The sequence below is a fragment of the Protomyctophum parallelum genome, assembly GCF_964188405.1.
Source record: "Protomyctophum parallelum genome assembly, chromosome: 6".
Lineage (NCBI taxonomy): Eukaryota > Metazoa > Chordata > Actinopteri > Myctophiformes > Myctophidae > Protomyctophum > Protomyctophum parallelum.
In genome coordinates this window covers 8,601,323-8,673,411 of record NC_139701.1, presented here as the reverse complement: position 1 = coordinate 8,673,411, position 72,089 = coordinate 8,601,323, and the positions used below count along the sequence as shown (strand labels likewise).

Below are 72,089 nucleotides of genomic sequence, written 5' to 3'. Positions count from 1 at the left end.
TATTTTGTTAACCCAGTATAGTACTACTTAACGCAACAATTGTCAGATTGGTCTAGGTGTTATCGTTCAGTATTCAGCCACATCAATACAACAATTTTCCCTTTTTTTCAATTATTGTTGAGTAAAAGCTTTAGGGAGAAAAAAAATAAGCTTTCAAACACTGGAGGTTGGTTCTGCTGATCTTGAAATAGATGGGTTGATGATAGAAATGTTAAATAAATAAAATATATATGTGCCGACAGAGATAAATAGTGCACTGCACTAAAGCAACATTGTCTGCACAGAATCAGGAAACACTGGAAAACAGGATACACACCTGCGGCTGACATCTTGAGTCCAGAGCTCAACTGGCTTCAGGAACCTCCAGATGTTGATTTGTTATGTATCGTCAGCCCTGGCTGCAACTAGTCTTAATTAAACAATTGTTTCTCTAACTATTCCTTTACTTAAGCGGGTATGAGACTCGATCCCTGTGTTTGGGTGTGAATGCGGTGTGTGTGTGTGTGTGTGTGTGTGAGTGAGTGAAAGTTATGGTTGTTTCTGCATGGTCTCTGTCTGCAGGTGACTGAGAGTTAATCTGTGCTGTCAACTCTTAAATTGTCAATCATTAATCAGTGATGTTATCAAGACAAGTCAGTAAACCTGTTTCATTAGTCACGTATTATCACCAGGAAATACGGAGAGAAGTTAAATATTAATGTTAAATATTCCCACTTAAGGGTAGAGTGGAATTAATCAATGAATTTATTCTGCAAAAGTCGAGAGCTCTCAGAGACTATGGTCCATGCAAAATACAGACCAGAGACCATACATGGCACTTCTTATTTTTACTACCATTCTTGTAATGTAGACAAACTATTTCACTGGTTTGGAAAGTGGCGACCACTGTGGTGCATCTGTAAAAATGCAGAAGGGCTTCTTCTTCTCTTTTAAGCTGTTTATTGTAAATCCTTGTACAGAAAAGGCTGCCCAAAACAGCCCTGTGTTGCAGATAATAAACAAAAAGTATCCTCAATGAGAAATAGTCCAAACACGATCAAAAACAAGGTATTCTATGTCCAACAGAGAATAGGTCTTCACTCTGTGAAAGCTGCAAACTGACTGACTCACAAACTAAAAAACTCTCCTTATAAAGAACAAACTGAGCTGAACACTCAATCATCAAAGAAGTGCTTCAACACACATAAGGTCACACTGGCTCACTTAAGGTCATCATAGTGACCAAACTAATTAAACATCAAAGGGAACAATCAACATCAAAGAATATCAAATATTAATATCAAAGGGTCCTTCTTAACATCAAAGAGTCCATCAGACATTAACATCAGAGTCCTTCATTACAATTCTAGTATTACAGAGTTACTCTGTGTGTGGAAGCGTGTTCCTGCTCATTCTGTTCTTATCATGGTTTCCATAATCTACTAGGGACGTCATAGATCTACTGTCCTACTGTATATATTATTCTGTGTGTGTAATAAACTTCAGAATGCATGGTAACATATCACTGCTGTGTTAGCATGTGTTTTCTGCGCCTGCGACTCGCAATGGATCTTCACCCACCACCCAAAGGGATATAATTATGTAGACTTCTAGATGCCTTAGAGATGGTCGCCCTTAACCCATTCTGACCTGAGATCAGATTCATACGAGGTTTCCGCCGGACACACACTGGTCTGATTAACCCATTCTGACCTGAGATCAGATTCTAAAAATGTCAGTCGCTCTTCGATTTTTCAAAAATAGCAGACCTACAAGCTCGTATCGCGCCACTCGGTGGTGCGATACGAGCTTGTAGATCTGCTATTTTTAAATAGCTAAAGCATAACATGATGCGGACACCAAAATGGGTGCCCGGTCAGAATGGGTTAAATATCATTACAGTGACGATATAAAAAATGTGCACCCAATTGCACCCAAAAAAAAACCTAAACTTTGAACATTAAGTGGATTTTCTGTGGTCTGGGTTTTACTGAATAATTAGCCTAAAAAGGTGCTCAGATCTGCCTGTGGACGGTGAATCCCCAGCAGGAATCGAACCCAGGACCTTCTAGCTGTGAGGCGACAGCACTAGTACAGACTGTGCCACCGTGCCCCCTGAAATCACACTTGAACTGGAAAATTACAGTTAATATATAGGATTTTGAAATTTAAAGTAAATAATTACTGGTTATTATTTACTTGCCAATGGCACATGTCAACAAGTGACTGTCTAGCCACATAATTGCAGTTCAGTTCAATATTGTATTTATTTCCCATCTCTGAGGAACACAGTCTATAACGTGGCTGTGAAACGGAAGACAGAATCAGATTCATATTGTCCAAGCAGATGTTTTATTAACACCACATAATGATGATAACGAGATGAAAACCTGTAAGTTAATGAAGTAAAGCTGTTGCTTAATTCTTCTTCCAGGAGAGAACACTGAGTTTGCCGTTTGAAAATCTCACTTCAAAATCTAAATGTTTGACAGACTGCATCGAAGTCCAGACAGATACATGAAACCAGCACCTGCCCCCAACTGTTATTTCCTCTTCCAGAACTGGCTGTAATCATCCATCTTGAAGTCGTCTTCGTAGTGGACTTCTTCCTTCGTCTTCGTCTTCTTCACCTCTCTCTTCTTCTGACGAGCTCTACGCTCCTCATCCGGCAAAGTGGACAGGTCTACCGGCATCTGTCTCACACACACACGCACACGCGCACGCACACGCACACGCACACACAAAATTACAAATTTACAATTTACAATTTAGGCATTTAGCAGACGCTCTTAATCCAGAGCGACTTACATTTAAGCAAGAACAAAAGCATGGGAATACATCACATAAAAGCATTTATCATGAAACATGCGTAAGCTAAGAAGGTAACAGTGGAATATCGGCCCAGGCCGTAGCGTAACGGTCTGGGCACCGGACTGGTAATCCAGTCGCAGTGTGCCGCGGGTTCGACTCCCGGACCCGACACGGCCTTTACTGCATGTCATCCCCCCATCTCTCTCCCGTTTCCTGTCAGCCTACTGTCTGTCCCTTCAAAAATCTATAAAAAAAAGGCGTAAGCCGCAAAAAAAAAACAAACAAACAGTGGAATATCTATATGATGAAACTATACATACACTATACATAATAAACTATACATATTCACTACTATGCTATACATATGTACTATGGCGTGCTATGACTATATACAATACAATTGTATTGTGCTGTCTACATAACATGCTATAAGTCTGTGTCAAATGCTATCTAAGCCAACAGAAATGCTATCTAAGGGGTAAGTGCTATGGGCCATGATGAAAAGGTGGGTTTTCAGGCTACGGCGGAAGATTGGGAGTGATGCTGCAGTTCTGACTGCAATAGGAAGTGCATTCCACAGTTTTGGAGCCAGAAGGGAGAAGAGTTTGGGACGTGTGGAGCGTTGTCCCGGTGTTTTTAGTGAGGGTACTTCCAGTTTCCCTGCGTTGGCTGATCTGAGTGCGCGGGAGGGTTTGTAGGGTTCAATCATACTTGTAAGATATGGGGGAGCCATACCTTTGGTTGCTTTGAATGCCAGCATCAGAGTTTTGTATTCTGTGCGGGCAGCGACCGGGAGCCAGTGGAGGGAGCGGAGCAGGGGGGAGACATGTGAGAATTTTGGCTGGTTGAAGACCAAGCGAGCTGCTGCATTTTGGATCAGCTGGAGAGGCTTAAGTGCACATGCTGGTAGGCCAGTAAGGAGGGAGTTACAATAGTCGAGTTTTGACAAGACTGTTGTCTGGATTAGGAGCTGGGCTGATTCCTGGGTGAGGAACGGTCTAATTCGTCGTATGTTATAGAGTGTGAACCTACATGATCGAGTGACAGCTGTGATGTGAGCTTTGAACGAGAGCTGACTGTCCAGGACAAATTTAAGCTGACAATGAATTGCAATTAACAATTTAATTGTGTTTTTTGCATTGGACATTGGAACGTTACAATTTGTAAAGCCTTTTTGCTCAGTAAAACAAAAAATAGCACAGTAGAACATAATAATATACTAACCATAAGTATCCGCCTTGGTTCTTTGTATCGTATGTTTATAGTGGAACCGTCGGTTCTGATCAAAAGGACCGGATACTGCCTCTCGTATTTCTGCCTGCCGTAGCGCACCACGGACGTCTTATTGGAGTTATGCTGAAGAACGTGCGTGTGGAAGAGAGAGGCACCACAGACCACGGCAGATGGACAGGGTTTGAACGGGGAGGACACAGGTTGAGACGTGCGTGGGGGGAGAGAGAGTAGTGATGATGACAGGGATCCAGTCTGCCTCCTTGTGATATGATGGACACACCTGCATGGACACATTAGACATTAAGGCAACGCTATATTAAATGGTGCATTTATCCAAGGCACTTTACATAGATTGTGCATTACATTCACCCATTCATACACCGATTGCGGCGGAAGCCATGCGAGGTACCAACCAGCACATCGGGAGCAATTTGGGGTTCAGTGTCTTGCCCAAGGACACTGTAGACAGGAGGAGCCGGGATTCGAACCACTGACCCGTGGATCATTGGACGACCTGCTCTACCTCCTGAGCCACAGCCGCCCCTTGAGGTATTGATCTTGAGGTGTCATAACAGTAGCAGCAAAAGCACCCAAGAGTAAAAAGTGAAGAATTATCAAACCATCAGAAGAAGGTTACATTACGGTCAAACCAGATACAACTGCTGCATATGCTTTAAAACACATGCGAAAAAAGATCTCTCTCTCTCTCTCTTAGACCTAGAATGCCTGTGATCATTTAATTATACTTCGTACATTTTCATGTATCAGAGGCATAGAATGGTCCCACTTACTTTCTGGTCGGGTTCCATATTGGCTGCCTAAATGTGATAAATGCTCAGTTTGTACTCACCCATTAAATAATTCCAAAGACGTGGAGTGAAATATGGTCCTCTAGTTTTATATACATGTGAAAGTTCTGGCACAAAACGTGTATTTAGTAAATTATCTCCACTTTTTCAAGAGATGCACACGGACATATTTCTCTCCGGGCGAGGGGGGCCGGAATGATCGATGAACTGATTTTACAAATACGTCCTGTTTACCGCAGACGTCATCACCAGTTGACCAGGGAAACACAAAAGTTTGCAGTCACACAATTGGCAGGTGCTTTGCGATAGGTGCTGGGTAATTAATCACACCACCTGCCAATTGTGTGACTGCAAACTTTTGTGTTTCCCTGGTCAACTGGTGATGACGTCTGCGGTAAACAGGACGTATTTGTAAAATCAGTTCATCGATCATTCCGGCCCCCCCTCGCCCAGAGAGAAAGATGTCACATTTAGGCCGCGCATGTTAAAGTTCTACCACAAATCAAGGAGGGTGTACTATGGCTCTTGTTTGTGAAATACTGTACATACTGTATGTAACAACAAGAGCCGTTCTAGGGCTATCTCTCTCTCACACATCACACACACACACACACACACACACACACACACACACACACACACACACACACACACACACACACACACACACACACACACACAATAAAACCACATGAGTTTTGGTGATGCTCTATATTATCTGAATCAACTTGAATTATCAATATTTCTAATGACTTTTTTAAATTTCTTGTTCACATTTGGACTGGAATTACATCATGGCAAGGTAACTTACAACCCAAACCTCTAAAAAAGTGGTCTTACCACAAAGTGGTCATCATTCAATCTGTGTAAAGAAAATCTGTCAACTAAATTAACTCACTCTAAAGATCTACAGAAATGCTACACAGAAATATAGGAATGCTACACAGAAATATATGAATATAAAGCTAAGTATTAGTTGGAGAGCAATGAGTTTTCCGTTAACAAAGACATTCACACAAGTTTACCGTAAGAACGGAGATCGAGGCATCCAGATCTTCATTAAGGACATCATATGTTTCAGAAGAAATAAAAAGGTCTATATTATTTTATGGTAACAAGTAAGTAACAACAACAGCATGAGCTTAACCGGAAATAGAAGGTCACACAGTGGAGTTCCCACATTAGTTGTCGTACCGAAACAACTAATGCATTTCACAATGGTTCCACATTAAATTATTCTGCACACACACTTGCATGACGTCGTCGTCATGATGACGACAATAAATAATTAATTCGTTTAGAAAACAAGGCATTCCGGGTGCATATCTGTTCATGTAATTTACTGTGTAAATAAAAACATACTTCTATATGGGCGACGCGATGGTGAGTCAGTCAGTCAGTCAGTCAGCAGGCACATGACATAAATGACAGCTTGAGCTAGGTCATATGACTTCAGTCCTCATCACACACTGCACAACACAAACTGAACCTGTGAGAAGACAGACATATGGTGGTAGCAAGACTTCAAGGGTAAGGTAAGGTGCGTGATGTAATGTTTTTTTTTAAAGATTGTTATTAACAAAGGATTTGATATGGAGTGTTCTAAGGTGTGAGCATGCAGTTTGTTTTATGTACCGGTATTTATTTTCATAAAGAGCTTTGAATGAATAGCTAATTCTGACAGTGAGGCTAGCCAGAAGAAAGCAGTTTGTTTAGTAAATTAAATATTTTAACTGTATGATCACAGACCTCCCCCCCCCCCCCCCCCCTTGTTGCAAAGCACTATTTCGCGAATATGCTAACATTCTAGCCATGTTCAGTTGCAGCTATACCCTGCATTTTACTGTCTGAAGTTCTGAACTGAACATAATGCTATCTCAGCTTGCTCGTGGCTAAATTCAGAGCAAGCATTTCTGTTGATACAGCTCCACCAACTTCGACTCCTGGCCTTAGAGATCCTGGCATGGATCCAGTCCGACTTGATTGTTCACTATTTGTCTTTTAAAGTGAGCTAGTATAACAGTTACTTAGTATAATTAACTGTAATGTTCTCTCCCGCCGCCAGATGTCAGTGGTGGACTGTGAGAATGACCTTTCCAAGACGTTAACACATCTCTGTGCTAATATATATTATTGTATTTGTGTATTTCTTTCATCACTTCTAGGTTAGCTACCCTAACCCATTCTGAATCTGCAGGCTGCCTCTCTCTCTCTCTCTCTCTCTCTGCTGCCTCTGAGCACATCTGTTCTCACTGAACATGGCAGAGCGAGGTCTGCTAGCAGCGCTGCTGTTGCTTTCCTGGACACCTAACAGCACATCTGGTGTGTTTTTTGATTGATTGAATACTTTATTAGACAGAAATGTAAACGGTAGAGAGTACAGTCAGCACAAAAAAAACAACTAGATTTTCTTTTTAAATAATGGGTTGAATCTAGAGTTGCAATAGCCTACCCTCCATTGACAGCCCAACAATACAAATTGTAACGTTCCAATGCAAAAAACACAATTGAATCGTTTAATCGCAATTACTTGTGACAGTTAATCGTCAACTTCAATTTGTAACCGTGACAGCCCTATATACAATTTAATTAAAGATGTAGTACTGTTTCTGTCTTGTAGGATCCGCAGTGTCTCTGTCTGTTCCTGATGCTGTCACCTTGGAAGAGAACTCGACAGTCAACATTGTCATCGGTGCCAGGTAACATTGACAATTTATATCAGTGTAATTCATAAACGACAACAAAATAATTATACAATGCCTGTCCTTGTGGTCCAGCTAGACTTTATACTCGTTAAGTTTGTTTGAAATGGTCTTTCTGTCCTTTCCTGCAGTCCGCCTATTAACCAGTCGACGGTCATCGAGTTCAATGTGACTTTTAGCTCCATCCACAACTACTCCTTCATCATCACTCTCCCTCAACAGGTAGTGGAGACCTGTCTAGCTCTGTCTAGACTCTAGGCAAGACTACAGTAACCATATTTTTTTTGGGGGGGGGCGCGAAGATACTGTACATTTTACAACAGGTTGTTTCGAGGAAGCAATCTAATTGGCATGAGCATGATGGAACACCTAATCAAAACAAAGAAATCAGCTGCTCCATTCTCCCAGAGCGCAGCATACTGGGTTGCTAGGCTAGCGTGTTTCTTGGGACATCTGTGGTCGTAGTGGCTACATCTGTCATTAGAAAAATATGATGATTTAGTGATTATCTTAGAGGTTAACTGTTGGATAATTACAATATTACACTCGAGGGGGTGCTTTAACGTCATTAATGCACTTCTGCGCTGACTTTCGGAACTCAACCTGCGGGCAAGTTCCTGCAGCATCGCAGGTGTGCATTAATGGCGTTAAACCACCCCCTCTCATGTAATATTGCTTAAATCCGTCACAACGTGTCTCATAATCTTGAGTCCTAGTATAAAGCCTGGCCCCTGGGGGCCTCCGGTCAACTAACACCGGGGCTCCACCGGGTGCGTCAGCGAATGTTCCTTTTTAATCAATGAAGGGTGGCTCCACTGCCCGCGTGACTGCAGAAAAATTGCCCCGGTTCGTTTTTTGACGCAACGCGCCCGGTGGAGCCCCGCTGTAAGAATATAGGATTTAAGTCAGGTTAACAAATACAGTAGAAAACATTTCAACATGAATATACAGGGCATCATACTGTGTAGTAATTTCCGGACTATAAGGCGCACCTGAATATAAGCCACACCAGCTAAATTTAGGGAAAAAACCAAATGTGTACATATACAAGCCGCACTGGACTATAAGCCGCATAGAGGCCATAGCCGGCCATAGAGATGGATTTATTGGGTCCCCGTAGTGGCCGTTAACTGTAAAAATCCATAGATTAGCCACACCGTTGTATAGGCCGCAGGGTTGAAAGCATGGGGGAAAAGTAGCGGCTTATAGTCCGGAAATTACGGTATAGAGAGAGATTGAATGCTGTTTATGTGTTTAGGTGCTGTTGCCAGAGGAAACGACCTCGGTCAGTTTTGAGGTGGCAGCCCACAGGGTTGGTCGAGTGACCGCATACCTCCTAAGCAACAACACAGACGTGCCGAGGTAAGCTCTTGCTGTAACGGTGACATTAGTTAACGGGCAATTATGGGCACTGTATTTTGTCCGTAAACGTCAAGTTTAGCGGGCATATACAGTTAATCTACGGTAATATACAGGTGTGATGGTACAATTCGGGAATTTAACGTTGTTTGTTGGAAAGTTTAACGGGAGTTTCCTGTAATATACACATCCGTATTCCATGCTTTTTGCGCAGTGCTGCAGACCTTTGTATGATGTCATGTAAGGTGGTTAACAACAATGGCAGTGGTCAATTCAAAGCGACGTTGAATCACTGCTGGACTCTTTTTGCAATGGCAGAGAAATTCTCATCGCAGTGATCGCACCATCAACCTTTTGACTTTCACTTTCCCTCCCTAGTGTTTTCACATGCGCTTTCTCAGTTCAAAGTATTTTCACGTGCACTTTCTCAGTTCAAAGTGTTTTCACATGCACTTTCTCAGTTCAAATATTTCCACATGCACTCCCAGTTCAAAGTGTTTTCACATGCACTCTCAGTTCATGTGAGGGGCGTGGGAAATCTGGAAATGTGAAAAAGGTCTACTTGGGTGGATAAAATGCTGTGTCTCTTTATCACTTTTCACCTGTCCTCTCTGTATATGGTATCTATCTAAGGCAGCTACAGTATGTATTCATCCCTCCAACCCACTGTGATCTCCTTTTCTTTTACAGTTACAGTCGGACCACAAGGATCCGTTTCCTGGTTATCCATAGCAACATTCTGTCGATAATCAGTCAGGTGATTGGATGGATCTACTTTGTGGCCTGGTCGATCTCCTTCTATCCACAAGCTTGGGAAAACTGGAAAAGGAAAAGGTAGCCTACCTATGATGGACATACACAGTACAGACTATCTTCTGTACAAACATAAGTCAATATCAGATTGACTAATGGCTACAAGCATGACAAGTCCAGGTCTGTCTGTCTGTCTGTCTGTCTGTCTGTCTGTCTGTCTGTCTGTCTGTCTGTCTGTCTGTCTGTCTGGGTATTTGTCCGGGATTTGCTGATTGCATTCTGTACAGCACCTTGTAAATATTTGTGTGTGTGTGTGTGTGTGTGTGTGTGTGTGTGTGTGTGTGTGTGTGTGTGTGTGTGTGTGTGTGTGTGTGTGTGTGTGTGTGTGTGTGTGTACGACAGTGTTGTAGGTCTCAACTTTGACTTCTTGGCTTTGAACTTGACTGGCTTCGTTGCCTACAGTGTCTTCAACGTAGGGCTTTTCTGGGTACCCTATATCAAGGTAATTCTATAACATAACCACGTTTTTGTGTCGCGGTCAGTTTCTCTTTGTGAGTTAGGTTAAAGGACCACTTATCAATCTATCTTTTAATTGGTCCTCCACTAATGTTCATGGTAAAATACTAGGGTTGTCCTGATCCGATCACGTGATCGGAAATCTGGTCCGATCACGTCATTTTCAAATGATCGGAATTGGATCGGGAGCAAAAGAATGTGATCCCTAGTATCAATAATATATTCCATATCAATATTAGACTGGATATTGTCTGTGATTTCTGATAGTGTACTAGGGATGTGACATACGTGTTCTATTATAATAATAAATCAGCAGATACTCAAAATCAAATGATCCAAATCAGATCGGGAGCAAAAAAACCTTGATCCCTATAAAATAAAATAAAATAAATGTTCCCCCTCTCATTGTAGGCCAGTCAATCTAAGATTTGACCCAAAAGACATTGCAATAGTAATCGTTCAAGGTCTTTTTATGATCCTTAGGGTCACCCAAATAGCATATTAAAAATGTAGTATTATAGAAAATTCCCTTCTATAAAATCCCCATCGATGATCTGATGTCACTGGTGGACGGGTTTCCGAACTGCTCACAGCCCTCCTCTGAGACACAGACAGAGTAGAAAAAACCCCGTGATTTATTAACGGTATATTCAGCCCGGGGGATATAAAAAGGTTTTATGCATCCACCCCATCCATCAATCTAACTGCATGCGTGCCCTTGTCTCTGTTTGTCTATTTGTGCGGTATAGGAGCAATTTTTGGACAAGTTCCCAAATGGAGTCAATCCTGTAGCTGCCAATGATGTCTTCTTCAGTCTTCACGCAGTCCTGTTATGTTTGATCTACGTGTGTCAGGCTGCATCATATGAGGTAGGTGCATACACACACACACACACACACACACACACACACACACACACACACACACACAGGGGTCTCAGGCTGCTGTATATGAGGTAGTTACACACACAGGGGTCTCAGGCTGCTGTATATGAGGTAGTTACACACACAGGGGTCTCAGGCTGCTGTATATGAGGTAGTTACACACACAGGGGTCTCAGGCTGCTGTATATGAGGTAGTTACACACACAGGGGTCTCAGGCTGCTGTATATGAGGTAGTTACACACACAGGGGTCTCAGGCTGCTGTATATGAGGTAGTTACACACACAGGGGTCTCAGGCTGCTGTATATGAGGTAGTTACACACACAGGGGTCTCAGTCTGCTGTATATGAGGTAGTTACACACACAGGGGTCTCAGGCTGCTGTATATGAGGTAGTTACACACACAGGGGTCTCAGCCTGCTGTATATGAGGTAGTTACACACACAGGGGTCTCAGCCTGCTGTATATGAGGTAGTTACACACACAGGGGTCTCAGGCTGCTGTATATGAGGTAGTTACACACACAGGGGTCTCAGGCTGCTGTATATGAGGTAGTTACACACACAGGGGTCTCAGGCTGCTGTATATGAGGTAGTTACACACACAGGGGTCTCAGGCTGCTGTATATGAGGTAGTTACACACACAGGGGTCTCAGCCTGCTGTATATGAGGTAGTTACACACACAGGGGTCTCGGGCTGCTGTATATGAGGTAGTTACACACACAGGGGTCTCAGGCTGCTGTATATGAGGTAGTTACACACACAGGGGTCTCAGGCTGCTGTATATGAGGTAGTTGGAAAACCTGGAATGTTTTACTTCTATACTGTTGTTTTCCAGTCATTGAAACTGACAAAATGGTCCAATTGTCCTGGAACATAAGTAGATGTCGTCATGGCAACAAAATAAATAAAACTCTGAACTCTGACTGTGGACTGTGGACTGCAAGTCTAGCTAGCTATTTGGTGTACGGATCATTCTGCTGTCATCCCCAAAACTATTTCCACCCATATGAGTTATATCAGAAATACGTATGTAGTGCTCCTCAAAAGAAAATATGACCAATTTGAGTTACTTATATTTCTACAGGAAGACATTAAGATTGCATTTTATTTTTCCAACTCGGTCTGTGTGCTCTGAACTGTCTAGTAGTTCTCGCAATATAGGGGAAGAGGGATGTAATATTTGTTTATCAGTTAAGAGTTGTCATGGGTGACTTCATCACTGAAAAAGTTAGCAGAAATTTGCTGACACACAATCCCTGTGGTGACGCTAACTTGGGCGGCAGTGGCTCAGGGGTAGAGTGACTGTAGTATGGGAACCGCAAGGTTCCCAGTTCAAACCTGGGCTCCCCCAGAGTTGGTGTCGAAGTGTCCTTGAGCAAGACTCTGAACCCCTAATTGCTCCCGATGTGCAGGTTGGTGCCTTGCATGGTTTCCTCCGGCATCGGTGTGTGAATGGGTGAATGTAATGCACAATCCATGTAAAGCGCCTTGGATAAAGGCGCTATATAAATGCACCATTTACCATTTACTTGGGAATCTTGCCACTGATTGGATATATTGTAACCGAATAGAAACGGTTGATAGGGCTTGTCTTTTACAGGTGTGAGATAATGGTCTTTCAACTCATATTTTTACTGCTCTATTCTAAATGGTCTAAAAAGCACAGTACGATGTAGTATTATCAATAAATATATATATATATATATATATCTATACCGGTATGTGTGGCGATGTAATGTATTTCTTTATTATTGGGGTTAGCGCTGCACAAAGATCCGAGATCTAGATTCAGACGCCCATGCAATCTCATTTTGTGAAGAATCGTGCAGCACTAGTTGGCTGTGCAATTCATTTTAGTTACACTCATGTTTATGTTTGGTTTTTTTAATGAATATTTTAATGGGGAAAAAAGAGAATCGTGATCTCGAGATTCACATTTTAGCATGAATCGTGCAGCACTAATTGGGGTGTTAAAAAAAGAGGAACTAACCAGGTGCTCAATGGAGTAATGATGATAAAAGGTGCTCACACTGATCAAAACGGGATCAAGGCATAGATAAAAAAAGAGACGATCCGGGCACTCAAAGTTAAAAAGAGGAGGGAAGCCTTTATTAAATTTTAAAAGCGAGACTCGTGCCACTAATTGGGGTGTGTTTGTTTATGATATATCTGGTACATGATTGTATACAAGATGGACACGTGCATTTCTTGTTGAGAAAGTATGAGTTTTTGTCTTAACTTGTGTGTGTGTGTGTGTGTGTTCGTTCTTTCTCTCCAGAGAGGTGGTCAGAAGGTGTCCAGGGTAGCCCTGATCTTGCTGGCAGTTGGCTGGGCATTTGCATCTGCTACCCTTTTTGTGGCAGTAGCCAGGGCTATTACATGGTTGAATTACCTCTACTACTTCTCTTACATCAAACTAGCCATCACTGTGATCAAGTACATGCCACAGGTAAGCAACACCCAAGGAATGTATTCAGACTCACGGATAATGTCGTTGTTGTTGTCTTTGTTTGTTATACAATTTACTATTTAGCAGACACTTAATCCAGAGCGATTTACAGAAACGAATGAAACTATGAGCATACAGTATACACTATAGAGTGCTATGTCTACATAAAATGCTATTTAAGTTACATAAGTTGAGCCTATACATATGCCTCTAAGGTCGTTGGCTAGGGCAAGTGCTACGGCAATTTCTATGGGCTATGACGGCGGAAGATTGGGAGTGAGTCTGCAGTTCTGATTGCTATGGGAAGTACATTCCATATTTTTGGAAGACGAGTTTGGGATGTGTGGAGAGTTGTCCCGGTGTTTTTAGTGAAGGTACTTCCAAGGTACTTTATTGTCTCTGCCAGGCCTTCCGTCTGTTTGTAGCCACGGAAACCCAGACGTTTTAGTCTGTCTGTGGACAGCTAAACTTCTCTGGTACCGCTGGCCTGATCAACATAAAACTGTGCACATACACACTCCCTGGATGCCAGAGCACAACCTCTGCCCTAAAGGTTTCACATGGGCCTGTTATAGTGCCACCAGGAGGCCGGTTTTTGCGAAACAATATTTTTGCAAGCAAATGGCGCCCTACATTTTTTCAAATTGGTCATATAGTGCAAAAACGCCATCAACATTGATCCTCAACTAATACAGATTCTACAAAGCTCTATAATGACTGAAATCCGAACAACAACTACCGAACCTACCAGACCTGGCGGAGACCTGTGCTCTTTGGAGAACTTTGAGTGGTGCAGCCACACACAGCTATGTGTGTCCCTGGCTGGATCGGTCTATCTGAGCACGAAATGGTGTTTGGTTGGTTTTCACAAACATTTGTCTCTGTTGCGCAGCCACACACACACACACACACTTCTCGACCGTTTCGGACGTGGCGGGGCAGCTCGCTGGAACCGGGCCGGCACCGAGCCTGGCTGCGTTCCTGTGGGTCTGGAACTTCCGGGGTGCCCCCCGGGGACCCCCACACGGAGTTGCACCACTCACTTCACACGGGTGTGATTTCTTTCTTGTCTTTGATATCTAAATATTGTGCTCGCTCGCTCTAGGCCTACATGAACTACAGGAGACAGAGTACTGAAGGTTGGAGCATTGGCAACGTGCTGCTGGATTTCACTGGTGGATCGTTCAGCATTCTGCAGATGGTCCTGGAGTCGTACAACAACGGTAAGCAAAAAGATTTGATTTAGTTCAGTTATTTCAAGGTCATCGTTTTCATGTTATACTTTAGCTATTGAAAAGTGCCGCCCTACGAGCTTGTAGATCTGCTATTTTTGAAAAATCGTGAAAATGTGGCGCAAATCTTTGAAAATATATATATATATATATATATATATATATATATGACGAACATGTGTGTGTGTGAGTGTGTCAGCCACACATTAATTCTCTCTTTGTCTGTCTGTCTTTTTTTCTTACCAGATGAGTGGAATTTGATATTTGGCGATCCAACCAAGTTTGGCCTGGGACTTTTCTCTATGATGTTTGATGTGCTGTTCATGATTCAGCACTACTGTCTTTATAGACCCAGAAACCAGCACTATGAACCTTTGGTAGTGGAAGACGAGGAATGACACACACACACACACACACACACACACATACGCAGAGTTTGTACAGCAGTCTTTCCCAACCTGGGGGTGACATGTAAATACACAGACGACCTTATTACAGTAGTTAAGCACACAATTTGCACAGCTCGGCTAATAACCCAAACCAAGGTTTGCATTAGAGGCCTTACTTTTTCAGAAGCACATGTAATAGTTGTGGATAGTTTGATGCTTCAGAAGCTGCGTTTGCACAGTCACAAAATATCTGAATTTAAAGGGACCCATTTGTGAATGTCAAATTCTCTCTCGGAACAAGGGCAGCGAGTGGCTTTGTTGACAATGAAATGAAACTTTCTACCCCTCTGTTTTCTATGTAACTGCAGCCTTTACAGCTTAAAGTCTGGCTGGCCAGTGTAGACACCTAAAACATAAATGTTTGTTTTTCTTTACTTTTTTTTGTATAAAAAGTGTATTTTTATATTTTCAAATGTCAAATTTGAAAAAACTAAAAACTATTTTAAGCTATGTGTGACTTCTAATAAATCCGTTTTTGAGTTGATCTAAGTGCTGCCTCTTATTCTTTAGGCTCTATGCCACTTCATCCTTTAGGTACTACTGTGTTTGGAAATAGTTTTACAGGGCCTGTTTTTAAGTTGTTCAGAAGGAAATTCCGTAATAAAGTCCATGTTAGTCTTTCTATTGCATTGGCGGTAATAATCTGGTAGAGGGCCATGCCAAACGGTGACTATGCGAAGCCCATGACGATTGGCCAAATGGTGGCGCTATAGCAATTGAAAATGCAAACTTAACGTGAACTGTTTGATACACATGTGTCTCCTCATGCTGAACAAATTTTGTGTTCTGACTGTTGACCTCTGACCTTTAGATCAACCGCCATTTTTAATTGTATGAAAAACTGTTAATGTATCTCCTCCCTAGCCTGCTTATCAGACTGTAGCTTTCTTGAAGCTTCTTTGAAGAGATTCAGTCCACTCAGAGTGGGCGGGGTCTTTGGGCTGGATCCAGGCTATCTCCTCCCAGGATCTTTGATTAAAATGCACGAAAACGTCTACACGTGAACTTTGGACCTATACGGACAAATAATCGTAGTACATTTCTTTTAAGTCCCTAATACATACATGCAGCGTCATGCTTTTGCAACTGTACAGTATGGTAGAGGGTCATGCTAAATAGCACTGAAAGCCGTCTTACTCCAATAGGTCAAAGGGGGGTGCTATGGCAATTTTTTGGAAAGAAAACAACATTTGAACAGTCATAACTCATGCTTTGTTTGGCCAAAATTCATGGCACTTGTTTCCACATGTTCCTTGACTCAGGGAGAACACATCTGTCACTTTGACAAGTAAGCTTCACCCGGCCCAGGCCGTAGCGTAACGGTCTGGGCACCGGACTGGTAATCCAGTCGCAGTGTGCCGCGGGTTCGACTCCCGGACCCGACACGGCCTTTACTGCATGTCATCCCCCCATCTCTCTCCCGTTTCCTGTCAGCCTACTGTCTGTCCCTTCAAAAATCAATAAAAGGCGTAAGCCGCAAAAAAAATATCTTAAAAAAAAAAAGTAAGCTTCACCCTCAGATCTTCCGCCATTTTGAGCAGTTTGAAAAATGCTTATATCTGATTTTCTGCCTGGATTTTTGAGCATTTCGCGTGAAATGTCCTACACACAATCTATGGACCATTAACTGAAATCCCAGTTGAAGAGAAGTTTGTACGTGAACACATAATTAGAGTTTTTATCCTATAGTTTTATCCTATAGTTATTAGTTTTATCCTATAGTGTTATTAGAGTTTTATCCTATAGTTTTATCAGTTTTATTAGAGTTTTAACCTATAGTTTTATCCTAGTTTTATCCTAGTTTTATCCTTTTAACAGTGTTTATCATTTATAACAGTGTTTATCATTTATAACAACAGTGTTTTATAAACAGTGTTTATTGTTTATAACAGTGTTTATCATTTATAACAGTGTTGTATAACTGTTTTATAACAGTGTTTATCATTTATAACAACTGTTTTATAAAATTGTTTATCATTTATAACTGTTTTATAACATTGTTTATCATTTATAACAGTGTTTTATAACAACAGTTAATCATCGTTCATCAGTGTTCAGCGTTCATCATCGTTCATCATCGCTCAGCGTTCATCATCGAACAACAGTGTTTATCATTTATAACAACAGTGTTTATCATTTATAACAGTGTTTTAGAATAACAGTGTTTATCATTTATAACAACAGTGTTTTAGAGGCTTCAAAGGCTAGAATGGGGTTGGTAGGTTTAAGTATGTAGGACTAGTAGTGTGCCAAAGTTTGTGCTATTGCCATAGAGAATGCATTGGGCGTTTAAGTTAAATAACTCAGAAACTACAAAACATTTCAAAGTAAAACGTTCCAGCATGTGTCTCCACAGTAAGCTGAATGGAGTTTCTAGGTGAAAGTGATTTTTTGATGTGCCAAAATCTGCCATTGAGCCCCATGTTAAAAGTCTCAAATTTGAAAGCACTATATTTCTAAAACTGACACCTTTCAAAGATTCCTTTTCAGGCAAACATGTCAATTTACAATTTAGGCATTTAGCAGACGCTCTTAATCCAGAGCGATTTACATTAAGCAAGAACAAAAAGCATGGGAACACATCACATAAAAGCATTTATCATGAAACATGCGTAAGCTAAGAAAGTAACAGTGGAATATCTATATAATGAAACTATACATATAAACTATACATATATATACTACTATGCTATACTTATGTACTATGGCGTGCTATGACTATATACAATGCAATTATAGTGCTGTCTACATAACATGCTATAAGTCTGTATCAAATGATTGATTGAGTCTTTATTGCAGACTCAGGGGAATCCATATCACAGTACAAAACAACAACACAATAGATAAAAAAAATTAGAAAGAAATATACAATAAAAAGAGTTCCATCATATTCAGTTTCGAACATAGACAAGTTTGCCAATGGTTCCATAGTCTGGAGGAGAACCTGACAGAACTACGTATCGTGTTAGTGATGACATTAATGATGTCATAAAGACTCAGATACCCTACACATGAATTTATACATAAGATTGCGTAGCACAGCAGAGCAGGTGGGAACCCCAACACTGACAAACATTTGGCTTGCACTGGAGCTTATTGGAGCTCTCAGAAGCAGCCTCATACAGTCATTGTAGGCCACTGTCAATCGTCTGATACTGGCCTGCTTGTAGCGGCACCACAGGTCGGTGGTGTACAGGGGTGTACAAAAAGATTTAAAAAGTGAGGTCTTCACCGGTACTGAGCACATGCTACATTTTCTACACAGCATGTTTCCTTGTGCATACAGCATCTGACGCGGTCTAAATATATCCTTGTCATCAGAGAGGTCATCCGAGATGATGTGGCCCAAATATTTAATCTCACTGCAGACACTAAGGATAGAGCCAGAGAGATAGAAGTCAGGAAAGGTTAAATGTCTGTCTTCCCTGCTACGGACAATCATAATCTTGCTCTTTTTTTCATTATATTTAATATCAAAGTCAGCACCGTATTGTGAGCATGCACTCAGCAGCTGTTGAAGGCCAGCACTATATGCACAAGCATTTAATTCCGTAGATAAATCATCCATATAGACATTAAAAAGAAAAGGGGATAAAATCCCCTAGCTATCTAAGTCTCCAGAAATGCTATCTAAGGGGGTAGGGTAAGTGCTATGGGCCATGATGGAGTCTGAAAAGGTGGGTTTTCAGACTACGGCGGAAGATTGGGAGTGATGCTGCAGTTCTGACTGCAATGGGAAGTGCATTCCACAGTTTTGGAGCCAGAAGGGAGAAGAGTTTGGGACGTGTGGAGCGTTGTCCCGGCGTTTTTAGTGAGGGTACTTCCAGCTTCCCTGCATTGGCTGATCCGAGTGCGCGGGAGGGTTTGTAGGGTTCAATCATACTTGCAAGATATGGGGGACCCATACCTTTGGTTGCTTTGAATGCCAGCATCAGAGTTTTGTATTCTGTGCGGGCAGCGACCGGGAGCCAGTGGAGGGAGCGGAGCAGGGGGGAGACATGTGAGAATTTTGGCTGGTTGAAGACCAAGCGAGCTGCGGCATTTTGGATCAGCTGGAGAGGCTTAAGTGCACATGCTGGTAGGCCAGTAGGCCTAAGGAGGGAGTTACAATAGTCGAGTTTTGACAAGACTGTTGTCTGGATTAGGAGCTGGGCTGATTCCTGGGTGAGGAACGGTCTAATTCGTCGTATGTAATATAGTGTGAACCTACAGGATCGAGTGACAGCTGTGATGTGAGTTTTGAACGAGAGCTGACTGTCCAGGACAACACCTAGATTCCTGGCTGTTGGGACAGACGTTACCAGGGTGTTGTCAACGGAAATAGTCAGCTCCCGCATTGTATCTTAAATATAAAAGAACGATCACCTGCATGAATTAAATAAAGGCCTACCCTGTCTGTTTCTCCTCTAACCTCGCTTGCCTTTCTGGTTAGTAAACCACAGCATGCAAGCCGCCTCTGTTTTAAATGGTCCCCCAAACTGTCCACACTTCTATAACGGCCGGGGATGGAACATTGTTTTTAATTGCGCGATTTTAATTGCTTGCCCACTTGGAAATATCCTACCAATTTCATATGACATGCCTTTACAAAAAAGAAAAAATCACATGTATTATATGTTTAGATGCCTGTGACAGCCTCTCAGCTGGTCAAACAATGCTGCTCCGCTGTTCTACTACGACAGAAAAACAGGTGAGGACAAATCTACACAGCTCCCGACCACGTGACTTTTTGTCCTACTCAAGTTCAATTTCAATTCAATTGGGTAGGCTACAGAATTGCGTTGGGGGGGGGGGACTGTCGCGGCCGAGCGAAACGAGGCCGCCGCCGCGGATTTATTTATTTATTTATTTCCCAAATGGTCTAAAAATGAGTTATTTAGCATACTTTTACCATTGAATTAGCCTATACACAGACAGCGACTGATCAGCCTATTTTGGACGATATGGGTCTTTTCTCGAGTCAGTGTGTACAAGATAGTTGGAATTTGAAGATGAACTGTTATTGCACATGGCCATATGTAACAGTTTTAAACCTCCTGCCAAAAAGCACATTGGGTAGGCCTACTGGCAGGGTGGATCTTGGCACCGAGCGGGGGCACCCGGCACGTCCTTTCCTTTGTCACATGCAGATGGCAGCTGTGAACCGTATCTTGGATCCTTCCAGATTCCAGTTACGTGACATGGGCCCAGGCCACCATGCAGACTGCAGTGCCCACCACCACACCTATATTCGCTTATAGCTTGTGGAGTGAAGCTGCTTCGAAGGGCAGTCGGAAGACCTTGGATTGGAAGCACAATGACGGAACAAATCGAGGGAATCGAGAGGTTTGACATTCCTGCTAAAGGACGAGGTCTCCGGGTGACCAAAGCATTCAAAGTTGGAGATCTTCTCTTCTCCTGCCCTGCGTACTCTTGGGTCCTCTCGGTTAAAGAGAGGGGAAACTACTGCGAGTTCTGCTTTGCTAGGTATTTATTTCAAAGGAGCAATAATGTGGCATGTAGCCTATATTCTAACTTAGTTATTCCCTTTCTGTGTGCATTAATAGGCCTATATGTAGTAGGCTATATATGCATGGGCACTTGCGCAGTGCATTCTTTACATGTGCGCAATGGACCGCTAATGCAGTTCATTGTATGAGACTGAGTTAATTTGAGACAGTCCAGACTCCAGATAGCACACCACCATGCAGACAGAAATGGCATTCGATAGTACAGACTGCTTCACTGTCATTTGCGAGTGATTCTTAATATAGACTGTAGCTAGTATAGTAGCAACCCCCACACCGCACCGCATTCCAAAAACCAAAACATTACGCATAAATCTATTTAGGAGATGTGGCTCATCTTTCACTGTGGCCCGTGTGCAATGTGCATAGGTGGTTCACCGTGGTTGACTCCAGCCTATTAAATGTCATTAAGGTACAATTTATTTAGTTAAATAACTAACTCCGAAAATGTATTTCCAGGTTGGTATACCACGGTATACCTACCAATCGTATCCAATCAGGAGAGGCCAGGGTAAACAAGTGAACTTTGAAGTGATGATGACACAATTTAAACTCTAGAACTTTATACTCTTTCCTGATTGGCTGAAATGTTCAACCCACCTAGCTGCAAATATTGTTCATTATTGAACAAACACTGTCTGTAGTAATAATGGTTACTATCTGAACATACCGTTATTGAATAAATACTGTAGTAATGGTTACTATCTTAACATATTTTATTGCTCTCTGGTGTCCTCATTTTAGGTTTTTAAATGTATCTTCACTTTTAATTACAAACGCCACAAGATATCTAACACAATCACATACAATTGTGTTATTGTTTTTCCTACTTTGTGAACATGTAGTCTATTATTTGCATCGGGTGCTGGCCGAGATAAACAATACTTTTCCTAAAAAGTAAAGGTCAGGGGACATGCGCTAAGATGTTATCTTTTCACGGGCAAAATCTAACTCACGGAAGCGTTTAAATCCATGCTTTTAAGACATATACTGTATACTATGTATTATGATGCATCTGGCAGGGGTGTGTGAGCGCACGTGCACGTGCAGTCAATATATCCATCCAATAGCATACAGTATGTTGTGACATACAGTTGCTCATTAAAACGTTTTGTTTGTTTGTGTATTCATAGGAAACAGGGCTTGGCAAAATGTGGAAAGTGCAAGAGAGCCTTATATTGCAATGTCAACTGCCAGGTAGGAAATGAGTGGATGAGGAGGAAGAAGGGTGACGTTGCTAGCATTAGTTCTCTAACATCTGATTGTTAATTTGTTCCTAGTTACTTTTTCTATTGATTGTTTAAATACTTAGTCGGAAATATAAACAGCACATATGGTACAGTAAGAAAAAAGCAGAATGGATCCGTTACGGCCCTTTCAAATTGGCTCGAACACCAAGGACCATAACATAATAAGGACACAGTCAGGTTAAAAGTTTACCAAAAATGTAACTTGATTTAAAATTGAAATCAGGCAATAAATATCAACCCCAAACAACCCCATCAACACACAAGAACACACTGAACAGCAGAATAAATAAAGGAGTTAACTTAATAAATTCCGAAAACAATAATAAAGATAAACTCAAAACCTAACTAGGCATCCTAACTAACAAAGATATGGGCTGGCAAACTAATAAGTGGGGGAGCTATGCACTATGTGCATGTCGGAGTCCCCATAAACTACCAAAACAAAATAAAGACCTAAACTAACCAAAAACCAAAGGTTAAACAAATACTTACAACCAGCCCAGTAACTGAAATAAAGAATAACAAGATCATTAGAAAACAAGGGAACACAACTATTCAAGTTGGGTGTTGGTCAGACAATGAGCTGCTCTCCACAGCTCCACTTTATAGCCTGCTACTAATCACTCAATCAAGGAACAGCTGACACAGGGTGTGGCAGCCAGAATCATCAGGTGATTGACAGGTGTCTGTTTAGACCAGCAGAGGTCAGTAATATCACAGGCACTACAACAGAAAGACAGAGTAGCATTAATGAACAGAATAGACAGATGAGTATGAGAAGAGAGAGTATTATAGTGTGCCAGCACAGAACACCATGCGGTTGATGCCATGTGTGCATATGTGCAAGCATCTAACAGGATCATTGAGTAACAAAGCGCAACTCACGTGCGTGCGCGTGCGTGTGTGTGTAGCTGTTGCCAACCACTGCAGCAATGTATGTTCAAGAGTGTTACCGGATTGGTTGTGCATGCGATGTCTTTGCTAACATCCCAAATGCACCTAAATGTGCACCTGATGTTGTTTTTGTTGACACCAGCCACAAGGAAGTCCTGATTTTGGAGGTGCTTACATATCTTTGATTTGTACATGGACCAGGCATTCCAAGATAAACATTCGAAGTACCAACCATACTTGGAATCATAACAAACCTCGGGTATCGATGTAGTTTCGTCATACTGATATTTGGAAGCTAGCTGGGCCATCATGTACATAAACTGGCGTGACAAAGAGCAAAGGCAAACAACTTGCCAAATACTGTTCTGTTTCAGCTGTTATAGGCAGTTTGTCTGTGTGGAGGAGAAGGTGCCATGTGTATCCATGAATTCTCAACCCTGTTATATTTGTTTCCCTGTAAAATGTATTGTAATTTGCGTAATCAAAGTGTGTGTGTGTGTGTGTGTGTGTGTGTGTGTGTGTGTGTGTGTGTGTGTGTGTGTGGCACACGTGCGTGCGTGCGTCAGAAAGGGGATTGGGCTATGCACAAGCTGGAGTGCTCAGCAATGATTGCGTATGGTCCGAAATGGTGTCCATCAGAGTCAGTCCGCCTGGTGGCCAGGATCCTTGCCAAAAAGGTGATCTTTTTGATAATCTTTCCAACACTGTTCATAATCATGAAATACAAGTTGTTGGGTCTACTATAGTCTCGCGAGATAGACCGTTGCCTCCCACAAATTCCAAATGCTTCCATCATACAATATAATAATAAAATGTGTTTTCGTGAACGGAAATTACGAACAGATGAGCTTTCGTTCTCTGTATTTGGGAGGTGTAGTTCCAGACTACGGTATATAACATTCTGATGTTGTGGAATTGACCTTATGCCTGCCAGCAAGGTGCTAGCTAGGTGCAACTTCCCATTGACAGCCCATTCATCCAAACAGAAAAGTCCTATCTGCACAATGTGAGCTTGTAGATCAGCTATTTTCAAATGACTGAAATGTAGATAGGCTGAAGTGGTTAATGTATGTTTTGTTTTGTAATAATAATGTGAATCTACAAAAATATTGAAGTGGAGTAGAAGTAAAAGTACTGGAAATTGGAAATGCTCAAGTAAAGTACAAACCTTACAACTGATAACTGCTGTACCAACTGCTGTATATAGAAGTAACCTGTGTGCATTTTTTTAATCAAGATGTGTAGAATCTTTGCCTATATGCTTAATCGTTTGCTAATTCTTCTGTCTACAGAAGGCACAGAAGGAAAGATCTGCATCTGAGAAGCTCATGTTGATTGGAGAGCTGCAATCACGTAAGGGATGACTCAACAGAAACACACAAACATGCACGCACACACACCGTAAAATCTGTGTGTTCATTTGGGCTGGATCCTATTCTTCATAAACCATTAATCTTTGAATAAATAACACATACGGTATACTTTCAGCAACTTAAAGATGGGGTAACGGGATTTTCCACCCAAAACATGATCATCAGGTATTATGATTATACGAGGAGGAATATTTTGTTTAGTTTTGTCTTAAAAACAAAACTATACAAACCAGATGTGGAGGATGCGGACAACGAGAGGAAATCGATTAACGAGGCTGACATTGCCAGCCTGCATCACTTCTATTCCAAACACCTGGACTTCCCTGATCACCAAGACCTGCTTTCACTCTTCTCCCAGGTAATGTGAACACACACACACAAGTAGTTGTCCAGCAGAAACTATGTCCAAAACTGTTACTTTACAGGGAATGGGAAAAGGAACTTCTGTTCCAGTTGATCCAATGTAGTTTTGCTTTAGGTCACAAGGGTTCAAAGTTGATCAACCCCATGGACAGACTTTACCACTTAACCTGGCATCCCTATTTTGGGCATGCTATTACAGAAAAATGGAGGAGACCTGTTGTTGATCCAGGCAACAACGCCTGCGTTCCTCGCTTCCCTTAAGGCAGTGACCGTTCACCTGGTGGCTATTATCAGGGATGTGACCATGTCCTCTCTCGCCATGGGTACATGCAATTGATGAACAAAACCTCTGTCGTCCTCCGATTGCTCCATCATCTATGGAAGGGTTGGTATACCCGCAGTGCCCTTGCACGTCATGCTGTCCTGACGATGCTCTCATGATATTTACCAGAGCCTTCTGGCCCTAACGACATATGGAGCTCTAGGTGAAAGCCTTCGTTCCCTAACGACATATGGAGCTCTAGGTGAAAGGACCATATTAAATAGCTCAAACTAGTGCTGGTTGTCTAGGTTAGGACCCGCCGCAGTGGTGTCCGATTAGAACTTAACCGAGATGCCGAAATCTCTGACACAACGATGTCTGGCTTGTAAGGCCTGTGTAACATCCTGTCTCGTACGTAAGGCGATGAAGTCTCTCGATGACAAGAATAACAACCAAATTCTTATCCAACTGTGAATAAATTAGTAGGATTAGTAATGATTCCTCTTTCTGTGCAACAGGTTAGCTGTAATGGCTTCACAGTGGAGGATGAGGAATTGTACATTATGGGTACTTCAGTCTACCCAGAGTAAGAACACAGAAGTGTGCGCGCACACGGATGCACACGCACACATGGATGCACTCACGCACGCACGCACATTTTATGTTAGCACACATGGATACACACACACACACACACACACACACACACACACACACACACACACACACACACACACACAGGAAAGTGTTTCTTGTCTCCCAAACATCATTAAAATAAGATATGGTTGCAAAAGGGATGAAGTGGCCCTTTAAGCTTCTCTCCGCATCACCCTCTCTCCCCTCAGTGTTGCCCTCATAAACCACAGCTGTCTACCCAGCGCCATTGTCACATACAAGGGAGTGGCAGCAGGAATCCGGGCAGTACAGGACATGAAGCCTGGTGATGAGGTGAGAGGAGAGCCGCCGCCTGCTGTGCATCATGTGTGGATGGGGAACGAGGCAGTCTACGAGTTACAAGGGGGTAGGGGATGATGTAGTCTCGCGTTGCCAGACTGTTGCCTCTCACAATTTCCAAATGCTTCCATCCTACAGTAAAAGCGGAAGTGGAACCACCCCCCCCCCCCCCCCCCTCAGATTTTAGGGGGGCCAGTTTCAAATTGCAGCCGTCCGTAGGTGCCCTTTGAGAGCAGTTTTGAAGGAGTCATGGGATTATCATGTCTTAATGACTGTTGGTAGGGCGTTCCACATTTTGGTGGCATAGGAGCGAAATTAATTTAGTCCCTTGTTTGTGCTGAATCTAGGTTGCACATGGTTTGTTGAACTCCCTCTGGTCTGGTGTTGTGGGTGTGGACTTCGTTGACATTAAGAATTAAGGAATCGCCCAGGCGGTGGCGTAACCGTCTGGGCACCCGACTGGTAATCCAGTCGCAGTGTGCCGCGGGTTCGACTCCCGAGCCCGACACGGCCTTTACTGCATGTCTTCCCCCCATCTCTCTCCCGTTTCCTGTCAGCCTACTGTCTGTCCCTTCAAAAAAAAACTAATAAAAGGCGTAAGCCGCAAAAAAAATATCTTAAAAAAAAAAAAAAAGAATTAAGGAATCAGTCTCAGAGACAACTCCTTGACCACACAGAAGTAGATGTGGAAACCTGAAGCACTATTCACAATGTATTTTTGTGTGTTCCTGTGCCTTTGAAAGGTGCTGATCAGCTACATAGACCTCCTATACCCAACAGAAGACAGAAACGACCGGTTAAGAGACTGTTACTACTTCACCTGTGATTGCCAGGAATGTAAAACTAAGTCCAAAGTAAGTACTGAAAAACCAAGACTGAAAAAACTTGAAAAATCACACCCATGTGAAGTGAAGGGCCCTCTTATCATCTTACAGTGATGTAATGATGTAAAACAAACATTGAACTAAAAACAAACATTATATAATATTATAATATTAATATAACTAATAATTTTAATAATATTTAATTAATTAATACTAATATTATATTAAACCTGTAAATAGGAGGGGCTAAAATTATAATCAAATTCAGTTATTTTACTTGGATTTTACTTTAATTTGGATGTGAAGGGTTGTAAACACAGAGATAAAAGCCTATAAGAACATGGAGTAAACACTGTAAACCTGGTATTCCCTAACCTTTTCAATCACTTCAGGCATATTTTTATGAAAATTGTGAATATGTTTTGAAACATTTTCGGGAAAAAAACAAACAAACAAAATCATCACCTCAATATCACATGCAAGAAGGCATCAGTAGGCTACTGATGGATCAATCATCACCTCAACATCAGACACATGATAGATCATTGACAACAGAATTATCCTAGTTCACAAGCAGCTTTAATGTTCCTCAACTCTAACATGCCATCTTGTCCCCTTGGTCTCAGGACCAGGCCAAGCTCAAAGTGCGTAAGCGGAGTCCTCCCATTGAGCCAGACGTCATCAGTAACACAGTCCGCCACGCTAGGAAGCTCATGGGACAGTTCCGAGCAGCCAAGAACGACAAATATATCCTTTACCTAAACGCCCTGCCTTTCAGACCATGCACCTCTTTCTGCCATTGATCACCTAAAAGCACCTAGAGACATGCTGTACCTGTTCTTGAAAAGCCTATCAAGCGTTCCCCTTTTGCATTGACTTTCAAGACATTGGCTGGGTTTCCCAAACGCATATGGTGTAAGACTTGTAGTGCTGCACATGCTCAGATACCCTCTAGGCCGCACACAGAAGCCTGTGTGAACATAGACATTTCGTGCATAGATGTGCCACGCAATGATAGGCCTCAGGTCTACCATTCTGAAATTTAATTTAATAATATTTGGACTGCTGGACAGCAGGCTCTCTTTACTTTTGTATATATATATATATATTTTAAGAGCCCACTGTCAGCTGTCCAGCAGTCCAAATATAAATTAGAATGGTAGACCTGAGGCTTACCATTGCGTGGCACATCTATGCGCGGAATGTCTATGTTCACACAGGCTTCTGTGTGCGGCCTCTGAGGGAATGGCTGGGAAACCCAGCCATTGTTTTAAGTTAAGAGTATGAGGGCTTGAACAAATGATACACTGTGTATTGTCAGCCAAGTACTGAACAACCTGTATGCACACTGACCCACTGAGACGACCTGTACATGTTCTGCAAGAGCATCTCGCTTTTGTTCAGAAAATGTCCTCTCAAAACCGTGTGTGCGTGCATTCTATTAATATGGTATGTTTTGTCTGTTACCATATGACACCCAAATGCTCTAATGATTCAGTACACAAATTCATATTATTTATTTGAGCTTTTCAGGCCTGTGCCATTGCATCCTTGACTCTCGGTGCACCCCCTAGCGCATTGCTGGATATGTGTGAATTGTCCCTTGACAAGATGGGAGCTGTGTTTGATGACTCCAACGCGTACATGCTCCACATGATGTACCAGGCCATGGGGGTGTGCCTCTACTTGGGCGATTGGAATGGTGCAATCAGCTATGGCGAGAAGATTGTAAAACCTTACAGGTACTGGAAGTTGTCTGGAACCAAAAACACATATTAATACAGATATTTACAGACATAATAGTAGGTTGGGAGGGGCTTATTGTCAGTATCAGCCGGTAACACTCTGTCCCCGTTACAATGCACTAGACCAGTGGTTTTCAAGGCCCATTATTTATTCTGCATTTGAGCCACAGATCACCATTTGATGATATTTAGGGCTGTATTTTGCGTGTCTTAAGTACCAGGTCTTATTACTTAACTTAAGACCTGGAGGCGTGGCCAATGCTCTTTGGCCACTCAGAATAGCCAAATGGCATTGATCACTCCTCCAGGTCTTAAGTTAAGTAATATTACCTGGTACTTAAGACACGCAAAATACAGCCCGTAGTCTCTTATTGGAACCAAACTTTTAATATTTTGTTGTCGTTGGATAAGATGGATATTTTTAACAAGGCATTTGCCTAGTTGGACTTTTAAGATACCCTGTGTGCTTTAGCTGTATACTGTAGTCGACCACGAAATAAAATGCAATAAAATATACTTCTTGTAAATGAAGTAATGCAGATAATTAAGAATAACATAACTCTTGAGAGCGTAAAATGAAACCAAATAGACCCGCTAGGGTTTGGTATACTATAGTCATTAACTCATCATTTAGCTGGGGACCACCTGGATCCCCCTCAAGGACCACTGGTTTAAAAACTAGAGTTTTAAACTCTATGGAGTATTAAAACTCTATGGCTCACAACACGTCGCAGAGCGACGCGTTGTGTGCTTGTAGTTCTGCTAGTGTAACAAGAGTCATTACGACGGTCCACCAAAACACATTTTAGTCGACTAAATCTAGACTAACACTAAAACATTCCAGGTGACTAAAATGTGACTGAAACTAAATGAAAACTATTGAAGAGACTATGACTAAAACTAAAATCAAAGCGCGACTCCATAGTGACTGACGGATGCCAATGAATTGGATGGAAATGAAGCCGCTGGGGCAAGCTTTTCCGGGAATCTGGCCGACGCGCGGCAATCTGCCGTGTGGGTGGAGCTTCATTTCCATCCACCAGCTGTCTAAAAACCCGGAAGAGACCCCGGCAGACAGCTTCCTTTTTGCCACGCATGAAATCTTAGATCTGCTTACGGCTCTCCATCCTTTGTGCTGCAGTGAGCTGTATCCACCGTACTCTCTGAACGTGTCCTCCATCTACCTGAAGCTGGCCAGACTCTACGAGACTGTGGAGAAGCCACTCACGTGCGCCAGTTCTCTCAAGAAGGTACAGTAATTAATAATTATTTACTTACAGTGGTTCCCAAACTTTTCATATAGTCTGTGACCCAAAAGTTAAATTTGATGTTTCCCCCCCGGGACCCAAACTACTGGAAATAACATTCTAAAAGCTCACAAGTTCACAACACCTCGCTTCACGCTGCATTGTAAGCTTGTAGGTCACTACTTCCTAATTTATGGAATTGTACTTAAGTACAGTACTTGCGTACATAAGTACTTAGTTACTTTCCACCAGTGGTCATTTCGAAATACAGTGCATCAGTTGTTATACAGTTGCTACATATCCCTCAACAGCGACACCCGCAGGCAAATACGTTTCTATTCATTGCAGCTGAAAATAAAACCTTGTAATACACAGGGAAGGGCCATGATAAAGACGTTTAATGTTTTGTCACGAAAACTTTCAACCATGTAGCCACAAATTGTTATGAACAAACGTGAAGAATGATACAGTGTGTACATGTGCACATTGCTCTGGCGCTGTTCAAACTGAGGATGTGAATTTACAGGCAATATCCATCATGGAGGTGACTCATGGGAAGGCTCATCCGTACCTGGAAAAGCTACATAAAGAGATGCCAAAGCTGTGAATGAAGAGAAAAGCTACATAAAGAGATGCCAAAGCTGTGAATGAAGACCAGTGCAACTAAAACATTAAATAAACAACAACAAAATCACACCCGTGTGAAGTGAGGGGCGCTCTTATCATCTCTGACCTTTAGATCTCCCAATTATATTAATTATATGATCCACTCTATCCACTCCTGGGATTTTTGTAGCCTGAGCTGACCTGACATTCCATTATGTTGAGCCTTCCCCACCCTTTTCGATGTCTCCCTTTTGACTCCTGCCCATTCAAACTCTAGACGGACCTGCCCCCAAAGTCATTAGCACTAAGCACAGCTGCGCCTGGCAGCCGCAAAAAAAGTTCTCAACATGCCCGAAAATTAAGGCCCGGCCCTACCTGGGCCCTAACTGGTCCCTAACTGGGCTGGCCTTACTTTTATTTTGCAGATTTAAAAAAAATATGAAAAACATGAAAATCAACATACTATAATTAGTATAGTGTATAGGTTTTTATGGTTTTCAACAATAAAAACAAATATGAAAATCATGAAGGGGGGGCTAAGCCTCTACCTGAGGGGGCTGTTGGGTGTAAATAAATTACACAATTTTATGTTAAAAAGATAAATCATCTGTCTCTTCAGGTAACCTACCTATTGACCATATATGGTCATGCATGGGGTGACCAGTCAATCAACCAACCAAACAACTGACTGACTGACTGACTGACTGACGGACAGGAAATGCACAATTTCATAGTAAGTGCGACCTGGGGTAGCAATGACCAAAATATATTATTGTAGAAACTAAGGCCCTCATTTATCAATCGAGTGTAAAATCTGCCACAGATTCGAGTGCAGGTTTCGTAGTACACCCACGTCGCCACGGCATTTATAAAGTGATCGCAAACAGCTGATCCTTCCTTAATTTTGTTCTCACGTTAATAAATGTCACGGCTGAATTTGATCTGGCACGCCCTAAGAAATCAAGCCTCGCCCTCGTTTTTGCGACCTGAACCACTGCTATACGATCTGGAAACCATGGTTACCGTGCCTTTCTGCCCGCCTCACCCCCCTCTCTCATACACACACACACAGACGCACACACGCTGCACGCACACGCAACTTGCAAGCCCAACTAACTGGTGTGTTGTTAAATAAATAAACAACGAACACCTGCATGAATTAAATAAAGTTGTAGGCCTACCCTGTCTGTTTCCCTCTCACCTCGCTTGCCTTGCTGTCATGTCCACGCACGCACGCACACACCTACATGACACATCGACATCGCATCGCCATGAATGGAATACGTTTGGGCTGGCCTATATTAATTTTACCCATTCGTGCACAGTGCACGGCGAAGGCGTGAGACTGCGCACTGCTGTGATATTAAAGTCCTGTGGGTGAGTGTCAGTGATGCCTGCATGAGAGATAGGCTATCATGTCGTCAAGGCAGTCATAATCAACGTTTATGTAGTGATTTGATCATTGATGAACGAATCATAAACATATGGATGAAGGCTTGCTTGCATGTGTGCTGGTATGTGTTGGCGACGCACGCCGCAACCCCCGAAAATGATCACGCTTTTATCTGAACTGTCAAAACTGTCAAAACCTGTCTAAGCACTTATTTAAATGGTGAATGATTAAGCCCCTTACGCCTATAGCCTGCTAGTACTTACTACAAATAGGCAAGCTGTATGCTTGTCCTTGTCACTTGGAAATAAAGGCGTGCAGTCCATTTATTAAATCTGATCACAGGCATTCTAGGTCTAGACTAGCCCCTTTCGGGACCCTACGTAAAACTTTTATGATATTTTGTTGAGTTTTACGTTGGGTCCCTGCTCACTACTGTATTTTCGTATGGAAATTCCTATTTGCGGAAGTGGAGATTCTCTCTAAAATAGGACCCGCGGCATGTGACGCCATTATTTTCCTTGAGTTATTCTGAATTCGGTAACTTTAAGTAGCTATACATCCAGCTGCGAATATCTCCTGTGGCGCGGAAGCCGTTAAGTATTTTTAATCTTTGTTTGACCGATTTGGTCGCTTTATTTCTTCTTGTTTGTTTACCGTTTATTGTACCGCCTCCCGGTGTGCGGTTGGCTTGTGAGGCTACGTCCCTGCCTCTGATCTGCTGTGTCATAGCTATAGCGCCACTAGCTAGCCAGATAGGCGGTACAATGAGGTGTCAATAAACAAGGAAGGAAAAGAAGAATCCAAGCTTCCAAATCGGGCAAACATATATTAAAAATACTTAACGGCTTCCGCGCCACAGGAGATATTCGCAGCGGCATGTATGGGTACTTATACTTTACATATTCAGAAAGCCTCATACTGAAGAATATCGTCAAAGAGCGCGGGGAGGCGGTAAACATGTAAACATGAGCCAGTAAATGTTTTAATCAGGTGGCATGGACGACGTGGAACAGGACCCAATGCACTGGGTCGAACAAATGTCAGAAACTTCAGTAGCATTTGGGTTCTGCTTGGAGGGCTAGGTCTAGACCAGAGCTAGCTCTCACACTGCTCTGCAAAGTTCAAAATGACACAATACACAAATCAGGAGTTGTCTAACAACATTAAAGATGGAGTGCCATGATATTTTCCACCCTAAAACATGATCATCAGGTCTTATTGTTATATAAGATATATATTTTTAAATATAAAACGACTCCAGGGTGTCTAATGAAGTACTGTCACCTCATAGACACATGAAAAATACAAAAATGGTGGCACTCCATCTTTAAGAATGTGGATGATTTGAATTGGAAGATTATGTTTTAGTCTTACCAAGCGGATTGCAAAAGATTGTCTCTGTGTTTGTTTACAGCAGAACCAGCCATGTGTTCAATTAAACAGGAAAAGGAAGTTTTCCTGCTTAAATACTGACAGGAAGTAGAATCACTGGTGGTAGGCTGGACATAAACGCTTACAGGCTCACTGATTGGCCACTTAGGTTGGCAATCACAGAGCCAGGTAATTTCAATCCTTTAAAACCTGTACTTCAAAAAAGTTGAAATGGAGTTTTTTGTTTTGTAAGGGGAAAGGAAATAAATAATGGATTGTTTTAAAACAATAAATCACATACAAATATTTTGAGGGAAGGTGAGTTGGAACCTACACTGGACCCAAAATAATAATCTTTGTACTATCCTTCCAACATCTGTGTATTTATAGTATGTATATTTATAGTCTCAATATACTTTAGATATATTAGATAGATAGATAGATTTTATTTCGGTCAATAAAAGGAGTACATACAGACGTACAGTACATACATGAATTTCCACTAGTGTTACTAGTGGTACCGAAAAGGTGAAGGCTGAAGCCGAGGCTTATTGCGCCTACCCTTGTTTGAGCAAGATTCAGAATACACTAAGCAGAGTATAGTGTCAGATTTAGATTCCATAAAAAAAAGAATTAAAATTAAAATAAACTATAAAGTTCTGGCCATAGATTCTGAGAAAGATAAATCTTAGCGGGGCTTAGATTTGGCCTATGTAATAATAATAATAATAATAATAATAATAATAATAATAATAATAATAATAATAATAATTATATTAATAATAATATAATAAGAAGAAGAAAAGGAAGAAGACAAAAACAAACAAAAAAACTCAAAACAGTAAAGCAAACAAAAAACAAACAGATGTTATTAAATCACAAGGGTAAGACACAAGGGAACTGGGGAGATATGTATTCACTGCCTCATACCATGTGGCTAATTGACCACAGGATATGAGGCAGACCCACACAGGGACACACATGATTGGGGCCTACAGCCAAACTCTGCGGCTACTAGGCCGCAGAGCATGGTTCTAGGTATATAAATAGTTATTTATACCCCCATATATCTACTTAGTTATATACATAGGTTTCATAATATTAATTTGTATTTATTTAGTACCGTATTTTTGAACAACTTTTTGAATTTAGTGATCGTTGAGCACAATTTTAATTAAACTTTCATCTGGATAATTCCTCACTTCCTCACTAGGTTCCACGTGGAAGATATGTATGAACTAATGATTGCTGGCTGTGTGACATTGGTTAACTAAGGGCCTGCCCCCTGCACCATATACTTAAGCCTTACTGTGTTGCCCCCTCGGGCTATGACCTGACGTATGTGTAACTTACACATCGAAACGTTGTCACCCTGTTATAATAAACTAAGGGCCTAAATCGTCTGAGCTGCTTCAGTGCGTTCTTGTTCGAATAATAATAATCTCTCAGATTAAATCCTCCACTTGCCTGCTGGACATTATCCCAACCAGAGGTTTTTGGGGTCTGCATCAGGGACCAGGCACTTGACTGGTTCCGCTCCTATCTCACGGATGGTCATTGGGGATGCATCATCTTCTCAGGTCCCCTGTCCTGTCTAGTCTCCCCCAGGGCTCAATTCTGGTTCCATTACTGTTCTCAATTTACATGCTTCCTATGTAGGTCACAAAACGCAAACACAACACCAATTTCCATTGTTATACAGACGGCACACGCATCACTTAACCTTACCTGGTGACACAAGTACAACATGACCCGAATCCTCACCTGTCTCAGAAATCAAATATTGGATGTCCCTGAATTCTCAACTTAATGACATTAAATTCTTCTATTTGGCCCATCCCACCCCACATTAAATAATGTAAGGACCTTATTAAATCCTTCTATTTGGCCCATCCCACATTAAATAATGTAAGGACCTTGGCCTGCAACCTGGGTGTGATTTGTCCTGAAGTAACCAAAGTAGTTTCTTTCAACTAAGAAACATTTCTAAAATGAAGTAATTCATCATTTGCAGACCTTAAAACCCCTTCACTCAGGCGACCTGCAGCCGCGGTTGATCAAATCCCGATTTACGTCCCAGCAGCTACCATCGATCAGTCCATCAGGGAATGAGCAAGGCCACACAATCCGTTGCTCCGGAACTACTCTGCCGGGACTGGGAGAACAACATTCTGGCGCGTGGAAGGACTAATAGGGCTCTGTGGGTTGACTCCTGTCCGGGCCCCTTATACGTCTCACCAGGTCCACTCCTGCTCTCACCAGTCCCAGGACCTGTGCATTGCACCAGACTCCCAGCACCAGGCACTCCATTCAGGAGTGGTGGATTATAATGGCCCTCCTAAAGGCCTCACCGAGGTTGTCGGGCTTCCTCCTCACGGAGGACACAGGCTGGAGCGCTAACCCATACTGCTCACCTGGGTGCCGTCTATATGACTTTGTAATGCTAATGACGTTTGTGTGCAACACTCTTGAAAACAAAGTATTGCTTTGTGGGTTTGAGCTGACAGGTAATTTTTTATGTCAATCAATCAAGTCAATTTAATTCAACATTATATATTTTGCCTACTGAGTGGCAAAAACACGACTTTCTGGCCTTGACAGCCCATATGTCCAAAAGCAAGTCATATCTGATTGCATTAAACAATGTTAAACAACTCACTTTGCCACTCACTTCATGCATGCACAATACCCTTTATAAAGTGTGAGTTGTGCGCATATACACAAAACGCACACACGCACTTATAGATCCAATCCAGGGTGGGGCGTAGACTGAGGAGTGCCATCGTTGTGTAACCCGGTTGGGTATTATATAAGGGTTTCATATTTACTGGTTGAAAACAAAAGAAAAAAACAAACAAAAGAAATGTATACTCACCTTTTATTTATCTGTAATGTTTTATCTTACTTACCTGTTACTTTAAAGGGTTTTATTTTACTTACCTGAAGAAAGGGAAGGGTGTGTGTGTGTGTGTGTGTGTGTGTGTGTGTGTGTGTGTGTGTGTGTGTGTGTGTGTGTGTGTGTGTGTGTGTGTGTGTGTGTGTGTGTGTGTGTGTGTGTGTGTGTGTAGTAAAAGTACAGAAAATTGGAAATACAGTATCAGAGAGGAATGAGGAAACCAGTGACATGTTAAAACAGTTTGATATCAGGTGCCACTGTATGGGAGGAGTTGAGGAAAAAGCTATTTAACGGTGCTGATGAGGTGAAATGGAGATACAAAAATGGCCCTCCACAAGCAGCTGTGTGGGATATCTCTCATGCTCGTCCTGCAGCTTAGAGGTAAGAAAAGACAGCTAAAACGGAACAATTATACAACTTTCTTTTGTTACTAGGATATGGCCTGCTCAGTTACAATCGTATTTGCATTCAGAATTTGTCTAATGTCTTCCTTCATTTTGAATTTCAGGCTCTTTTCCACAACCGTCTGGTAAGCAGCCATGTGAAAGTGTTTCTGTTTGTTTGTTTTGACAGTATGTTCGTTTCATTAAATGTCCTATTTCTGCTGCCACATTAAAAGGACAACTTTAGTTTTTTTCAACCAAGGTTCATGTTTTAGGTTGATATTAGAGAAACTAAAAGGTGAATGTTAATTTTCTTTCATTTTCTGCTTTCTTTCGTTTTAGGGATTTTAGCTGTTTTTGACAGGGGGCGGGGGCATTCGAGCATGGGGCTAAATATGTATTTATTTTACAGAATATTATGGTGATTTATTATTTTATTATTTACTATAGTCCTACTAGACCCCAAGAAATTACATCTGGCCACAAAAGATCACAGGTTCTATTGAATGTGACAAACTGACATATTGAGCCTATACAGAATATACACAGTAGGCTACCTTCACATTCAGTAGATCCTGTGATCTTCTGTGGCCAGATGTAATTTCCTAGGGTTTATTAGGACTATAGTAAATAATAAATAAAAAAATCACCATAACATTGTAAAAAAAAATCAGCCCCATGCTCGAATGCCCCCGCCCCCCTGTCAAAAAAGAGCTAAAATCCCTAAAATGAAATAAAGCAGCAAATTAAAAAGAATTAACACTCATCTTTTACTTTCTCTAATAACAAACTAAAACATGAACCTTGGTTGAAAAAAACTAAAGTTGTCTTGAAGGATGACGGCCTATTTAAAATATCAACAGCCTGCGATACCTGAAAAAGGGTAAAAGTCAGTGTAATAGTATTTTGTGGTCAATAAATGTGATGAATGTCTATTATTGTCATTTGTATACTTTACTTAATAGTAAAGTTAATCAGATATATTTCCACTGACATTTGTGGATTGATTTTACGTGGTCCGTCTATTATCCAAAGAACCTTTTAAGCCCGAAGTTTTCAAAATAATGTTTTCATCGAATTAAAGGCAGAACTAAAAATAGAAACTAAGACACAGTACAGTATTAATCGAGTTGCACCATATGTGAACGTTAATATCTGTTTTTCTATATGGTATTTGACAGGACCAGTGAGACTAGTGGGTGGCTCGCATCCTTGTGAGGGTCGGGTGGAGATGTTCTATGAGAACGAATGGGGAACGGTGTGCGATGATGCTTGGGACCTCCCAGATGCCCGGGTTGTGTGTCGCAACGTTGGCTGTGGAGAGGCTACAAAAGCCTGGAAAGGAGGGCCCACCTTTGGCCCAGGCACAGGAACAATCCTCATGGACAATCTCAAGTGTACTGGTGGAGAGGCCTCACTTGGGGAGTGTTCCCATGTATCCAGGGATGATCACAACTGTGACCATTCTGAAGACGCTGGTGTCACCTGTTCCGTGCCAAGTCCCACCTCCACTACAAACTGAAAGTGGGGGTATAATATCCTGTATATGATAATAAGTACAATGTACACATTTTTATTTAATAAACAATGGAAATCTCCAAAGCTTTTTACTGTCTCTCTGTCTCTCCTTTCTTTTTAGTTTAATTGCTAAAATATTTACCATTCATGAAAGCCATGATGCAAAAGTGAGTTCTTTGATGATAGGAATCTTATCAATTATTCAGTCTTTAGATAAAACGACTGAGTCGGCCTGGGCCGTGGCTCAGCGGTCCAGGCACCTTGGCTGGTAATCCAGTCTGGCAGTGTGCCGTGGGTTCGACTCCCGATCTCGACGGCCTTTACTGCATGTCTTCCCCCCATCTCTCTCCCCATTTCCTGTCAGCCTACTATCTGTCCCTCCATAAAACATATAAAATAATGTTACACTGCCTGAGTTTTAGTCATCATAGCTTTTTTGTCATCTGTTGTCATCTGTGAGACAAAAGGTAGCCAGAGACCATTTTTGGTTATAATTTTACTCGACAAAATCAACACCGTTTTCCACATCATATTAATCAGAGAAAATAACCCCCACCCTAGTTCCCTCTCAATATGGTGCATCTCTAAGGCGTGACCCTGGATCAGTGGAGGCTGTGTGATATCTGATGCTAAAGCCTGTGGTCACTTTAATCCCCTCACAATGAGAATCCCTATATTGGAATAGCGGGCAGTGACCTCCCATCAGATGTGTGTCTAAGGTGCGCGCACACACACACACACACACACACACACACACACACACACACACACACACACACACACACACACACACACACACACACACACACACACACACACACACAGAAAAAGAGTGTTGATTCCCCTGTCCTACCTCTAATAAGTGGTGGACAGCCTACTACTAAGTGCATTTACTATCGCCATAATCTCGGAGGCAAATATTGAATGTTTTACTCCATGACAATAATTTGGCAGCTTTACTTTGTAGCTTTTGATTGTTACTGCAAAACATGAGACATGGACTGAGTAGGCCTAGAATCTTTTTTTGCTATTTTATCATCATCATTAGTGAGGACCAATTATATGAACATAGGTTAAAAAGTGGTGAAGATTTGGTTCTCAAAGTGGGGGCCGGGGAACATCAGGGGTCCCTCAGTAGTTCCCCCAGAAAGAATTGTTATCATATTCATATAGCGTCACATCATTTTAACCACTTTAACCATATTTCACACGTATAAACAAACCATGAAAATGTGTTCAACTCAAATCTTTGCTTCTGGAGGTCCCTGAAAATATGTTTGAAGTGGGTCTTCAGCCAAACATATCATTTTGAGCCTCCTTGACTTGCAAACGTTTGAGAACCATTGTATACAGGTGATTTTATTGTATAAGTGGTGATATTAGTACTGTAGTATTGCATTTTTTTGCACTATTTTAACTATAGGATCATCTGTAAGCCAGTGGAGCATAACTTTGGTCATTCATGCTTTTTATGTATTTGGATGACAATAAAGATCTCTCTCTCTCTCTCTCTCTCTCTCTCTGAAGTACTTTTACTTTTGCTACTTCAAGTTAGTGATGGGACGATTATAGCGAGATAAATAATTGTGGGTTTACGATCACGATAATGCATGCATTTATTCCACATGTATAAAATCACAAAGCAAAACACGAACAATGCAGCAGCCAAACAACGCAGTAGCTAAATAATACATGCAAAATGATGAATAATACATAAAAAGTACATATTTAAACATCCATGCGGGGCTGCAGGACCTCTGCCTTCAAAGCACTTCAACTGTAATAAAAAAAACTATTTTCACTTCTTTCTTTTTTCACAGAGCCTCAGTTAATTAATTCTGTCCATGTTTTAAATTCACGGATAATAGTCAAACCATTTAATAGTCATGTCCTTACTTCAAGTAGCGCACACACACACACACACACACACACACACACACACACACACACACACACACACACACACACACACACACACACACACACACACACACACACACACACACACACACACACACACACACACACACACACACACACACACACACACACACACACTTGAAACAGAGTGTTTCTGTATAGTGGTGTTGCAACGTTTACTTAAGTAAAACAGCTTCGACTACACTGTGTGTGTCTAAGACAGACCCCCACTGATCCCTCTATAAGCCACACCTTAGTGACCGGTCCAGTATAAAAGGCCCGGTCCTCAGCAGACAATCATCATCAGTCCTCCAGCAGCAGCTCACATCTGGAACATCCTCCCCTGAACCTGACAACCAAGAGAACCATGGAGCTCAAAGCGACCATATTGGCCCTTCTTCTCATGGTGTTCCTGGGACACTCTCACACACACCCGGTAAGAACCTGCCTGATGGCTCAAACTTGCACTATACTATCAACTTTATAGTTTACATTTGTGTGATTATTATAATCAGTTTGTTATACATTGTTACAGCAGCCGATCAATTACGTCACATCTGCTATTTTCCCTATTTTGGGGAAATGTTTAAGCCTAGAATGTTTTCACCTAAAATGAAATGGCCAAAATGTTGATGGCAGGCTGAAAGTGGTTAAGGGAAGATCATCTTTCCGCACCAAAGAAAAACAAGTTAGTTCAATTGCACCCCTACTGTCCACGGTAGTGCGGTCCGGTTATATATGAAACATTGACCCTGTCTTTTCTTTCCGTCACAGCACCAGGGTACGAACGGCAACAGTAACGGTCCCGGTGAGTGCTCTCGTCTATGCCAGTTCATTTCTGCATTTCTGTCTTCATTGATGACATTACACTATATACGCCAGTGGTTCTCATCCTTCAGGGTCAGGATGAGACCATTACTGCATCTATCTATTCTGCATCTATCAAATATCTATTTATCTATCTATCTATCTATCTATCTATCTATCTATCTATCTATCTATCTAGACCATTACTGCATCAAAAGTAACCAACAAACTATACTATGAGAGTTAAACTAAATGTAATGCTTCAAGTCAATTTTTTTGGGGGGGGTCCCCTTTTCAAATATGATTATTTATTGTATTTGTCTTCTACTGTACAGAGGAGCTGCTGGGACTCGAGGACACGGACTTCACAGACATCATCTTGACCATGAACAACGGTTAGTAGTCTCTACAGTAGTCTATACCAGTGGCGGAAGGTTCCTATAACGGCAGTGGGTGCAGCCACGCATATTTGCGCTGCGGCTGGCTGCTATTAGCTCTTAAAAGAGCCGTTGTGTTGTGTTATTATTTTGCCAGTGGGTTCTTCTGCTCCTGTGCACCCCCGGAGTTGACGCCACTGGTCTATACTGTACAGGAACTATGGCTCAATGCCATAGTTCCTGTAGATATGCATTAGGGCCATTTGATAGGATTGTTTTATCGAAAGGGGTTGTGAGCTACGTTTACTTTGGTACTTTAAGTCTATTTTGATGCCAATACTTTTGTAATTTGGAATACACGCCTTTTGGCTACTTTCCTCTTCTACTGCGCAAGTGCTGACATTATTTGCTTTACCATTGAGCTAATAGAGCCGGCCCTGCTTGCTCAGGGGATAAATTGAATCTTGACCATCAGGTCAAAATTCGTGTCAGATCCTGTGTCTAGTTAGAAGAGCAGGGAGACCAAATGCAAGTTATATTGTATTAACATAGGCTACTACATTTTATTTATAAAAAAGGTCACACAAGATGTCTATCAAGATGTTCATCTGTCTATGTTGTGTTATCTCTGACTCCAGGGTCTAGGGACTTTCTGCTGGAGGGAGACATATTTGTTTCTAGAAAAAGGAATGCCATGAAATGCTCCAGCACAACATTCGACTGTTACTGGCCAAAATCAGCCAACGGCAACGTGGAGGTCCCATTCACCTTCAGCTCCAAATACAGTAAGGTTTCCTACTCGCCTAGAGTCATGGTTTACCATGGTAGATCTCTAAATACAGTAAGGTTTCCTACTCGCCTAGAGTCATGGTTTACCATGGTACATCTCTAAATACAGTAAGGTTTCCTACTCGCCTAGAGTCATGGTTTACCATGGTAGATCTCTAAATACAGTAAGGTTTCCTACTCGCCTAGAGTCATGGTTTACCATGGTACATCTCTAAATACAGTAAGGTTTCCTACTCGCCTAGAGTCATGGTTTACCATGGTACATCTCTAAATACAGTAATGTTTCCTACTCGCCTAGAGTCATGGTTTACCATGGTACATCTCTAAATACAGTAAGGTTTCCTACTCGCCTAGAGTCATGGTTTACCATGGTACATCTCTAAATACAGTAAGGTTTCCTACTCGCCTAGAGTCATGGTTTACCATGGTACATCTCTAAATACAGTAAGGTTTCCTACTCGCCTAGAGTCATGGTTTACCATGGTACATCTCTAAATACAGTAAGGTTTCCTACTCGCCTAGAGTCATGGTTTACCATGGTACATCTCTAAATACAGTAAGGTTTCCTACTCGCCTAGAGTCATGGTTTACCATGGTACATCTCTAAATACAGTAAGGTTTCCTACTCGCCTAGAGTCATGGTTTACCATGGTACATCTCTAAATACAGTAAGGTTTCCTACTCGCCTAGAGTCATGGTTTACCATGGTACATCTCTAAATACAGTAAGGTTTCCTACTCGCCTAGAGTCATGGTTTACCATGGTACATCTCTAAATACAGTAAGGTTTCCTACTCGCCTTTATTTTTGGAAACCTTTCGCCTATGATGGCATACTTAAAATAGTGATCAATATTTTAAGCGATTATTTTATAAAATGATCTATTATCATCAGTTAATTAACCGTTTCTTCACCTATAGTCATTCCACACGTTGTGCTGACACATCTTGCTCTCCTCTATGCTTTCTGCAGACTCGGCCGAGAGGGACCTGATCCTGGGCGCCATGGAGGAGTTCCACTACAGGACGTGCGTCCGCTTCGTCCCCCGTCCCGCCGGGGAGAGGATGTACCTCAGCATCGAACCCAAATTCGGGTGAGGCAAATGCGCAACACGGCCCGACGGCCGCTCACGACTTGCACACTTGTTAACGCTGAACCCATTCCCATGGAGCATCACTACAGCTATAGACCTGGAACGCATCGGTGTCACTTTTTTAGCCTGTGTCATGCCGTGCTACGAGCTTGTAGATCTGCTATTTATTTATTTTTATCGTGAAAACGTGCGCAAATCTTTGAATATATATTCTTTCACAGCACACATTTTCACCTCAAATATTTGCTTCTGGGGAGTCCCTGAAACAAAATATTTTCGGATGGGGGTCTGCAACCAAATACAGATAATTCTGGGGGTCCTCGACATGAAATAGTTTGTAGCAGCACTGATAAGTTGTTCAGAAAACTGATTTTAGAAGACATTTTGTAGAATCAGGCCCTCTGGTCTTATAGGGTTAAGGGCAGCCCACACCAAGCACTGTAACTGCGTCGTTTAGCACTGTCATCATTATAGCTGTTGGTGAGTGGACTCCACTTGAGTTAGTACGATTATTAAAACTATAGCTTTATAGTTATAGTTACAGTTATAGTGCTTTAGAGTACCAGAGAGTAAAATATTTTATTTACACTAATGCGTTCTCTTACAGTATGCTTATATAAGTTTGTTTGATCCTATACAGTATGTTGATGCCAGACGAGTGGACACAATGAAATATAACTTCCGGAAATGTAATGAAATGACAATCCCGAGAGTCAGGACTGTATTTGAAAGTTAATTTCCAGCGGCTCTAATCTGAGCGCCCTAACACAATAAACCCCCGCCAAACTGCACGGCTCTAAACACCAGGGGGTCGATTTAGGACTTCTATTTTACTTACTTCTATATTACTAATCTAATTACAGTATTATGATCTGGGGGCGTGTAGTATGTCATATTGCAATTTTGGGCACGTTAAGAAGCGCTTTTGACACCCCGCGGAGTGCGCAAAACGGCCTTGAATTAGTCATGGGTGTGTTTAAGGCGTGTTTGAGACGTACCCAATCAACATGTCCGTACTATTCTCTTTACCAGTCAGCTGATGTCACATACGGAATGCGCACTTTGGGGATCGTGGTATGACATTTCTTCAGGCTGGCACCATAGAAGACATGACATGCCTTTGTCACATTTGGGTTAATTATTCCTATTGCACTGCATGCTGTCACCTTTATGCCTCAAAAGAACAGACCCATCTTTCAGATCGGAATGGAATTGCGAGTAGATAGCAGCATATTGGCAAATTGGCAATTAATTAATTAATTCGATAACGATAGAACCATGTACAGCGAATGAAAGCAAGATTCCTAAGGAATATGGAGATTTTTACATTTAATAAAACGGTTGAGAAATGAGAGAACCATGAGTGTTTATAGGCTAATATCAACGTTTTTTTATGAAAGACCAAACGGGCTGTGAACTTGAAGAGCTCAATCACCATCCCGACACGGAAGAAATATAGCCTAGTGCATGCATGTATATGCACTGTTGCACTTGCACACAGTAGCCTACACACGCTCTTTATTTGTTTCTATTGAAAAACACCAGTAAAATAACGTTTATTATATTTTATTTCATTCAAGTCACGACGAAGGAATGAGTTGAATGCGTGCTGCGTAATGCTGTGGCCCCGATGGTATGGTCTTCGCTGAGTTCGCTCGTAGCATTTTATTGAAGGAGACTTGAATCGGGTGTGATACAGCATATGAAAGCACATTTCCCACGGATTATGGAGATGTTTTTATTTATTTTTAAGGTTGAGAAATGAAAGAATTATGGCCGTTTCTAATCTCAACATTTTTTTTAAAAAGACGCAAAACCGCCATGTCTCATAGAAACAAGTAAATAGGTCTATAAAAATAAGCGCATATAACAGGGGTCTGTAACCTATCTGCCATATCCAGATTAATTTGAATGACACCACATTAAAATAAAAAAACATATTTTGATTGTCCACAAATATAAAGTTCTTCCTTCTTTTTAAATATGTTCTTGCACATTGTTATAATGATCATTATATATCCCCCTGCAGTCAGAGTTCATAGTTTTAATGAATGAATGTGATGCATTGTGAGCTGGTATAGATCTGCTATTTTCAAAAGTAATCTTTTTATTTAATTTTTGGATTAGCTGTCCTTAGTTGGGCAAATGCATTCATCTGGGGATCATTGACATCGGAATGTGCTGTGTGAGGATCACTGGTTTAAACAACATTAGGAGAAAAGCCCAAATAACCACTTTAGAAACAAGAAAAACAACTACACAGAAAGCAACTTTACAGAAAAATAAGCCGCTTATAATAAACAGACATGGCAACACTCTACCAGCTTCCCAGAGCCGCTCAAGTGTCAAATCAAACAGTGCTTTTTGCGTTTATGAGGTGGTCAGACCCACGTCTAATCGTTATGCGCTGAGTGTCTTTAGGTCAAGGGGCTTAATAGCAAATTGCGCAAAGCGAAAATAATTAACATATGGACACTCCCACAATGCTAAAATATTCAGGACCGCGGTAAGCCATAATGTGTGTGCGTTCAACACGGGTCAGTGCGTTCAACACGGGCCGATATGCCTTTCATAATACGAATGTGCGCAGAGCGAGGCCAATTTATGTATCACGACCTGGTAAACTGCACCTTCAAAATCGACCTGCAGGAATCAAACGCGCAATTATTAGCAAAATGCGATTGGTCTCCAGGCGGCAAAGTAGTCTCTCTCTCTCTCTCTCTCTCTCTCTCTCTCTCTCTCTCTCTCTCGAAACAAGACAGGACGTTCTGCATAATGTACTTTTGAAGTACATTGAGTATTGATGTACTTAAGTAAAAATTACTTTCCCCACCACTGGTTATAATACTGATTACTCTCTCTCTCTCTCTCTCTCTCTGCAGGTGCTACTCGTCACTGGGGCGTACGGGGGACGTGCAGGTGGTGTCGCTGCAGAAGTTCGGCTGCGTGCAGCACGGCGTGGTGCAACACGAGCTGCTCCACGCGCTGGGCTTCCAGCACGAGCAGAGCCGCAGCGACCGCGACGAGCACGTCCGCATCAACTACGAGAACATCCAGAAGTGTAAGAGAATTAACTAAATTAAGCAATACTAGAGCGGCGCCCGTCGGGCACTGGCCCACTTGGAACGATGCAAGTTGGAAATGCATGCGCCAGGCACCAGGCACTGCCCTCCCTGTGGTGGCGTGGAACGTGTGTGTCGAATTTGACAAACCTTGTGTTTTTCACAATATTTATCTGTGGAACAGAGTCAAACTAATTCCTACAATTCCAAGTCCCTGTCAGGGTGGGGTCCCCAGTTCAATTATAATTATAATCATTCTTTATGATGTAGGAAGGACAATATCTAAATCCTTCCCTACAGCTGATTAAAAACACGGCAGGCTAGTGCATTAAGTAACACAGCTGCAGTGAATCGAATTGATAATGGCCGTTACATTAAGGTGTGCCACTGTGCAAACAAAGTATTGACAACACACACCTACATCCAACACAGCCGTTATTAGCGAGCGGCGGCCATGTCGCTTACACCACACTACAAAGTCAGTCCTGTGAAGCCTAGCAATGTTTTACCTGCTGTACTTTTTACTCTGAACTGAAAAATAACAACAATAATACAATAATAATAATACAAAATCAGCCAAGGGTTTCATTGATCTTTAAAATGAAAAAAAAGTCCAGGACTAATAAAACGGTATTAAAGTGAATGTTGGTCCACCTTGACACTTGTCTCCTTTGCCTCATCAGATTTCAAGGTCAACTTCAAGAAGCAGGAGACCAACAATCTGGACACTCCATACGACTACAATTCTGTACTGCACTATGGAAGGTAAAGGCAAAGGAACACTTAAGCCACATTAACCTATAGCGTCCGTATTCTGGGCATGTCAGGCAAACATTGGGCCGATCTACTGTACATGCTTTGCATTGTGAGCAATATGTGTCTTTGAAATGTATTACAAATACTTAAAGTACAGACAATCCAAAAAGTACAGTATGCATGTATTCCGTAACTTTCCACCCAGTGTTGATTTAGAAGAATATTCAGCAACTACTGTAAATCTTTTCCAGCCTCGTTCGCCCAGACTTTTTTTTCCTTTGAAAACAAACATCACCACACTAACTGTACTGCATCTAGGCCACCCCTGAACCCCCCTGACCCCCCCTGACCCCCCCTCCCCCGTCTCAGCCCCTGCGTCTCTAAATCCACTCCAGCCCTTTGTTTTCTTTCTCCTTTTCTTAATGCTTACGTTAATCCTCTTGCTTCCCCTCTCCTTAGGACCGCCTTCTCCAAGAGCGCGCGGCATGAGACCATTACGCCCATCCCCAACGCCAACATCCGGATCGGGCAGAGGAAGGGCATGTCCGACATAGACGTGCTGAGGATCAACAAGCTCTACAAGTGCCCGCCGGTCACCAAAGAGCAGCAGAGGCAAGGCGAGGCGGTGAGGCAGGCCAAGGAGAAGAAGGAACGAGAGGAGGCGGCCAAGCCCAAGGTCAAGAAAGAGTACTTCAAGAACAAGTCAACAATGTTTGGTTGATCTACAAGCTTGTGGATCTGCTACTTGTTGATGCTTGTGTGATACTGTAGTAGGCCTATGTTCAAGTTAGAATATGGAGATGAGGTTTATTTGCCACTCACTTTATGCAGGCGCATACCCTTTATATACATTTCAGAGCATTATAACACTGTACACTTAATGGGTGTATTCATATTGTTTAAATCTGCATTGCATGACACTACACTATATACAGTATACTGTGCATTCACACTGCAGAGAAGCTTCTCTTGGAATACTTGCCAATGCATACATTTTAAAGCCATTAATGTTCCGGACGATAAAACATAGTGGAGTTAATTTGCAGTTCTAACTGCTGCATCGTGACTGTAATTACATTTAACGCTAAACGTCTCTGCGCAAATACGAGCCAACAATGTGCGCCAGGGTGAGGTAACTTCACACATTCTAATGTAATTTATGCTGTCATGGAAAGTGTCAATTTGTTTCCGTTACTGTGAAGTATGTATAAATAAAAAAGCAAGCAAACAAAATGACACAAGTTGCAATTATTTGACTCTTTGAAGATGAAAGCGCACTGAGCGTGGTGGGCCCTCTTGTCGTTCGTGTATTCAGTGAACGCGTTGTCGTTCAGAAATCATCATTGAGCCAACTAGCCTCCAGCTCTACAACAAAGCATGAGACCCTGGCCTGTTCTTGGAGTTCACATGGACGACTGTCATGTACTCTCTGTGAAACCATGTCAGATGCCTTTTAACAAAACGCTTTTAAACCAAAACTCTCACCCCAAAACACAGTCGTCCCAGGCGCAAATCCAGTGACCTCGGCACTGTCTCTACCTGGTATTCTTAAACGTAACCTAATCATAAAGTTAAGGTTAGCTTTATGCCTAAAAAGCTAACCTTATTCCTAACTACAGGACGCACGTCCTGTAGTGGAACTCCTCCATGGCGCCCAGGATCAGGTCCCTCTCGGCTGAGTCTGCAGAAAGCATAGAGGAGAGCCATGCGGCGAGATGTGTCAGCACAACGTGTGGAATGACTATTGGTGAAGAAACGGTTAATTAACTGATGGATCTAATCAATAAAAAAAAAAAAAGTAAAACAGTGCCAAATTCTAACCCTATTCCTAAACTTAACCTCAGTAGAACTATGCCTAACCTAAAAACAAATAGGTTACAAGGATACAAGAACCGCCCCAGCGTGCGGTTGGCAAAAATACCCCTATAAAAATCGGTCCTCACTAATGCTCATGATAAAATGCTACAGTTAGGCTGTGGCAGTTCACAAACCATCCTACCAGTGACATCATTAAGTATTATTATTACTATAATTATTAATATGAAAACAATAATAGCATCCGTTATAGAATAATAAGTTTCCAGGAATAGAAAGTCTGCAGTTACTATTACTGTAGGTTGCATTTCTCATCGATGTCACCGGTAGGCGGGTTTCTGAACCGTCCACAGCCCTCTTCTGAAACATGCAGTCCGTGGTGGTGATGATCCATCCGAGGTTCAGATGTGATTTGCGATTTTTCATCGCATCCCTCCCGACATATTATTATATATCTCTGCCGAAAGATAAACAGCGTGAGCTACTGCTAACACAAGCCGTTTCTTACAATGGAGGTCTGCGAGCGAGTAACCCAGATGTGAAAACATGGTAATCTGCCCAATTCTGCGTGGCACTGTCCTCTGTCGTCACCTTGAGGCATACAATTTGTTCATGAGGACCAATTATATGAAGATATGTTGAAAATGGGTGAAATCGTCCTTTAAGCTATACTCTACACCATGTTTCTTCATCTAATGTTTGCCTGTTATGACATGCCCAGAATATGGACTCTGTGGTGCTGTTATGACATGCCCAGAATATGGACTCTGTGGTGCTGTTATGACATGCCCAGAATATGGACTCTATGGTGCTGTTATGACATGCCCAGAATATGGACTCTATGGTGCTGTTATGACATGCCCAGAATATGGACTCTATGGTGCTGTTATGACATGCCCAGAATATGGACTCTATGGTGCTGTTATGACATGCCCAGAATATGGACTCTGTGGTGCTGTTATGACATGCCCAGAATATGGACTCTGTGGTGCTGTTATGACATGCCCAGAATATGGACTCTGTGGTGCTGTTATGACATGCCCAGAATATGGACTCTATGGTGCTGTTATGACATGCCCAGAATATGGACTCTGTGGTGCTGTTATGACATGCCCAGAATATGGACTCTGTGGTGCTGTTATGACATGCCCAGAATATGGACTCTGTGGTGCTGTTATGACATGCCCAGAATATGGACTCTGTGGTGCTGTTATGACATGCCCAGAATATGGACTCTGTGGTGCTGTTATGACATGCCCAGAATATGGACTCTGTGGTGCTGTTATGACATGCCCAGAATATGGACTCTGTGGTGCTGTTATGACATGCCCAGAATATGGACTCTGTGGTGCTGTTATGACATGCCCAGAATATGGACTCTATGGTGTTGCACAACATTCAATGATATTTTCCGGTGGGACGTCATCGAAAATGCCCCCCCCCCCCCCCCCCCCATTTTAGCCGACGAGATCGAAAATCTTAAAACGTGAATAACTCTTGATCTAAATCATTCCATCCAATTCTAAGAAAAGATTATGTGTTAGACGGCCCACCGCGGTCCCCTCGCTAGTCGCGTTATAATTAGTCATACCTCCTGTTCTCGCATCGAGAGTGTTTTGGCTACATCAAGCTACTTCAGCCACATCCGGGATAATGAATTTTAGCATCCGGTCCGTCGCTAAATGTGCTCCGCTGCTATAAATCGCTGGGCGCTATGATTTAATGGATTCAATAACCCCGGGCGTTCGGGGTGTTAAGCATAGTACTACGACATATTGGATTAATGACTCCTGCTCGACACTTTTGCACATGGACACACTACAGAGCCATGACATAACGCCCTGTGAAGGATAACAATTGTAAACGTTTCATTCTTGATAGACTATACAGTCCATATCGTTGCCGTCAGGCAGTAACCCCTTATTGTCTCCACCAGCCGAAGGCTAGGGGAGAGTATGTTTTGCACTCCGTCCATGTGTCCGTCCGTCCGTGTGTCCGTGTGTCCGTCCGTGTGTCCGTCCGTGAGCAGCTAATCTCGGCCACCGTTAACCCGGTCGATGCCAAATTTTGCACACACACTCCCTGGATGCCAACGATGAACCTCTGCCCCAAACTTTCCAGAACGGCCTGTTATAGCGCCACCAGGAGGCCGCTTTGTGCAAAACAAGTTTTTGCACAGTACACCTACAGATTTTGTCCAAACATCACGCAAATTGGTACACAGTCTCTCTACAGCCATTCAACCAAACCGGTCTTTCAGATTTCTCAGACTCCATCCTGATTGGTTAAGATTGGCTTCCAAAGTTCACAGGAGTGCTCAGTTTCAAACAAAATGCTGCAAATCATGAACACATCGCGTGATTTCCGTGAAATTGTGCACCCACATTCCCACTAGGCCGAGGACAAAATGCCACATGAACAATTTCAACTCAGCCTCAAGGTGGCGCTATAACTGGCCCAAAAGTGTTTTTACCTCTAACTGCACGGATCTGTGGATAACTTTGTATGCCAACTCCCTAGAGGCCAAGGAAAAACCTTTGCCTGGAATTTCTCACATCTGCTCTTTATAGCGCCACCAGGAGGCCGACATATGTAAAACACATTTTCTATTATTACTCCTTCACATTTTATCCAAATTTCACGCAAATCGGTACACATGATCTCCATAGTCATGTGATCAAGACAGGTTTGTTTGATTTCTCATATTCCATCCTGATTGGCCACGATTGCCTCCTACAGTTTTCAGGAGTAGCCCGCTTTGTACAAATCGCCACAACTCCTCAACGCAGCGATTGCGATGAAACTGTGCACGCATATTCCCACTAGGCTGAGGAAGAATCCTGGTGGAGACCTGTGCCGATTGGCACTTTATCTAGTCTCCATATTTTTTTGTAAATAATGTTACACTGCCAGACTGTACACCAACTCAAACTGGAATGCTATGACAACGTCAGTCCTCTCTATGCCAGCAACTATAAGCAAATGGATGGCCAGTGTGAGTCATGTTCATTTATGCAAACTGAATTCATTTTTCTTTCTTGTTTTTATGTATTACTTAAAACTATGAGTGTTTCTAGTCACACAGCTAGACCTCCCCAGACACCACAACAATGGTTATGTTGAAAGAACATAAGTAGCCAGCATAAATCATCATTCTATCTTGCATATAATTGTTCCGTTCATGGAGCACACAATTTTAATAATGTAAAGCATTGTCTAAATAATCGGTGGGATTCCTCTTCCTGCACACTGCAGTTTACAAAAGTAGCATAACTATAAAATCTGTACTTGCTGTGTACTGTACCCCTATAGGTTTCATTTGAAACGGCATGAGAAAAATAATGTGTGTAAATGTATATTTTTTGTTTTCATCATGTGAGATAATAATTCTGATTGTTTGGCCTCATTCTATTTTGATTGACACTGTTGATGGGACAAGGGCAATAAGAAAAATTCTTAACTGGACACCATAATGGTCCCAAAACAAGAATGACAAGTCATAACTGCCAGGTGCAGATATGTCGTTTATGAACATCTATAATCACATTAATCAGTGTGTGTGTGTGTGTGTGTGTGTGTGTGTGTGTGTGTGTGTGTGTGTGTGTGTGTGTGTGTGTGTGTGTGTGTGTGTGTGTGTGTGTGTGTGTGTGTGTGTGTGTGTGTGTGTGTGTGTGTGTGTGCCGCAGCCTCTGCCTCGGCTCACGGCTTCATGTTGCGGCGTTCAGAGTATGGGTTTTATGCCGTTCAGACTATGGGTTTTATGGGTAAGTCTCCCATTGGCTTAAAGGCAGCCTAGAGATAAGGCAGCCAATCATGAAAAAGTGTCTACTACGGTCGCTAGAGGTAGTAGTGAATGTAGGCCAGGATGCTTTTCAAGCACCTGGCAAAAACAGGATACAAAAATGTCACTGGGGTGTTTTGTTAGCCTCATTCCACCATTAAGTTATACCTCGTTGTAAAGGTGACTATAATCAACAATACAAATATATAAATGATACAATACCAATTGGTATTATTTAAGCAGAGAAATAATCGACCAAAGTATAAGTTTCCAAACTTTTTGTTTTATTCACAATTCAAGATTTGTATTTGTTACCTGCTAGATTTACCAAGAGTACAGTTATTTGGTTTTGGTTCTTTGACATAATAGTAAATAAACAAATAAAATATGTAGGCCTATACAGTGAATGATGTGTGGAACATTTGTCTCCAGAGCTTGACTGCACCCTAAAGCCCTATTTCAACAATCTATAAGCTACTGTAGATCGGACATTTTCACAATTTTATTTTTTTCATTCATCAAATATATGTGCTGTATAGTTCCCCAGTTATCCATTTCTGGATTAGGCTATGTAACCTATAATTATAAAGACAGGATCGAGTCTTGATGAAAACAGAATAGGTATACTTTATTTTGGATATTCCTAAACCAATGCATGACTTCTTAAGATTAGATCATACAGTATGGCAGCCAAGTCTATGGGATAGCACGTAAATCGTTTGCCACCTCTATGGACTTTGAGGATATTACAATGTTTGTTTATCAAACACTTTAGAGCGAGACAAGTCTATGGACTTTAATGTTTGTTTAGAGCACTTCTAACGTAAATAATTTGCCCGCCCAAGTGTATGGACTTTAAAGTTTGTTTAGGGCACTAAATGACACAAGACATCATGCAGTATGCGGCTGATATAAATACAGTTTGCACTCCACACTTCACACAAGTGTGATTTTTATTAGAGTAATACAGTAATGAAAACAGGTGTTAGACATAAGAAAAACGTAATTGAAAAATGGACGTCTCAGAGCTCATTCATTGTTAATATCAGTCAACAGAAGCAAGGATGTGTTTTTGATAATGTGGTTATTGTGGAGTCTTGAAGTTTAACAGGCTTACGGCATATAGGTCCAAAGAAATAAAAACTAATAAAAAAACTAATAAAATTTGGAATTACATTCATAAAAAGATATCTTGCTGTCAAGTGCCTTACTGACTGGATGAAATATCTATTCTAATGATTAGTGGATGATACTTGAGATTCCTACAAGTTCTCCTTCTGTTTGCATTGGGATGGGTCTTCTTGTCCCTTCATCTCTTGAAGCGAGTCTGCTCACATATATGGTTGAATTTCATGGCATGGTGCAGCTTCTTCAACTGCGTACGACAGTTCCTCCCCCAGTAACAGTCAGGACGAGACGTTACAGACGCCGGCAGGTCCGATGCAGGGATGTTCTGTCTGTATTTATAGGCCAGCTCCTTGAAGCATTGCAGGCCACAGGGGAAGCAGACAACAACGTCTGCATTGATGCGATAATCAGACAGATAGAAGGTTCCTTGTTGTAAGCACTGCAGGGCTTCCTGAAGCATGTCCTTCCAAGACATGCCTCTGGAGGACAGGTAGTTCCGTAGGATCTCAGACTCGTGTTTATTGCTGTTCAGAACACCATCTAGGCATTTGTCCGTTAGATTGAGCTTGCTGAAATGCGCCAGGCAACCTCGGCAGCCGGACCTCTGGCAGCCCCAGTATAGATGACAGAACTGCTGCTGGCACAGCATGCACTGCTGAGCAGGGACCTCCTGCTGGCTGCTGCGTTCACCTTGCCGGTCTGGCATTGGCCGGAGGCAGCAGGTGCACATGATGTGGCCGCCCTGGGCAGGACACCTGTACCCCGAAGGACCCGTTACTGCAGGGTCGACCATGGAAGACGTTGAGGGCTCTTCTCCAGCCTCGGGGTCTTGTGTTGCAGGTGTGGGCCGACTGTCCTCCTTCCTGTAGCCAAGACACTGTCTGCATGTTGTCACAAATGGCTGACTGGTGTCTGAGGCGTTACCGTCGCTGTCAGAGAGCTCAGGCAGAGAGCTGTCGTCACTAGTGTCATCGTCAGAGAGCTCAGAGATATCCTCCTCCCAGCAACTGTCGTCGTCGACGTCTGGGAGCTCAAGAAGGTCTTCAAAGAGGTCTTCAAAGAGGTCGTCAAAGAGCTCGTCGGAGCTCTCGTCAGAGATCTCTTCTGCATCGGAGGGGAAGAGCTCCACCTTCGGCTGCAGCATGTCCCGCGTTATCTTGTTCCTGCCGTCCATGCTCTTCTTGTCCTCCTCGCTGCGACACTTCTCGGGGTGCTGGATGAGGTAGGCCTCCACCAGGTTGTTGAGGATGTGGTTCCTGTTGATCCTCTCCACTGGGCAGCGGCACGTGGGGCACAGAGCCGAGCGCTCCATCCAGCCCGAGTAGCAGGCTGCACAGAAGGTATGCATGCAGGGCTGCAGGCTGACACAGTCGTATAGCAGGTCCTGACAGATGATACATGTTAGAGAGTCCGCCATCTTGTCTGTTTTGGTGCCTCCCACAGGAGGAGCCTTACCCAGCGGGTCCTGAGGGCCTCCCTTGGGTGGACCTGCAGCTTCAGATCTAGACGGGTTTGGAAGGTTCAAATCACAATTGTCGTATTTTGTTTTCCTCTTCTTCCCCTCTGGCTCTTGGGTGCATTTCTCTTTAGTAGGGACACGTTTTTTAGCTTGGCCTGGGGCAAAGGAGTTAGTGTGTAAAACAGGGCCAGCTGCCGCAGGGCAACTCATGTGCTGATGGGTGGAGGAGCTACAGGGCTGGCATACCTCCCGAGTCGGTTGCCTTGGGGTTCCTGGCAGTACTGCTGGCCCCACACAGAGGTTTGGTGATGGAACAGATTGGCTGTGACATGACTTCTGCTCAATCAAAACACCAGCTGAATTTGGTCCAACACTACCAATATCGTGTGAATCGGTGTGTTCCACTTCAATGGAATGGTAAACATAGGCGACATCTAGTTCTGGCATATTTTTCCTGTACACAAAGTAGATGACATCTCCATTTTGCAGAATGTGGTTCTGCTTCTTCACCACCGTGGACATGTTGATGACGGTGCCGTGGGTGCTCATGTCTTCCAGCCGTACCTGCCCCGAGCACTCGTCTTGTATAATCTTGCAGTGATATCCCGAGACCATGTGGTTAGCGGGAAGAGATAGATCACATCTTTTATTCCGACCAACCAGACATTCCCTCTTGGTGAGCAACACTTGTGTTTCGGGGGAATCCACTTTCACCAGCTTTCCCCATGGCTGCCCTTTTGCAAGACCTTCCATGTTCGAATATCTCTTCAAATCTGATTCATGTGCAAGACCTTGGTCACTCATTTCCAATCAGTGTCCAATAATCGTTGTACCTCTTGAAAAATGCATTAACTTTGATTTTATAATACAAGTCAATGGGGCTCTGATTGGGAGTAATACGTCATAGTATGCCATAGATATGTCACAGACTGACATCACAGGCTGGTCATGTGAAGTCCACATCGGAGCCACCATGTTTCCATGTAGATCCCACCATCCACCGTTCCATTTTTGAGGAGCGCTCCCTCTTACTGTATACCCAGCTTTGTTTGTACCACAGAAATTATTTGATTGGCTGAGTACAAAATGTGATGTATGATGATGATGTATGATGATGTAGCGCCCCACACTGGGTACACACCAGCATTCCGAAGCCTGCTGTCCCTAACCCTAACGGAATGGTGGTGCGTCAGAATGCCACTCTGTTCCCCCCCTCACTTACGTCACACGAGTGTGATTTTTAGTTTTACCGCAGTCACATTCATTTCCCATGTCAAGTACAAATGATATGAAGGGGTGTCAGAGTGCAAGAGCTTGTGAACAGATTTTCTTGGACAGAACTGAAAAGCTCTTTTAAGTGATTGCCAATTCTGATCTCATCTACTATTGGGGAAAAAATACACAATGCTGACCTCCTTGGCCAGAATCACTTCTGGTAGATTATTCAATATTCAACCAATATCAACGAATCAATCCCATACCAGTTTAGAGCTTTTCAGTGCACCGATAATGTTATTCCACTTCCGTTAGTAGGTATGCAAGACTATAGCTGGACGCACACACGCACGCACGCACAAGACATGAGCATATTAGAAGTTATTTGTCCCCATTGTGTTTTACGTTTTACATCTTTATTTGTGTTTTAAGTAACATCATCTCTAAGATGTATAGATTCTGTGTGCTAAAACAATGTTTTTCCATTCACATCTGTCGTGTTCTCTATAATAATGCACTATCCACACAGGTAACGTACTGTTCTGTTGGCTTTATTCAAACACGGTAACATACAGAGATCAAGTCATGTGACATCCTGCCGCACCTATATGCTATCTAGTATCTGGTTGTCATAGCAACACATAGAATCACACAGCATAGAATAGATATCACCACATCTCCCTTCTTCAGAGAGCAAAGGTAGACTTTGGCTCATGTCCAATGCTGTAGGAAATAAGAAGAATTAGTGCAACTGCAATTCTCAACAATTCCCTCAATATTCAAAACTCCCTACAATAATATAAGTTACTTCAAGTTTTCAATACATCAGTGCATACTGTATCAACAAGCAGATTTTCATTTCACAGATCAATCGTGATTCATTTCACAGATCATTAATTCATCTTTTCCTTCTTTTTTTTTAATGCTTTTTTTTTTTTAATGCTCTTGTTTTTTTGTTTTTTTTATGCTTTTTTTTTTAATGCTCTTGTTTTTTTTTTGTTTTTTTTAATGCTTCTTTTTTAATGCTCTTGTTTTTTTTTATACTGCTATTATTTTCTCTTTTTTTTTTTTTTTTTTTCAGGTTATCACAAGTCTATCAGGTTTGTTTACAGCTCTCCCAGATCGGGTTCTGAGAACAGTGTCTGTAGGTGAAAGTTGTGGTACCACAGCAGGTGGAATGAGCTTTGGCATAGGATCCGGAGATCGTTGCTGTGGTGTAGAACCTCCACAGTTTGTCGGTGAGGGCTGACGATGCTGACGATTTCGTCTCACCACCCCCTGAGGTAGATCCACCAAATAAGATCTCGGTGTGGAGTGGTTCTGGAGAACAGTTCCTGGTATTTTAGCATCTGTTACCCATACCTGCTCCCCTGGTGACAAAATACCAAGAGCTTTGGCCCGGTGACGCCTGTTGTATCTCTCCACATCCGCTCTCGCTTTTTCATTCTCCTTCCAAGCGAATGTGGCACTGTCTGGCAGTACAGGGTCAAGTTCAGATGGAAGCGTTGGCACCGTAGTGCGGAGGCGTCTGCCCATCAGGAGCTGGGCAGGGCTGTAGCCACTCTGAAGAGGAGTAGCTCTGTAGGCAAGTAAGGCGAGATAGGGGTCACTTGCCTTTTCCAGAAGGTTTTTGACCGTCTGGACTGCCCGTTCCGCTTCCCCATTGCTCTGGGGATACCTTGGGCTGCTGGTGATGTGTTTGAATCCATACTCAGCCGCAAAGGAAGCAAATACTTGTCCAGAATACTGAGGTCCATTATCAGAACGCAGAACCTCTGGAATCCCGTGACGGGCAAAGATGGACTTTAGGTGCATAATGGCATCGGTGGACTTGGTATGAGACATTAGTGCGACCTCCACATACCTAGAGAAATAGTCTACGACTAGCAGGTAGGTTTTCCCTCTCAAGGAAAACAGATCACACCCTAACTTCTGCCATGGTCTTTCAGGCTTTTCTGTGACCATAAGCGGCTCTTTGTGGTTTTGTCTCTCTTTGATGCAAGTCCTGCATTTCAGCACCATTTCAGTCACTTGCTGACTGAGACCAGGCCACCATACAGACTGGCGTGCACGCTCTTTGCATTTTACCACACCTTGGTGGCCCTCGTGAATCTTGGCTAGCACGTCGTTTCGCATCACTGAGGGTATTACGAGTCGTGAACCTTTTAGTAATAAGCCATCTTGTACGGTGAGCGTAGCCTGCTCTGTCCAGTAGTTTCTCAGCATAGGCTCCTGTCTTGCATGTGCTGGCCATCCTCTCATACACAGCTCCATGACACGTGAGCAGACACTGTCTGTTTTTAGCTGCTCTTTCAGAGTCTCCAAGTATGTGGGACTGACGGGGAGTCCCTCCACCACAGTGTCCACGTAGATGTTAGTGCTCTCCATGAGCTCCTTCTCTTCTGAGGACATACGTGTCTTGCAAGGTGAGCGCGACAGTGTGTCTGCTGTCCAGAGTGATTTTCCTGGTACATGTATTATGTCGTATGAGTAACGCATCAGTCTCATTCTGAAATGCTGTATTCTCGGTGGCAGCAGATCTAATGCTTGGGATCCAAGTAGGCTGAGAAGAGGCTTGTGATCTGTATCTAGACAGAAATGCATCCCTAAAAGGAATTCACTGAACCGTTCACAGGCCCATGTGAGGCCCAGAGCCTCCTTCTCTACCTGTGCATAACGTTGCTCGGTTGGAGTGAGTGAGCGAGACGCATAAGCCACAGGTTTCCATTCCTCTCCCCACCTCTGTAGAAGGACACCTCCCAAGCCATACGATGACGCGTCGGCTGACACCTTATAGTGTCTCTGTTTGCGTCATACATTGCCAGTACAGGCGCAGAAGCCAGTGCCTCCTTCAATGTCTTAAATGCTGCTGCCTGGTCTACGTCCCAGACCCAGGCGTTCTTCTTGGAGAGTAGGTCACGGAGCGCTTTGTCTTTTTCCGCCAGCTGCGGCAAGAACTTCCCCAGATGGTTGACCATTCCAAGAAAGCTTCGTAGCTCTGCTACATTTGTGGGCTCTTTCATCTCCAACACCGCCGCCGTCTTCCTTGGATCAGGGCGAATGCCCGCGGCGGACACAATGTGCCCCAGGAACGACAGTTCAGTCTTGTTCAGCTCACATTTATCCATATTCAATGTGATGCCTGCTTTCTGTACACGTTGTAGCACAGCATGCAGTCGAGCGTCATGCTCCTTTTGGTCCCGCCCCCACACCAACAGGTCGTCAATGTGGCAGACCACACCCTCTAGTCCTTCAATGACCTCAGCCATCATGCACTGAAAATGTTCGGGTGCTGAGGCAATGCCAAATGGCAGACGGTTGAAATGAAACCGCCCAAAGGGTGTAATGAATGTGGTGTACTTGGCTGAATCCTCCGTTAATGGAACTTGCCAGAAGCCCATGTTGGCATCTAGTTTACTGAAGAGCGCCGCTCCAGCCAGTGTTCCAAGGCTCTGCTCTACTGACGGCAAAATGTACTTTTCACGGCACACATACTTGTTTAAGCCAGTCAGGTCCACGCACAAGCGCACTTTTTTGCTGTCCTTTTTAGGCACGACCACCATGCCGGCACACCAGTCGGTTGGCCCCACCACACGGCTGATAACGCCCAGACTCTCCATGCGTTGTAGCTCCTCCCTGACCTGCTCCACCAGTGGCAGTGGAATTCTCCGTGGGGTTTTCAGGGAAAATGGCACAGCCCCGTGTGCTAGCTTAACGGCATACGGTCGTTGCACCGCCCCCAGGCCGGTGCATATTTTTGGGTACATTTCAGTCAGGGTCCCCATGTCTATGCCATCAACACGGATGATCAAACCCAGGGCTAGAATAGCTGGCAGCCCGAGCAAAGGCGTGCCAAGGTTATTGACCACGTAGACCTTTTCCATAGACTGCTTGGCCCTGACTCGCAGCTGCAGCCTGGCCAACCCCAAGACATCCAGTGGAACCCTCCCCGGACCATATAGTGGTTTCTCTGCTTTCTGGAGACCCGGCAGCTTCGAGCTTGCAAAGAGGCTATTGAACACAGCCTGCGACACCACAGTAACATCCGCTCCAGTGTCAAGCTTGAATTTAATGGTTTTGTCCATAATGTCTAGATTGACAGTCCATGGAACAGCCTCTGCCGACACAGAGCCAATAGAGAAGCCTCCCTCCTCTGCATCGGTTGACACAGAGCCAAGAAAGAAGCCATCCTCTTCCTCCTCTTCCTCTATGCCATGCACCGCTGTGCCAGCACGGCACACACGTTGGTAGTGGCCCTTTTTCCCACATGTAGGCTACGGCATTTTGCATCATTGGCAGGACATTCCTGTTTAGGATGATAATTTCCTCCACATTTATAGCACTGTGAGCTTTTTGGATTTTTTTTTTAAAGCTGTGTGGCTTGTAGTCTGGCTTATAGTCATTGTTTTTCATGTTTCTGAAACTTGGCTTTCCTCTTTGCTGTCTGCCTTTAAAGCCCCTGTTCCCAGAGCTCACTAGATCTACAGAAGCACTAGATCCACTCCTCAGTATGCTTTGCTGCTTTTTAATCTCTTCTGACTGCCTCGCCATATTAATGGCTTTTTCCAGATCAAGAGTATCCACCATTTGCATGCGTTCAGACAGACGTATATCAGCCAGCCCTACTACAATCCTGTCTCGAATTAGCTCGTCATGCAAAGCTCCATAATTGCAGTGTTCTGCTAGTGCATATAAGGCAGTGACAAACGTATCCACAGCTTCATTAGGCTCTTGTTTGCACATGTTAAAGCGCGCCCGCTCATACACAACGTTCTTCTTCACAATAAAGAAGCTCTGGAATCCATCTCTTACTTTGTTGTATATGTGTTGGTCCGCGTCCGATAGTTTCAAGCCAAGTAGTACATCATCGGCTTCGTCTCCCATACAATATATCAGCGTGTTGACCTGATTGTCGTCGGAGCTCGCCGATAGATTGCTTGCCTCACGGAACCTCTCGAACCGTCGGATCCATCTCGTCCACTCGTGAGGTTTGGAGAAATCAAAGGGCTCCGGTGGCTGGATGCTAAACGTAGCGCCGGGAGGATTCACATTCATTCTGTTAGCAGCACCGCCGCCGCCTCCTCCTTCCTCGTCTGCCATAGCGTTCGCCGATCGGCTTTTTTTTTCCTCACGCTGTCACTGTAGACCTCTTTAGTGCCGATTCCTTTTCACAATCACTTCTGACACCATGTCGTGTTCTCTATAATAATGCACTATCCACACAGGTAACGTACTGTTCTGTTGGCTTTATTCAAACACGGTAACATACAGAGATCAAGTCATGTGACATCCTGCCGCACCTATATGCTATCTATAGTATCTGGTTGTCATAGCAACACATAGAATCACACAGCATAGAATAGATATCAGTACAAAGAGCTCGTCGGAGGGGAAGCGCTCCACCTTCGGCTGCAGCATGTCCCGCGTTATCTTGTTCCTGCCGTCCATGCTCTTCTTGTCCTCCTCGCTGCGACACTTCTCGGGGTGCTGGATGAGGTAGGCCTCCACCAGGTTGTTGAGGATGTGGTTCCTGTTGATCCTCTCCACTGGGCAGCGGCACGTGGGGCACAGAGCCGAGCGCTCCATCCAGCCCGAGTAGCAGGCTGCACAGAAGGTATGCATGCAGGGCTGCAGGCTAACACAGTCGTATAGCAGGTCCTGACAGATGATACATGTTAGAGAGTCCGCCATCTTGTCTGTTTTGGTGCCTCCCACAGGAGGAGCCTTACCCCATGGCTGCCCTTTTGCAAGACCTTCCATGTTCGAATATCTCTTCAAATCTGATTCATGTGCAAGACCTTGGTCACTCATTTCCAATCAGTGTCCAATAATCGTTGTACCTCTTGAAAAATGCATTAACTTTGATTTTATAATACAAGTCAATGGGGCTCTGATTGGGAGTAATACGTCATAGTATGCCATAGATATGTCACAGACTGACATCACAGGCTGGTCATGTGAAGTCCACATCGGAGCCACCATGTTTCCATGTAGATCCCACCATCCACCGTTCCATTTTTGAGGAGCGCTCCCTCTTACTGTATACCCAGCTTTGTTTGTACCACAGAAATGATTTGATTGGCTGAGCACAAAATGTGATGTATGATGATGATGTATGATGATGTAGCGCCCCACACTGGGTACACACCAGCATTCCGAAGCCTGCTGTCCCTAACCCTAACGGAATGGTGGTGCGTCAGAATGCCACTCTGTTCCCCCCCTCACTTACGTCACACGAGTGTGATTTTTAGTTTTACCGCAGTCACATTCATTTCCCATGTCAAGTACAAATGATATGAAGGGGTGTCAGAGTGCTTGTGAACAGATTTTCTTGGACAGAACTGAAAAGCTCTTTTAAGTGATTGCCAATTCTGATCTCATCTACTATTGGGGAAAAAATACACAATGCTGACCTCCTTGGCCAGAATCACTTCTTATTATTATTCAATATTCAACCAATATCAACGAATCAATACCATACCAGTTTAGAGCTTTTCAGTGCACCGATAATGTTATTCCACTTCTGTTAGTATGCAAGACTATAGCTGGACGCACACACGCACGCACGCACGCACAAGACATGAGCATATTAGAAGTTATTTGTCCCCATTGTGTTTTACGTTTTACATCTTTATTTGTGTTTTAAGTAACATCATCTCTAAGATGTAGATTCTGTGTGCTAAAACAATGTTTTTCCATTCACATCCAGGTAGGAACACAGCTCACAGCTTCATCAGCAGTTGATAGTCACAGAGAAGTCTGTGTTGAAAAGATCAATAACAGAATTAGAAGATGTGCTCATACAACATGCATTTTTAGCCTCTAAGGATAGTGATATCAGTCCGTCCTTCCTCCACTTTGGTCCCACATTAAGATATGATTATACAGTATATGATCTTCATTTTGCAAAAGGAGAACGTAACATTCAGAAGGTGATTAACTGCTCATGGAAACATACTGTAAGCTGACATGTAACAATGACATTTTGTTTATTGCACCCACTTCAAATAGCAGCATCAGCATACAAAAACAAATACAACAGCATTATGCAATACAAATTTCTTTTAGGTTGGTCATAAGTCATGTCACAAGTCATCAAAATCTGTTGTCAAATATAAGAACATCCATCTAAAGTAAGATATACTGTACTACTAATGATATACTGTAACTGTATGCCATCTTTTAGCAATTGTGCATGCATTACTTTCAGGGTGCATACTTAGTGTAGACTAGTCATTGGTTAGACATATGGTTGGTGAGGGGTGCATTAAAACGACCGGATTAAGGTTGGTGAGGGGTGCGTTAAAACGACCGGATTAAGGTTGGTGAGGGGTGCGTTAAAACGACCGGATTAAGGTTGGTGAGGGGTGCGTTAAAACGACCGGATTAAGGTTGGTGAGGGGTGCGTTAAGGGTTGGGAGAGGGTTAAGGTTCTTTCACTACTTACATCTAGCTCACCTGTATGTTGACAACTAACTCATAGTACTGTGAATCAAATTCTTCCATTTGAATCCGTAGCTGTCGTGCAGTCGTGCTTTCAGGGTTCTCAGGGGAGGGAGAAGGACTGGCTGTGTTTGTGTCTGCCTGTGAGTTGGCCTCATTCTGGCAGGAGAATTAAGGAATAAAATCAAATTAGTTAACATTATTTAAAATAATGAATAAAAAAGTGAAGTGAGGGGCGCACTTATTCATGATTCTTAAACATCATCTCATGAACAACTGAATTTATGGGATTGGTTAGCGTTAGCCGATTTGCTCGTCTACACATTTGACCTAATTTCTCCTTTCATTGTCAATGGCAAATATTGAGACGTGTGGGGACAAAAACTGTGTATAGGAAATCACACTGTGTGAAGGGGCACTCTTATCATCATACATCATCATACATCAACTCTTCATGTTGCTGGCTATCATTGAAAGTGAAGGGTAGACTGTATTGCTACGTTCACACATGGCAGATGCAAAGATCACAGGTTTTGTAGCTTTTGCAGCAGCTACAAACATCGGATGCAACTTTGCATCTTCATGTCGCTGGCTTCCATTGACAATGAATGGCAGACTGTATCTTTGCATCTTTCCTTAATTTATATTTTTTGTCCCACGATTTTGTAACCCATTTTTCACCCCTGTGTCAATCATCCTGTGATGTGATCCTGGGCTCTACACACCCTCCGCCAACCTAGGGAGAGCAACGGACTTAACTCATGCTTCCTTCATGCTTGAGTGTCCAAGTTGCTCCTTTACACCTGACAGGGGGGAGTTTCCCTGGTTGGACGTAGCGCGTGGAAGGAACACGTTATTCCAACCAGTTCCTTTCCCCTCCATCAGGCGTCCCGGCTGGCCAGGGGGAGGCAGTTTAGAGACCAGGATTACTGCATGTTTTTGTGAGGGTACCTACCCTAGGGGACACGGGGAGAACATGCAAACTCCACACAGAAAGGCCCTTTCGCCAACCCCCGCCTCGGGTTTGGGCACTGATGACGCAGAGGAGGAAACACGCCGCCAGCACCCACAGCGCCCCGAGCGGGAATCGAACCCAAGACCTTCTAGCTGTGAGGCGACAGCACTACCAACTGTGCCACCGTGCCCCTTTGCATCTTTCCATGTGAACGCAGCATGGCTTTGCATCTGCCCGTGTGAACGCAGCAAAGATTGTGCCTTGAAATAAGGAACAGTCCCTTATTTGAAAACAAAAAGGCATGTCCTTTATTGAACTGACCACTTTTCCCCTTCTTTTGGGGTTATCAATATTAGTAACACCAATTTGAACAATTAGGCGTCATATGACTAGATGCCTCTGCGGGCTCCATATATGGAGCTAGATCAACCTGGTCCATTACTTTTTATTAGAAGTATTTGGACCAGTATTTGGAATATTTAGCTCTGGTGTTCATGTGGGTGTATGTATAAACCTCTGGGCACAGCCATTACTGAGATGTACCGTTAAGCACAGCTTCTGCTTTACACCTCAGCACTGATTAGCTACACCTGGCCTACATGACACTGCTCCATGGATTAGTCAGGGGCAGCAGGGCTGTGTACAGGCGCTGTGGTTGTACTGGGGTGGGGAGGACGGACCCTTGTGTTTCAACCCCCCAAAATAATCACATTTGAACTGGGGAACCCCTACTTTTTTTGTATGCATTACATTTTGTTTGATTCGGGTTTGAGTGAGAACATAATGTTGTAAGCCAACAACCGTCTGGGGACCCCCAGTTTGGGAACCACTGCCTTAAAAGCAGTAGCCTGGTGAACTTTTGGAATGGTTTTCAAGGGGGAGGGGTTTACCAGGCTATTAAAGCAGTGGTTCAATCAGCTTTCTGTCCCTCTTGTCTGACCGGACGCAGTGCAGTGTTGATGTTGGCCTTTCTCACCTGACACCACCTTTTTCTGTGGATTTGCAGCCCCCTGTATGTCGTCACCTTCTCCCACCCACAGTGGCATGTCCTCAGTCTCTTCCTCTTGGCATCCATAGTGAAAGATAGTGGGTGTGTTTTCACCGCTCTCTTTAGGTGAGGCTCTCACCTGCCCTGTGAGTGGAACACCTGCTGCAGCCAATTCACCATCAGGCTAAAACAACTGAGGAGAACTGCAAGGAAATGGGACAGCCTCTTTCGTTGGTGTTTTGCCCAGTTGGGTGTGGATATATGCCTATCCCTAACCCCACTACATTCACATGAACTACTGCATGCCTAAACCCAACCTCAAAACCATGCCAACCTGGGCAAATCACCTGATATAAATGTTATTGCGCAAGGGAGAGGCTGCACATAAAGGGATATTTCACTTTCTAACATGTTTGAGGCCATTTATAATGAACTCAGGCTTTTGTGAGCCCCCCCCCCCTCCCTCCCTCCCCCCCCAGACAACCCTTCCAATACAAACCCATTGTAACTTCAAACTCCATTTTAATCATGATAGATTCAATGAAAACACCGGTCCTTTGTTTGTGGTGTACTGATAAGTGTACAATACAAAAATTCAATAAAATAAATGAAAAAAGTTATATTAAAAAAAACATGGCCCTCCTTGTGTTAAAATTAAATAAATATTCCACCACATGTCATGTTTTGCACTTCCAGAGGAGAGGCCAGCGTGATCCTTTCAGAGGAGACACTGCACGAGGGTAGAAAAGGCAGTATGGTTTTTTCAGCTTTATTATAAGAATATCATACAAAAACAATAGGCTCATCACACAATGAATACACCTGATTCACTCTTCTAAATGCCAACCAGCTACCACCACCATACATCATCATACTCTATCGCTCAGCCCTGAAGGCACTCCATTAGTCCATTGCTTAGTCGTATTGCTTCAGTCCAGTTGGTATAGGCTGTATAGTGTTCTGTTCTGTATTCATGCAGCTACTCGTGAACACACACATTGCTTGTGTTCAGTTGTGTCAGTGTTTGCATATACATGTAGATAATATTGGTTCAGAAGAAGGGCAAGAGGCAGGGTAGGACAGTCAGTGGTTTCCAAATCATTCCAGACCCATTGTTATATGGCTCACAACTCACAAGTAAATATCCCCTATTTTTATGTAATTGTCTCCACCAGGCCGAAGGCATGTGGGGAGAGTATGTTTTGCACTCCGTCCGTCCGTGTGTCCGTCCGTGTGTGTGTCCGTCCGTGTGTCCGTCCGTCCGTCCGTGTGTCCGTGAGCAGCTAATCTCGGCCACCGTTAACCCGGTCGATGCCAAATTTTGCACACACACTCCCTGGATGCCAACGATGAACCTCTGCCCCAAACTTTCCAGAACGGCCTGTTATAGCGCCACCAGGAGGCCGCTTTGTGCAAAACAGGTTTTTGCACAGTACACCTACAGATTTTGTCCAAACATCACGCAAATTGGTACACAGTCTCTCTAGAGCCATTCAACGAAACCGGTCTTTCAGATTTCTCACACTCCATCCTGATTGGTTAAGATTGGCTTCCAAAGTTCACAGGAGTGCTCAGTTTCAAACAAAATGCTGCAAATCATGAACACATCGCGTGATTTCCGTGAAATTGTGCACCCACATTCCCACTAGGCCCAGGACGAAATGCCACATGAACAATTTCAACTCAGACTCAAGGTGGCGCTATAACTGGCCCAAAAGTGTTTTTACCTCTAACTGCATGGATCTGTGGATCACTTTGTATGCCAACTCCCTAGAGGCCAAGGAAAAACCTTTGCCTGGAATTTTTCACATCTGCTCTTTATAGCGCCACCAGGAGGCCGACATATGTAAAACACATTTTCTATTATTACTCCTTCAGATTTTATCCAAATTTCACGCATTTCCCATCTTCCATCCTGATTGGCTAAGATTGGCTTCCAAAGCTCACACGATTCGTCCATTTCGAAAAAAGGCCACAAATCACAAACACAGTGTGCAATTTCCGTTAAATTATACACGCACATTTTCACTAGGCCGAGGACGACATGCCACAATTTTTTCCTCAAAATCAGCCTCACGGTGGCGCTATAACAGGCCAATTCCTGTTTTTAGCTATAACTGCATCGATCTGTATACAACTTATGTATGCACACATGGAAAAACATTGTACCTGCATCCCTCCAACACGAACCTCCGGCCCAAATCTTCCTCAACAGCCTGTTATAGCGCCACCAAGAGGCCACAACCTGACCTGCTCTGGTGGAGACCTGTGCCGATTGGCACTTTGTCTAGTTTAGATTTATTTTGGATAATAAAACAAAATTGGGAAAAACAAACATTGGGACTGTGCGCACGGGTGACTGTTTCATGTAATCAATTCCCAACAGATCTCCAAACCTGTTGTTTTAGGGAGGGCTGGTGTAACGGCCAAATGACCACAAATGCGTTATGTAACCTTGGGGTGGCGCTGTTGTTATATAAGCGTCAAGTTCACGTGCATGGTGAGGGAAGGATTGATCCGGAAGGGCAAACGGCTTTGACCGCAGGTATGTCAACAATTTGAAATGGTGTGGAGCGAAATGTTTGTCTGTGTCCAGTATCCAGTGTCTGTAAACTATCTAATTATGGTTTATTTCTAATATCACGCAGATCTGATGCTGTACCATGTACTCACTGAATGGAGGAATAAAATGTCAAACGCATGAAGAGCTTGCATATGTGTTATTGCTGCTGACACACACACACAGTGAAGTGAACCAACAGTACGGCATTAGCATTAACGCGTCAGCCAGGTCCAGCCACGGATCAATCCAAGAGAGATCCGTATGAGACGGAGGCTCTAATATCGTCAAAGCCAATGCACCAGTTGGACTTTTGATTGTTTGTCAACTTCGAGACGAGCCAGAGGACGAGCGAGGGGGAGCTTCTGTTGCTGTCGGAGTTGAAGAGGATTCCGCTGTTTTGTTGTTGCGCCGAGGGAACACGTCTGTCTGCAGCCGTAACGAGGGGCTACAGCGCTGATCCGAGGCTTGGCTGTGGAGCTGGAGCACTGCTTTATTACCGCAAGGCAGGCACCCACCGTAAGGAACTGAGGAAGGAAGGAGGTATGTGGCGCTACACGAAAATGGCCATTTAGATTGTGCGCGCACACGTTATTAACTTGAGTTGGGGTCTAGCGTAAATCCATGGTTGCTGAAGCAAACTGACAATTGACTTTTATTGTTGCCTGTCGACTTTACTTTGCACTCTCCCTGATTTTATTTGTTGTGCAAACTACGAACTGTCGTTGACTCACTGACTATCTATTATTTATTATGAGGAAACACAGTGTGGCGTCGGGCGTTGCCCAGGAGACGGACTTGCGCTCCGCCTCCACTGTTAGCTGTGACGTCACGGGCGGGGTTGAGAAACGAGGGTTAAAAATGACTGCAAAAGCGATTGCAGAGAAATGCGACAGGTTGCAAGCGGGAAGAAAGAGCAAATTTAATATAGCAGCTAACATGAGAAATGAATTGCAAGGTTTCATGGTCAATAATGAAAAAACTAATGTACACAATGCTCTTACAGAATTGCTACAGGTGTGTAATGAGGCAAAATACATGCACGACAGTCTGCTGGGTTTTATGCCACATGAGGAAAGGGAAAAACAAGAGACGTGGTTTAAAGCAAAAATGTTGTCAAACAATGAGTGTGTTTCTAATGCAAAACTGTGGATTGCAAATAATGAAGGTGGTAACGGTGATGCTAATGAGGTATATGATGAAACTGATGTCACAAACAAGGGTTATGCAAATGAAAATGAAAATTGTACTAATGAAGGTGTTTTAAATGAAAATGCTGGTACAACAACTGAAGGTGGTTTTTGTATAATTAACGATGGTATTGGTCCTGATGACAGTATTTCAAACATTGCAAGTAGATGCTCAAAGGGTGGTGGTCAAAGTGGCAGATCACGTACATCCTCTGCAAAGAGCGGTCAAAGCGGCAGATCAAGTACAGCCTCTGCCAAGATCATAGCAGCGGCAGATAGAGCTGCTCTTGTTGTCCGTGCAGCAACATTAAAGGAAATGCATGCTTTAGAGGAGGAGGAACAAAGGCTAAAGAGGAAAAGAGAGGAGGAGGAACAAAGAATAAAGAGAAAAAGAGAGCAACTCGACTTGGATGCGCAATTAGCGGAAAATACTGCAAGGCTAAATGTATTGCACGCAGCCTCTGACATTAAAGGCTCATCTCATGCACCTTCAAATGCTATGAATTCATATTTAAAAAGGGAAACGAGGAAAAGGGAAATGGTCAAGGCACTAAATCCTATGGCAACACTATATCAGCCTGGAAATGCTGTGCAACAAAACAAACTAACACACCAGTCAATACCAACAAACAGACCATCAAAGGAACATGGCAAGTATAACACTGTTACAACTCGTCATTCAAACCACATTCACAATGAACATCAGGAAAGCAACATTGGAGCAAAACAGCATGTACAAAATCAATCCACAACTGCTAAGGTAAATGAAGAAAGACAATCAATAAATCATGAGACCAATCAACATACAAACCTACTTACCATAATGGAGAGGCAAAATGAGATAACCGCTGCACTGGTGAATCAAAAGAAGGCAAGATCTCTGCCACCACGGGTTATCCCAACGTTTGAAGGTGACCCTCTCCAATACAGGTCATTTATTAAAGCATTTGAACAAGGAGTGGAGGAAAGGGCATCAGAAGCGGATGCTTTATATTATTTGGAACAGTTCACAAGAGGACAGCCACAGGAATTGGTGCGTAGCTGCCAGCATATGGCTCCTGAGCGGGGCTATTCGGTGGCAAAGGGTCTTTTAAAGGAACACTTTGGAAATCAGTACAAGATCGCAACTGCTTATATGCAAAGGGCCTTGGCGTGGCCAACAATAAAATCAGAGGATGCTAATGCACTCCAGGCCTACTCGTTATTCCTGCGTGGCTGCTGTAATGTCATGGAGGAGCTTCAGTACATGCTGGAGATGGACATGCCTAGCCATATGCGAGCCATAATCGTAAAGCTGCCATTTAAGATGAGAGAGCAATGGAGGACAGTGGCTCATGATATCCTGGAAAACACCCAGGAAAGGGCTCACTTTTGGGACCTTGTTATGTTTGTGGAGCGACATGTCAGTATCATTTCTGACCCTCTGTTTGGTGACATACAGGATCCCACATCTGGTATGGCTGGCGCAAAGGCTCCTACAAGGTTTATATCATATCCATCAATTGGAGTGAAGGGAAATATTGTCGCCACTACAATAACATCTACAAACTTGCCGGATGGAGGTAATGAGTTGACATTAACAGCAGGTTCAGTGAAGGTCAAGGAAGCTGTATGCATATGCTGTGCTGGCAGTCACTTACTGGAAGAGTGCAAACAGTTTAAGCAAAAGACACACGAGGAGAAAATAGAAGTACTGAGAGAAAAGGGAGCTTGCTTTGCCTGCTTACGTGTTGGCCATGTAAGCCGTTTTTGTGAATGGCGCTTGACTTGCAAAGTCTGTGGACGAACTCACCCCACGGTGCTTCACATCAATAGGGAAGCATCAGCTTCTGAACAGTTAGAGGAACCATTCAATGATCAGCCAACGTCACAGCAAACATGTGGACATACAGGGGCCGGTAAGGACCGGTGTGGGTTGTCCATTCTGCCCGTAAAGGTGAAAGCAGCTCAAGGAAATAACATTGTACAAACATATGCCTTCTTAGACCCTGGTAGCTCAGCCACATTCTGCTCTGAAGACCTAATGCAGAAGCTAAACATCACAGGCGGAAGAACCAACTTTGTGTTGAGCACCATGGGGCAAGAGGCAGTTGTTCCAGCTTATTCCTTAAATGGTTTGGAAGTAGCTGAGTTGGGCAGTAATGACTTTTATGTACTGCCAGAAGTTCTCACACAGAGGAAAATGCCAGTCACGGCTGAAAACATGGTGACACTTGAAGAACTGGATAAGTGGCCACATTTGTCTAACGTCCATATCCCACACCTAAAGGCAAATGTTGACTTGTTGATTGGAACCAATGCTCCCAGGATATTGGAACCTTGGGAGATCATCAAAGGTCACGGGAATGGCCCGTATGCTGTAAGGACAGTGCTGGGATGGGTCGTTAACGGCCCATTGACTGGAAACAGTGGGGTTGTGGAGGCAGAGCGTTCATCTGCTATGGTGAACAGGATTTCTGTGTGCAGACTAGAAGAAAGGATGACAAGTCACAACTTCAAAGAAGCACATATGGACATACAGAGAAGACACAGAGAAGACACAGGAGATGTGGAATTCAGCGGTGCTTCAGAAGGGGAGGCACTGGTGGAAATTACCTTTAAGAAAAAGGAGGTCTGTCTGCCCGACAATGTTGCGGTGGATAAGCCAGGGAACCAGGGTTTGAGGAAAAGGCTCTTAAATAATCAAAGCTTGCGTCAGGAATATGCAGCATACAGGAACAAGCTCGTACTAAAGAACAGGCAGCAGGAACACTGTAGAAGAGGATGTAGGTGTGATAACTCCACACAGAACATCAAACATCCGTGGACAAGGAGGTTGGAGGAGTTGGACTTTGGGAGTTGTAGCAGACTGTGCCTTAAAGATCCTGCATTTATTCGGAAGCCGGACGAGGATTGGCGCAAAACGCTGTTGGATGTCTCAGGGAACTCTAGTGATCACAAGGTCAGAAAGCGGGCTGAAAGTCAAAGGCTCACAGTAACATTGAGA

The 72,089-nt window shown here is 43.1% G+C and overlaps 3 protein-coding genes across 8 annotated transcripts in view; 2 read left to right on the top strand and 1 right to left on the bottom strand.

Moving 5' to 3' along the window:
* The window catches only part of slc5a9 (solute carrier family 5 member 9), a gene marked incomplete at both ends in the record, with an annotated part of 12,286 nt that extends 11,957 nt beyond the window's left edge, over positions 1-329 (bottom strand). Inside the window, one exon of the mRNA XM_083768088.1 lies at positions 317-329. Coding sequence (XP_083624214.1) covers positions 317-329 — 13 coding nt within the window. The remainder of the gene's footprint in view (positions 1-316) is intronic.
* Positions 330-6,138: 5,809 nt separating this feature from the next.
* ctns (cystinosin, lysosomal cystine transporter) lies at positions 6,139-15,430 on the top strand. Its single transcript, XM_083766541.1, has 11 exons — positions 6,139-6,367; positions 6,998-7,154; positions 7,453-7,531; positions 7,666-7,756; positions 8,793-8,896; positions 9,584-9,727; positions 10,049-10,148; positions 10,912-11,031; positions 13,329-13,499; positions 14,605-14,722; positions 14,978-15,430. The coding sequence occupies exons 2-11, from the start codon at positions 7,091-7,093 to the stop codon at positions 15,127-15,129; spliced, it is 1,143 nt and encodes a 380-aa protein (XP_083622667.1). The 5' UTR covers positions 6,139-6,367; positions 6,998-7,090; the 3' UTR covers positions 15,130-15,430.
* Positions 15,431-20,392: 4,962 nt separating this feature from the next.
* Positions 20,393-34,563, top strand: LOC310859835 (N-lysine methyltransferase SMYD2-like). Of its 6 annotated transcripts, XR_014569341.1 has the most exons (13): positions 20,394-20,646; positions 21,821-21,884; positions 23,398-23,508; positions 24,124-24,184; positions 24,438-24,562; positions 25,348-25,415; positions 25,675-25,777; positions 26,527-26,637; positions 27,234-27,354; positions 28,175-28,349; positions 29,494-29,602; positions 30,126-30,305; positions 30,825-34,563. XR_014569341.1 is itself a non-coding variant. In XM_083766597.1 (12 exons), the coding sequence occupies exons 1-12, from the start codon at positions 20,477-20,479 to the stop codon at positions 30,204-30,206; spliced, it is 1,296 nt and encodes a 431-aa protein (XP_083622723.1). In that variant the 5' UTR covers positions 20,394-20,476; the 3' UTR covers positions 30,207-34,563. The 6 variants fall into 6 exon arrangements, 5 of the variants coding, with proteins under 5 accessions (XP_083622724.1, XP_083622723.1, XP_083622722.1 ...); XM_083766597.1 differs by having other exon boundaries at positions 24,127-24,184; positions 30,126-34,563; XM_083766596.1 differs by having other exon boundaries at positions 30,126-34,563.
* The last annotated feature ends 37,526 nt before the right edge of the window (positions 34,564-72,089 follow it).

What these genes read in the sequence shown, in the direction of transcription:
- ctns (XM_083766541.1), top strand. Translation starts at nt 7,091, where the DNA reads ATGGCAGAGCGAGGTCTGCTAGCAGCGCTGCTGTTGCTTTCCTGGACA. An exon ending in AACAACACAGACGTGCCGAG is followed by an intron (nt 8,897 to 9,583) that starts GTAAGCTCTTGC and finishes TTTCTTTTACAG; the next exon opens with TTACAGTCGGACCACAAGGA. An exon ending in CCTGGAGTCGTACAACAACG is followed by an intron (nt 14,723 to 14,977) that starts GTAAGCAAAAAG and finishes TTTTCTTACCAG; the next exon opens with ATGAGTGGAATTTGATATTT.
- LOC310859835 (XM_083766596.1), top strand. Translation starts at nt 20,477, where the DNA reads ATGACGGAACAAATCGAGGGAATCGAGAGGTTTGACATTCCTGCTAAA. An exon ending in ATTGCAATGTCAACTGCCAG is followed by an intron (nt 21,885 to 23,397) that starts GTAGGAAATGAG and finishes TGCGTGCGTCAG; the next exon opens with AAAGGGGATTGGGCTATGCA. An exon ending in AGCAGCCAAGAACGACAAAT is followed by an intron (nt 27,355 to 28,174) that starts ATATCCTTTACC and finishes CTCTCGGTGCAC; the next exon opens with CCCCTAGCGCATTGCTGGAT.